The 72,089-nt window shown below is 40.3% G+C and overlaps 1 protein-coding gene across 1 annotated transcript; it reads left to right on the top strand.

The window, feature by feature from the left end:
• Nucleotides 1–19,258: 19,258 nt before the first annotated feature.
• On the top strand, nucleotides 19,259–44,648 carry FBLN1 (fibulin 1). Its single transcript, XM_026050384.1, has 14 exons — nucleotides 19,259–19,314; nucleotides 20,137–20,236; nucleotides 27,570–27,705; nucleotides 33,124–33,295; nucleotides 34,484–34,543; nucleotides 36,089–36,190; nucleotides 36,570–36,707; nucleotides 38,759–38,896; nucleotides 40,493–40,636; nucleotides 41,593–41,721; nucleotides 42,230–42,355; nucleotides 42,891–43,010; nucleotides 43,798–43,929; nucleotides 44,521–44,648. Exons 2-14 carry the CDS (start codon nucleotides 20,145–20,147, stop codon nucleotides 44,646–44,648), a joined length of 1,617 nt encoding a protein of 538 aa, XP_025906169.1. The 5' UTR covers nucleotides 19,259–19,314; nucleotides 20,137–20,144.
• The last annotated feature ends 27,441 nt before the right edge of the window (nucleotides 44,649–72,089 follow it).

Genomic DNA, 72,089 nt, shown 5'->3' with positions numbered 1-72,089 from the left:
TCTCCCATTTAGGATATATTGCAGGTAAATATGTCATTATTATCATTATTATTATTATCAGATATAAGAGACAAGACAATATCTACAGGTGTGTCTCACAAATGGCAACCAAGCTGAGCAGAAGTGTAGCAGTGAAAACACTAGGAGCTCCAGCAAGAATTTTCTTCCTAGAAGCAGATTGGCAAGGCAGGAAAAGCTGTACATAGACATTTCTAGTAATGGCATTTCCATAAATGGGAATAGGCTGCTRTAACAACAAATGAAGTCAACGGGACCTCAAATTGTGTGGGCTGCCAGAAAATGCAGAAGGAGGCATCGGTACCGTGTATATGAAGAAAAATTCCTTAGTCCTATGATGGAGTCTTGCAAAAATTAACTTTTAAATAGCACCTGAGAAATTTTAGCAAAAGACTAAAGTTCCCCAACATATATTTTTGGAAATGAAAGGCATGGGTGAGCTTTTCTGTTGAGCAGCCTTTACATAACCCAGGTCGATAAAGAATTTAAGGACATATATAAATTAAGGTGTGTGAGTAATCCCACTGAAGTTAATAAGACTATTAAAAAAAAATGATGAAGTGTTTCGCTATATTGGAATCAGACTACATGCTGGCTCATGGGAGCGAGTCTTCCAGTACACAAGCAGAAATATTGCAATTTACTTCAGTGGCAGTTACTTGCAGACTTAAAACTATTCTTAGCTGTGCTGGTTCAGGGCAAACAGTCAAATTTCTTTGACCTAGGAACAGAACAACAGTATTTTAATGTCTGTTGGAAAACTTCCCAGAGCCAAGAAAAATCCTTGAAATGGGCTAGAGAATCTTCTCCAGGGGGCACAGAGATTTATGTTTCTGAATTCAGTATGCTTAAAAACACCCTTTAATATGACAGATCCTCAGTTTGTTATTATAGAGAACTCTACTTTTTTTTTTTAGTTTTTTTTTTTACTTGTTGCAATAGTTGTTGAATTTTCTCTCGGTGTCACTGAATTCTATTGGTGTTGCTGAATTTTCTGTTGCATATGGAGCATGGAGGTGGCAATTCAGTACCTGATTTTCAATCCTTGCAAAGTGATTAGGAAAGAGGCAGAATTAGGTTGTGTGTGATGCATCATCAAAAAAGTAACTGGCAAACCACTCATGATTGTAATGTAAAGGTAGAACATGCAGTAGAAGGGCAAGGTAAGCTTCATATTAATGCCTTGGCTTCAGTAGTAGAAATAAATAAAACAGTGTGGGCTTTTGGTATTTGCTGCTGCTTGGTGGAAACGATCTGTTGAGAAATGCCTAAATGGGTACAGAAGCTTCAGAGAAGTAGGTTGCTACATGTTTGATGGAAGGTGTGGAAGCTTGTTCTGTAGATCTTTTTACTCTCTGTACCTTGAAGTGTGTGGTTTTTTTTTTTTTTTTTATATTCAGAACACAAAACTATCTTTTGAATGGGAACAAACAAGCTGAAACTTAACCAAGCAGACTAATGAGTGCCCTGCTATAGATGCTTATTTAAATCATCCTTAATTCTGAAGACCGTCGGAAGATCCAAAAAAAAAAAACAAAAAAACAAAAAAAAAAAACAAAAAAAAAACCACTAACGTGTCACTGAATTTTGTGCATTTTACTGTATTTACAGTGAAAAGCTTTTCTCTATTTTTTTTCTCTAAACTGAGAGTAAACTTTAGATGTGGAAACWTCTGAAGATATAAGTCTGCTTAGTWAGATAGCCTTTGATTTATTAAACAAGAAAATATGTTTTAAGGTAGAGTAAAAGCTTGGGGATAGCTTATAATACTATTTTTTTCTTAAAGATTTGGCAGATTCTTGGGAATAATAGTAATTGTACAAGATCACTCCAACTTGTGGGGGATCTGAGCCTTGGCAGAGGCGGGTCACTTTCTTCAGCAATCTTGATTTTCTTTGTAGGGAAGAGTTAACAGCAGGTCCCATTTAGAGTTAACTTTAGGTCCTGCTAAAGTCAGTGGGAATTTTGCCAATGATTTTCACAAACCCAAGATTTTACTCTTATCTGTAGCAAAGCTCTTAAATACAGTGTATTGCATAAACTGAAGGAAAAAAGAAAAGCTACATGTTAAAAAAAAAAATCTGGATTCGCTTTAATAATTCTGAAAATGATTTTCTTTCTAGGTATCTGCATTATAAGACTTAAGACAATTTATTTCACTCCTGAATACAAAGAGGGAGAAACACATTTAATGGGAAATTTAAAATCATGCAGGAATCCTGTTTTGTGACTTGCACTGAAGTTATTACTTACCTGTACAAGTTAAATCCTCCTAGTGATTGCCTGGATGCTTGCAGGACATTTCAGAAGTAAAGTACAAATTGTGGAATAACTTTCAAAGCAAGCATATGTATCTGGCATTCAGCAGGAAATTTGGATGTGTGCACATTTCTAAGTTTAGCAGAAGATATACTTGAGCTATTCCGAACTCTTACATTATTCTAATATAGTTGACTATATAGGATGCTGCTTTTAAATAGGAGAGATAGAAGTAAAGCTATCACTTTATGTGTATACACAGAGAAAGTGGGGCACAGAGAAGTAAAATATCTTACCAAAAGCCATCTCAAAAGTCAGACACAGAGCTGGAAACAGAACCTCTTTTACAGCCTGCTTAAACTTACTGTTTGGTAGGCCCTGTTTCTCTTGGATAATTAATTCCTGAATGGCTGAGACTTTGCAGGGGGGTAAGGTTGAGAAAGCAGACTAAGGATTTTTGTTCTACGTCCCTTTTAGTGTAAGTGCTGCAGCTTGTCTCCCCGTCACCTTGTCTTTTTATACAAAGTGTGTTTAGCGATAGGATCATTCTTTCCTTTCAGCAGGAATATTTCCTTGAGCCAATCCAAACCCCTACAACTAGGGCTGACAACAGTTGTGAGATCACAGCCAAAGCAAATAAGGAGAAAAAAGGGAGAAAACGAGTTGCCGGAATAAAATTGGTAGTGCTGCGTTCCTTATCTACGTAAGTTGTGCCTAATGATGCAGTGACAAATGAAAATGTCTGGTCAGAAACCTGGGAGCCACAGGATGAACGTAGCCTGGGGCAGTTTAACCCATTAGGACTCATTTAATAGGGGTAATTATTTATTTTCCTTTTGCAGCCTTCTGACGAAGTTCAGATGAGTTCAGTCTTCCAATTAAGAGGCAGCGTCCAGCAGCTTTGCATATCCCAGATGGCAACTGCTCTGTGTAGAAGCATGTCAGATAGTGTGGTAAATTCATATATATTTTTCTCTTCCGAGCAGTTTGCTATACTACAATAACTTGAACTTATTGAGGTGCCCTCCCCATAGCCAGCACTAGCAATTGCGTAAGCATTGTGTAAAGGCAAACCTCACGCCTTGTGTGTCATATTATTAACATGTGTTTTTAGCATCAGGCCACCAAAGATGATCTGGCTTCCTGGGACGAAGATTTTACAGCCAAAGTCTCACAGAGGTGGTACAGGAGTAAATAATGTTTGGGAGCCTCTGTAAAAGGAGCTGTCTGTGAAGGATGAGGAAAAATAAGAGGGAATCCAGTAGGCACAAATGAATTGTAGAGTTTTATCTGTGTTAAGGCTTTTTTTCCAGCTGACTAGTCCTTTCATCGTAATGAGTTTAAAACTCATTTTCTGCTGCTAAGAATTTTCTGGCAGAGCTGGGGCTGTCTGCAGATGGACAGAACGATTTCATTCTTTCCTTATTAGAACTATGTAGAAACATTTGTAAATAACATGGCAAAATCATAATATGGCAAAATCATAACATGATAATGAAGTAACACTGAATGAAATAGATTTTAAGTGAGCATTAGGGAATAGTAACAGAAGACTGTGTGCTCCTGATTTTGAGCTGTTAGATACAATAGACTTGGGAATTTTATTTACACAAACCTGAAATGTCTTATAATCATTTGTATATTTTCTCTTTCACAAAGATCATTTGGTCACATACTTGGATATTAGTTTTGTTTGACACGGATGTAGCTCAAATCTATCAGCAATGTCAGGAAAGAAAATGGCGTTTTGCCAGAACAGCCATTTACTTTATTGATGGCTTTTCTCTACCTTTTATAATGAGGTTTTATTTTTGTTTGAATGGTGAAAATAACCACTGGCCCAGATGGTTGAATTTAGGAGACCCTCTAATAGCCTTCAACTAAAAGACTGACTTATCTTGGCTGCTGTTGGATTTGTGGGGGCCCCACATGCCATCAGCCCCTCCAGCCCATAAGTGCAGGGCTCGCCCTGCTATCTGGCTTGTCCAAACGGAGCTCAGCCTTCCTGGGCCACGGGTCCTGGCAAAGGCCTTGGCTGTTCACACGTAAAACCAGCGCTGCCTGTTGTGACATGAGAGGATCTAGAAGAAGAGAGGAAAATTATGGGAAGGGGGAGATGTGAGAGACTGCTGGGATGCATCTCTAGAAGGAGAAGCAGGAAATACCCCAGGAATGTCAGGCTGAGTTATCTCTGAATTCTACAAATAATGCCACAACGGAAGTGACAGGGATCATCAAAGCATTCCTTCATTCCCCCATAAACTCCTTCTGGTCTTAGAAGCGACTTTATACATATTAATAGAAAACCATTGCCTGTTTTGCATGTCCCAGATAGACTTTTTCACAACCAGAGAGGAAATAAAAGAGAATATGGGCAACACTTACACAATGGCCACGAACCGAAAAAATAYATTAAAGCTGAAATCCCTTAGAAGCAGTGATGCAGAAAAGGGCTTAGGGTTATGAGTCTCAATCTGGAATATTCATCAAAAAATGTTAAATTCTGCCTTGGTAGTATCCATACTGCTGATCCATACAAAGAAAAAGTAAACTGAGCCTCTTCTCGTAATCTTTGGGTATTTGAATGATAAAGCCYAACTATATTCCCTAGTTTGACTCTGTAGAACAATCAGTATTGCTACCCATATGGTGGAGGAGGCTTGGGTTCTTGGCACCTGTGTCATCATATGTGTTAATATGTACCTCTATCTCTATCTATGGTTGTATAAAGAGCAATCCAAATTTAGGATGCTTGTAAGTTTTATCTGACACATTGTACTTCTTTTAGAAAGTCCGAAGCCAACCTCTCCGCCTTACAAGAGCTACTGGCTACCATCATAAACCAGATGATAGGATCTAAGGTGGAGGCCAAGTCAACCTCTTTGACTAGACTGCAACAGTTTGGTATTCACTAGTGAAGACAACAGGATCACAGTCCCTTCACCTTCTCTCACTAGCATCAGTCCTGACACAATTCAGGTTGGCATCTGTTTGGGGTGGACAGCCCGTACTTATGGACTTGAAAATGAGGATGAACCTGGGGTACAAAGTGGTGTCCGTGAGGGGTGTATTCCATGGTAATTGCAATGAGGACCTCTAGGTGTAAGGTGGCTGTGAGCTACGTTCATTACTCTGAGGTACCTCAACGGTCACTGATGGGGAATAAGGCAGTGAGCACAGAGGGCTAGTAACACAAGCCCGGAGATCTGTAAAAAAGCTAAAGTAGATTGATTTAGCCTCCAAAAAAGGAGCGTGTTGTCATCTGTCATGCTATCTGCCATTCAAAGTAAAGACTAAGGACTGTGTTGCAAACTCTGAAGTTAAGTGTGGATTTTTTTGGATAAAAGGCATCATTTAGTTCAATGATAAGAGAAAGCTACTTGYCTATATTACTCAGAAGGTCAGGCTAGATAATCAAAATGGTGCCYGTAAGTCTTAAAAATCTACTTCTAATGCTAAATACTCAAAATGTCCAAAATTTCTAACATTAAAATGATTATGTGAAACTATTGTTGCTGCTTGCCTTTTGGAATAATAAAGATTTAATCATAACTCCTCATCCAGAAGCTACGGATTTGTGTGCTGTGGTATTATTTTTATGGTAGGAGATGGAAGATCTGCACTGGCTTTCTTCTGTGTTCCTAGCAGGGAGGGGGGCATTCTTCTTATCAAGAAGGGAAAGAAGAGTTCTTTCTGTGCATCTTGAGTGTGACACATTTCTTTAACAACAGTCAATACAGCTGCTTTATTTTTTTCCTCCGTAGGGGTCAAGAGTCTCCCTTCAGTAGCTGTGGGCAGACTTCATTTCTGGGACAGCGTGTTTTTGTTCCCGCGATGCTGCTACCTGAAAACAGGCAAGTTAGAGCAATTTGCTTTCCCTCTGTTTTGCTCCATGTCTGGGCCAGATGGGTGGCAAGGAAAAAAAAAAAAAAAAAAAAAAAAGCAGGATTTGGGAACTGCATTAAAACAGAGAAGCTGGGAGGCATAACAGCTGGGACTATGGGGCCACTTTGGTCTCTAGGCAGAGGCTAATGTCCCGATATAGACTTTTTCAGGCTGTCTCAAGAATTCCTTTTCTCATGAAACAGAGTCGTCAAATGACAAACGAGAACCTGCTGCCATAGATGGCAATGAATTTGTTAGAGTAAACCTAAATTCTTTGTCAGGCTACTTGCGTGTATCTGCTCTGAACAAGACCCTTGCAAAAGACTTGTGCAATGATTTGTTACGCTGTCATTACCCATTAATCTGAGCTTCTGCAAATGATTTTTATTCTTCTGAAGTAAAAATAAAACCCTCATTAAAGAATTTGTTTGTTTTAAAAGCTACACAAAGGATTACAGGGCCTTTGCAAACAGATGTAAGAAAAAATGTGATTATGCAAAACGTTCCCCCTTGTAAGCCTTTGCTTTCTATTGACTTCCCTGAGCTTTGAATTGAGCCCTAAGTGCATGGCTTAGCTCACTACAAAGCTTGGGGTCAGTAATTGGAATCACATGTACTCAAGGCCACTAAAATCTGATTTTAGGTGAGAGTGCCAACTTACACTGGAAAGGTGTATTATTACTAGGCAAAAAAAAAAAAAAAAAATAAAAAGGAAAAAAAAAAAGAACTATTATCTGATCTCCAGATGACCATAGCTATGATGGTTGCCAGAAATATTTCCTAAACAGTGGCTTGTATTTGCCTCATTTCAGGTAACCAGTTTGTGGTGGCAAACTGACCAGGGATAAGGCATTCTTCCTCCGGAGTAAGGATGTCCACAGCTGGTGCCCATCAGGGTAACTTCATCAGGGTGAGTAAGGTATGATGTGTGACTTCACACCGATGTAGTCCAGCTGGTGTACTTCTTTCTCATCAGATCGCTTAGAAGTAGTTTTAAAGTAAAGGGAATTAAGTGGCTATTGATGTGAATCCAAGGTTTCTATGTTGGGGATGGCCCCAGTTCAGTTAATCTGGAAGAAACTGTAGACAAGGTGTGATCTTTGCTGGTTGCCTTGTCGGTCTTTGTCTTKGAGAAGGAAAGAGTGGTAAAAGAAGAGCTCTGGTAGACGAGGGTCTTAAGGGGTATAGGGTGAGCTCTGTGGTGTCTTTTCTGACAGGAGGGTTCGGATGGCTCCCGTGTGGGTAGAGTGAGCCAAGTTCAAAGGGAATGAAGGAAACGGCCCTTTCACACGGTCCCTGGATAGAGGACCAGGAAACCTGCTGCCAGATCGTGGAGAGTAAAGGTTTACAAGATCTCATAGGGAAGGTGGATAAATCCCAGAAACAGAAATTCCCAGCAGGCTAGTAAAGATGCAGAAACCACATCTCCCCATGAAATGGCCCAAACTGAGAGGAGACGGAGGTTGGGAGAATTATCCACAAAAAAAAAAAAAAAAAAAATATATATATATATACTTATTTTATATATATATATATATATTTGTTCTTTCTGTTCCTTTGCAAACCGCTTACACTCAGAGATGAAGATGGGATATTGGGCTAGATGGACCCTCGGTGTGACTTTCAGTTCTAGTGTGAAGACCGGAAGAGATCAAGCAACCAAGCCACCACGCTTTCAACTAGCGCCCTAAATACTTTGACCAATTGGACATTTTCAGGAGAGGGCTCCCCAAGTGAAGTTCTTGAGTGGTTACAAGATGGTGAGCGCAGTGTAAGCCCCCAGTGAGCACAAACTAACTCCCAGCTGTTTATCTGAGGAAAACAGAGGGCAAAGTGCAGGGGGGCCAATCCCTCCCTATTTGTTTCGCCCTGCAAGCCTTATCCCCCAGGCTATCTACGAGATCTTGGCAGCAACAAAGCCCACCGGGGGCTTTCGAGAAGATAACTCTTCCCGCGAGCCCTGTCTGTGTTTGGAGTCCTGTGTAAGTAAGATAAGGAGGTTAAAGAAAGAAAGAAAAAAGTGGGGTGAGGGGGGTGGGTAGAGCAGAGCTGGCCCTCTCTTCTGCCTTGCAGTTTTCATCCTGATTTTTTTAAGAGAAAGAAGGGAATTTTTCTTGCAGTGAATTTCATGGGAAGCTTCCAAAATATCCTTCCTTTTTATTTATTTATTTATTTATTTGTTTTGGCAAAAGTTGTGATTGGCGCAAAATCTGCGGAAAGATCAAGAAAGGGGGTGTGTAGCGGGGGGTGTGCGTGTGTTTCAAAACCTCCCCTCCGGAGGTGAACCCTTCCCTTCCCTGCTAGGTGGTTTCTTTTGTTTTCCGCTCCGCTTTCCCTTTGTTTGTGACTGCCTCCTCCTTGGCACCGGGCGCGTTTGCTCCGCTTCTCCCTCGCTGAATCCGGCCCCTGGTCCACGCTGCGGAGCTGCCAAGTTTCCCGAGCTCGAGGGAGCCGCTTTGGGAGCCTCGTGCGTGCGGGGAGGCGGGAGCCGGGGTGCGGGCGGCAGCGGGGTCAAGCGCGGGGGCAGCGACTTAAACCCTGCAAAGCCCCCTGAGCGCGCGAGCTCCTTTCCAGCCGGTCTCGGGCGGCTGGGACGGGAGCAGCGAGCGCGGCGGGGGAGCCGCGGAGCCGCCGCAGAGCCGCCCGCCCGCCCGCCGGGAGCGCTCCCGCGCGCGGCCCATGGACACGCTCGGCCCGGCCCGGCCGCTGCTCCTGCTCCTGCTGCTGGCGCTGCCGCCGCTCCCGGCGCAAGGTGAGTGCGGGGGGACGCGGCGGGGGGGCCCCGCGAGCCGCCCGGGCGTGCGGGGAGCCGAGGCGGCCCCGACGGGACGGGACGGGACGGGAGGCGGGCGGCCCGCGCTGCCTGAGCCGGGCGAGGAGCGGCGGCGGCGCCCGGTGCGGGGGTCGGTCCCCGCGCCCGGTGCTGGGGTCGGTCCCGATCCCCGTCCCGTCCCCAGTCCCGGTCCCGTCCCCAGTCCCGGTCCCGTTCGCAGTCCCCCGACCCCACCCCCTAGCCCCCGGGGCCGTCCCCAGGCCCCGTTCCCAATCCTCGTCCCCGGTCCGGATCGGGCGATGGGGCGTCCGCGTTCCCGCCGGCCCTGGCGCYCCCGGCCGAGCCCCCCGACGTGCGCGGCCCCGTTCCGCGGAGCCGCGAGGCGGCCGCTGTCCCCGGGGCCCGCGAGCAGGTGAGCGCGGCCCGGCGGCTCGGCTCTGCCCAAGGCTCGACCTGCCCCACAGGGAAGCCCCGCGGCGACGCGGCTGGCGGTGGGGCAGGAGGCGGCGGGCAGCGAGGGACAGGGCTCAGCAAGGAGGAGCCGCAGCGTTTGGGGCCGTGGGGCGGCCGGATCCGCGCCATGGCATCCCTGCGCTTCCCGAGTGCTCTGGGAGTAAATCCAGATTCATTCAGTTTGCTTCAGTGGGGTTAGGCGTTAACTGATAAGGTACAGCGGGGAAACTGCTGCCCCTATAGCAATAATGAACTTAGAGCAACTAGTTTACAATTAGCTAGGATAAATTTTAACAAAAGCTTTAAATACCAAGAGACTTCGGGATTTATAGAAGTGCCCAAGGGGGCCGTTTGTAGCTGGGGCTTGATTACACTGCATCCTCTGTGCACATTCCCAAAGTCCTCTCTCTGCCATCCATAAAATCCTTGGCCCAGCAGTGGCGGACGAAAGCCAGAGAACGGAATCGTCTGCTGTTGCCCCTCGGTTTCAGCTCTTCACTTCTCATGTTACAGAGCACGTTGCAGTTTATCCTTCATCACATTTTGCTTTTGTTACTGACACTTTAATCAGTTGTTTTAAAGGAGCAGGGAAAAAATAAAGACAAAGGTCAGAGATGCAAGATTTAGGGCCAAAATCCCCCTTGGCTTCTAGTTTCTTTCAGGCATTAGGGTACATTAGGAAAAAATACAGCTTTGATGTTTTGCAGTCGGTGATCCTAATTGTTTAAAGCGTTTGCTATTATTTCACTTTTCAAATTCCATGACACTAAATAATTTAACTTTTTAAGTTCCATGAACATTTGCACTGGACTATCTTTTAAGACCAAAGAAAAGGGAATTAGCTATATATAGCTAATCTCTATTAGCTATTAGCTAGAGATCAGATTTGTTGTTGTTGTTAGCACAAATTAGCGCAAAATTTAGCGGTAAAAAGTGTATTGATTGAGTAATTTTAAATTTAAATCCATACTCTCTAATTTCATTGAGATTTCACATACCTAAAATTTGGGATATGATAAAATTGATGAAATCAGACAAGTACCTAAAAATAACTTATTTGGGACACTAATTTTTCAAAACTATAGGCTTATGCTGGTATTTGTCTAGGATGCAAATATGCTTTAGTAATTACTGGTAATTTTTGCTTTTTCTTTTGTGTCATTTCACATCATGTTCTGTGCTCTGCAGGCAAGTTAAGTAATTCCTTGGTGAGAACTGATGTTTAGTAGTAGGCTCCTTGGGGCAGAGCCTGTGCTCCTGTGTGTGCACCACGAGTGGCGTGGGGTAAAGAGCAGATCTCCCAAGTGATGCAATGATGTAATCACCAACCATATTTACATATTTGTGCCCCATTTAGGGGCAAAAGCTTGTCACTGTCCCCTCCTTAACTGATCTGCCATCATCAAGTCTTCAGGATGACTTAAAGTCCACCTCTTGAGAAGGGGCTGGCTTCAGGGGGACTGCTCAATGCATGTCGAGATAGGTATGTGCATCTTTCCTTGACAGAATAAGAGATTTTATAATGCCACTTCAGTTTTATTTTAACAATTATTTTATTCTGGTATAAACCACCCTCTGCTGAAGACGATGGTTTATGCACTTGCATCATTACGTGCAGTCAGTGAAGGCAGCGTTCGTCGTTTGGCTGCGTCTTTGGCATGTCGTGGTACTACACACACAGCTTAACTCACTAAACATCTGGAAACATGTCTGCTCAGGGGGAGCTTATAGCTTGTAATGAAAAAAAATGTTCCGCTGGCTTTGTGGAATGAGTTTTATTTTAAGATTATGATTTTTACATGTGCTTTTGCAGCAGTGAATTTGTAAGAAGCTTTTGGGTGGAGGTAGAACTTGTAAAGAACTAAATATACACTTTCTTGTCTACAGCCATGGATGAAATCTCCCTAAAATTTACATACTACCCCAAAAATCAAGTTGTAAAATATCTCTAAGCTCTCTAATGTTAGTTGGTTTTCAGTTGATTTTTCTCTTAATATTCAGACATGATATGTTATTCTAATGAGAGGAAGAGCAAAATGTTAAATTCCTGCTTCTCATCTGTGTAATTGAAAGCAGACATGTTAGTGGGATCCAAGATGAAAATCTATAAACCAGCTTATCAAGTTACTGCAGTGTATTTATACTACTCTGACAGATTTCTTGCATAATCTCATAGCAGGTCAATGGATTTAAAAAAATCATTTATTTATTGTTTTATTTTAGCTCAAATCTACATGGTTCATATCAACTTTGCATATATTTTTAATAAACAGTTCTGTTAATAGCACCTTCTTCTACAACACTTTCATTAACATTGTCTGCAATGAAAGATGGATCTTTTTCCTTCTGGGGCTTGACAGAAATAGAGTTACTTAGGGCCATAAAAAATTTAATTTGATATAGAGTGAGTGGTGGATAGGTCTAAAGAGGTAGATGAGAAAAATCAAATCAATGAAATAGAGAATATAGATTTTTCTCTCGTTATTTAAAAAATTTTAGAGACTAGATGGAGATGAGACAGAGAAGGCCGTGAAAGAAAGAGATGAAATTAAAATGGCATCACATTCTTTAAAAAGTAACACTTCAAATTTTGAGAATTTCTCATTCAAATTCATTTCAGTTGGTCGCATTCATTGAAAATTCATGTTCAAAAGCCGTTGAGCGACATCTGTAACGAAGTCCTGGCATTTACCAGGTGAAAGTAGGACTTATATAGGTCTTGCATTATTTTCTGCCTGATGGCAGTGCCCATAAGCCATGTGTTTCTTTGCATCTGCTGCCATATAAATGTGTAAGATGTTCCCTGCCAGACAATTCCCGATTGATTCTAATGCTGTCAAAAATGTAGATCTTGAGTTTAGGAATAGAGAACRCTGTCTGTTGCATCAGTGTGTAAATAAGTGTGTGGTTTTAGAAATATCTTGTCTGGTGTATTTTATCTTTTTACGACATTTTCTTGGATTTCTTCAGCATTGGAACAATGTACCATAGAAACACTACCAGCAATACATCTGTTTGAAATGGTAACATCTTCCAGCTTTGAAGCTTTTATTGCTGGCTAAATTCTAAGCTCAGGGTAGTGAATACTTCTAATATCAATATTTTAGCAAAAAATGGTAGAAGAGTTGCTTTTCCACTGCAGTATACATAGTGCATTAAAGAGAAAAGTCTCATATAAGAGAGACAGTTTTATTAACGTTGTCTCCAAAAGGGAACACTGCCCAAATGACTTCTATATACACATGTAGCAAAATGAGTCTTTATTTTCTTTCTACTCTGTGAAGCCCACTGATGCTTTCCCACTCATTGCTGGTAAGCTCACGATCATTAGCTACTAGAACCTAGACCCACTGTACTATAAATTTTATCCTATCTACATAGTGTTTCCAGTCTACTCTCTAAATGTGGTAGTAAGAGAATGGTACTTATGCCATACTGATGCCATCTTCAGCCATACCTGAAGATTAGATTTCTGTCATTTAAATGGCATATGTATAGTTATTCCTACAGGTTTCCTGGTCGGATGGAAATACAGAGATGGCAATAGGAAACTATTTCTCCTGTAGCCATTTTTTGTGAGCCAATATATGCATGTTTCAACATATACATGTTGCTACCCTGAGAAGTGCTGCTGTGTAGGCTACATGTATTTTTCCTACTTCAATACATTTAATTCGAAAAATATTGTGTTTTTAACTGTTTATACTATTCTAATTATGTATAATTCAAAACACTCAGACTTCATGAAAAGCTCTTTAAAGTCTATCTAAAGACTACTTTGCTACAGTAAATTTTGAATCATACCCTTTGTACAGGAGCAATAATAGATCAGTTATAACAACTTGTGTGTAAGAACTGTTAAGCATATGTTCACGGAAGATTTAAAATGGGAAATGAAGAGAAGATATCAATTTGTTTTTAATTGAGATAGTAATCTCTCCTCCCTTCATGTATGAGGCCTAGAGAAGGACAAGTTTAACCTGAGCTTGTCAGGAAAAGCAGTTCCTGTTCTTCCAAATATTTGGTCTTTTTGTAGGACCACACAGGATGACCTTGATGGGACTGGTCTTTTGGCCACCTGTGTCCTTCACAGATGTGCTTTTCTAGGATGTGACTATTAGGCCAGCCATTACTTGCCCTGACTGTTTAAGTAATACTGACTCACAAGATTTTAGTGGTAGTTAAATTTCTCTCAATTTCTTCATGTCATCTAGAAATCTTCAAAACAGCCTTCAGCTTCGGTAATTCAATGTCTCTCAAATTCCAGCCTGCTAGCAGAAGACCAAAAAAAAAAAAAAAAACCTCCCAAAAAAAACTTCACAGAATAACACAGAAGGATTGAGGTTGGAAGGGACCTCTAGAGATCTAGTCCAACTCTTCTGCTACAGCAGGGACACCCAGGGCACAGGGCGSCATCCAGGCGGGTTTGGAAGACCTCCAGAGAAGGAGACTCCACAGCCTCCCTGGGCAGCCTGTGCCAGGGCTCTGGCACTCCCACAGTCAAGAAGTTCTTCCTCACGTGGAGATGGAACTTCCTGTGTTTCACCTTACACCCATTGCCCCTTGTCCTATCACTGGCCACTACTGAGAAAAGCTTGGCCCCCTCCTCCCTATGTTCTCGCCTCAGGTACTTACACGTATCGATCAGATCCCTTCTCAGTCTTCCTTTTTCCAGGCTAAACAGGCCCAGCTCGCTTAGTTTTTTCCTCGTGAGATGTATGTCCCTTAACCATCTTTGTCACTCTATGCTGCACCCTCTCTAGAAGCTCCACATCTATCTTGTCCAGAAAAACTTATCCAGAAAGATGGAGAAAAATCAAATTAATTTGTTTATGGAAAAGAGGCCTGYGTGAAGTGGAAATTTGCACATTCATGAAAAGTTGTTGAAATGTGCAAGAGTATTTAGGAGATAGGAACAAACGGAACATTGTCTGCTGAGAATATGAAATCAACTTCTCCTGATATCTTTATGAATAACTAAAGAAAAATCTGTCTAGAACCGGCCAAAAGTTATCAGCTCTATCTGGKAGTAGTGGGTTGGACAAGACAAATCTCCTGAGTATTACATCCTTTTTTGCTGTGGTATTTTGACATGCATATAGGATGCCTCATGGCCTTTGTACAGTAAGTTGAGTCTTCTTTTTTAAGTAGCCAGTTGCCTTTTTCTTCCTTTTTTTTTGGTAAGCTTTCTTTATTAGACATCAGACAAAATAAAAGCCCATAATTAAGCATTTCTCGCATGCCAGATAAAATAAGGTGTGTTGCAGCATAGCATTGCCTCCCTTAAGCCTGTCCTTATCTCCAAGCACAGCAGCTATCTCATCACCAGTCACCACAGTGAACAATTTTAAGGTTTCTTTTATTGCCTTCAGACACCTCATAAACTGAGGTTTGGCTGTATCTGAAAAATCCCCCTACTTGTGTGATGGCCACTGCTAGTGCTACCAGAGCCGCATTCCCCATAAATGAGTGCTCTTTAAACCTAAGAAAATTTCCAGTAAAATGTTATTAAAATGTGGCTGTTATTAAACCAGCCACAAATACACTATCATGGCCAGCATTTCCTTTAGGGTGCTGCTGCTTTATTTAATGCACTGTGTTTCCTCAGTGGTCTTGACCGTCCTGAAATAATCACACTCAGCTGAGATTTCATCTGAAGGTAAAGATAAACACTTTTAAGCCTATTTACAGAGAATGTTTTTTTTTTTTTTCCTCCAAGCACTTGAACTGGTAGTGTTTGTCTGCCATTCCATAATGATCAAATATGATGGGTGTTGGAAGAAGCCCTGTTGTTATAGGCCCTCTTTCAGGGTAAGGAGTGCAGGACAGCTAGTGAGGAATGCCTCGCATTAGCCAGGTGACATTATTTCTAGAGCAGCTAGCCCTGGCAGAGGTACATCAGGCCAAACAGTTTGTCAGCCCTAAACCCACAAGCAGAGTGCGGCCTTGGCTAAAAGGGCGTGTTTTTGTCAGTGGGGTACAGATGTAAAGGAAGATTGAAACACAAAAAAAAATGGTTAACACGAACGACCAGCCTGTCATTTCTAGGACCAAATTCTGAATCTAGACTTGTGTTTCTGCGATTGACAACGAGATTGGTGAGCACCGTTGGAAAGAGGTTATTCCTGACAGGACAAGAAAGATTTCCTCAAAAAGCCCCGCAGGCAAAGTTGAATATATAAATACATATGTTTAATTGGAAGCCTAAATCAATGTATGTCTGATATGAGCATGAGTTCCAAAATTACCGGATGACTTACAGTTTCTGAAATGTGTTGGACTAGTGTTGAGCTTTTCACAGAGTCCATCTGCTGCCTGTGTCTGCGTATGTGGGGAAGGGATAGTCCTGTTCTGTTTGCTCACATTCCACAGTGCTGAGGAGTGAAGGGCAAAGACCTGCACCACGTTTTACAAGGTTCATCAGCTGACGTGCTTCAGAGATGGAAAACATCTTGGTGGGAATGTGTAACTTTGACCCCTCGACCTGGACTCGCTTCCAAAGTCGTGCTCATCTGTAGCTGTCACACGGGCTGGGGAGCAGCTGAATACGACGCTCACCACATTGCTTGTTGTGTTGAAGAACTGAAATGTTTTACCACCATGAGCTTGGTAACTCTTACGTATGTGCAGGTGTAGCTTTCACTTTGATATTATCATCAGTGACAATTGTTTATAACTGTTTAGTAGACAGATCAGCACCAAGYAATGAACAGCTAATCTAATCCTGGACTGTGCATAGGCTTTTCCATCGTCATCCGCTCTACTGAATGGCTGCTACTGTAGACTGCTGCTTAAAAAATCTGCCCTTTTCTGATCTARTTAGAACACTTGTACCGTGAAAATTACCCAGTCATTTTTACTTATTTTTACACAGTTCCCAGAAACAGTTCATGGTTTCTCATTCCAGGAATCGTGCTTTTGGGTAACATTCTTAGGCTTATCTTTCTTTTGCAGAAAATATTCACTGTAGCAGCTGAATAAGCAATTATTACATCATGTACGTTTAAAGTTATACAGATTTTAACCACATTTCTGGCTTTGAACTCCCACACGGTATGGGAGTCCTGTTAAGATTGGTAAATTACCTTTTTAAAAACAACCATATGCTGCTCTACACGTTTTTGCTTGTGTAAGCATAGTTCGTAGTTAGCCTCATGTGCCCCGAATTTTAATTTGTGTGACCTTTAATCACTTGGTATCTAATAGTGTATATAAAATAGTGAATGTATAATGTTAGCTATTGCCTTCATGACAACTTTGATAAAATCGGAGAGGTGAGTTCCTGCTGTGTTTCTACCGTCCTCTTCCCAAGCCTCCTGAAATCTCTGTTGGTACGCTACGGATAGCATCTTTACAGCAGGAGGAGCTCTTATCCAGCTACTACCGTGCTGACATGTAAAGTTTTCAAGGCACATACTGCTGTGTAGGGACAAGGTAGTAATGGAGCCGCATTTAGTTTTATTCAAAAAAGCCTTGGATTTTCTTCTGAATCGGTCAGCTTGGAAAATGATCATAGCTGAGTGCAAGGAATGTAAGCACATTAGCATCTTGTTAGGTCTTATCTTCATCTTTTTCTGTCTCATGATGTCAAAAAGCCAAGTGATTTCTTCACAAACTTACAAAATACATAGATACACATTGTGTGGTCTATCTTATAACCTTCCTGGAGGATTTCTTCCTTGCAGTAAGAAGAGTGTGTTCAGCTGAACTCAAACAGTGTCATTGGTCTTTCCCAGAAATGTCTTGTCTCTTGGATTCCTGGCATTTCTCTGGCTGACCTGTCTAAAATGTTATGCACTTGGTGTAGTGCCTTTCAAGAGGCACCGGGTTCAGAAGAGCAGTGCTGCAATTGCTGTTTGATCATCCTTGGCTTGGCTCTTGAGGACTAAGGAATGCCATGAACCAGTCGTTTGCTGTGAAAGCCACATGGTCACATTCTGAGGAAAAAAAGAATCATCTTCCTGCAAAGTGAAGGAAGATTCTTGGGGATGGTGTAAGCAGAAGAGTTTCCATCATCTGCTTTTCACAGTCACTGCCTTTCAGGCGCTGAGCATCACAGACTTCTGGTTGTGAGAACTGAGGATGCAGCATGACTGCCCCATGCTGTCGGTTCCCTGGAGAAAGCATGAGGAGGCACAAGTGGCCTCCAGATGAATTGCTTGCCCAGAGACTTCCAACTGGGAGCCACGTGTATATGCACATGTTCAGTGGAGGCTGCAACACTGGAAAAATACCGTCGTGGGATGATAAGTCTCTCCTGTTTCTAGACATTCATTAACAACTCCTGATGCCAAAAAAAAAAAAAAAAAAAAACAGTCAAAACTCATTCCAATGTGGAGTCAGACTTTGACCCCAGCGGTGTGAGACGGGCACTTTCTGGCGCTTTTGGAAGAGAAAATATGTGTCCACAAACGGCCCAACTGCAAAGCGGAGTGAGACAAAATGTTTTTCAGTCTTTCCTTGTTATGCTTCAGAAGAATGGCCTTGAGGGTGGAGTACTTTATTTTGCTGCTTGTTTTTCACCTCCCTTCTCTCTCCAGAGGCCTCTGGCAAGCTCCTTGGAGGAGACGAACCGTGATGTCATGACCAAAATGAGCCTGGATCGCACTTCTCCCTCCACAGGCTCTCCCAAATCCTTGGCCGCCTGGATGCGCTCCTGCAGCCGAGGCTGCTTTGCTTGGCCTCCTTTGAGCTCTGGAGTTATTTGGTTGGAGTAGAGGTGTGTTGCCAGAACTAGGAGGGAAGAAGCAGTGTCGAGAGCCAGGGATAGTCCTTCTGGGGAGGAACTTGGCTGCAGACCCCGTTGAAAGAACCCTTCACCTTGGCCAGCTCGGCGCTTGAATTAAATATGAATCATTTTTCAACAGGAGGATGATTAATGGAAGGCAACCGCGCTAAAAGCATGGCTATTTGCAGCGCATTGTATAAAACTCGATGCATCAAATGTTTGTTAATATGCTGGCAGGCAGAGAGCATCAGATGGGGACCCTATTCCCAAAGAAGACATCGGACACTGCCGATCAAATTCAGGGCTTTCACCACAGGCAGATATTTGCAAGSCTGATTCTCTCTGTAGCATTATAAACTAAATTAGCTTTCAGACACTGGCATGAATACAGGACACGCTGACGAGTTGAAGAGAAATAGCTGCCTTGACCTCAGAGAGCAGGATTTTGCCCATTTTTTTGGATATGTAAGTGAGTAAGGCTGGAAGGATATCCCAGGTCACAGAGTATAGAGCTCTGTTACAAATTAACATTTAATGTATTTATACATTTATAAATTTATAGATTTAATGAGCTTCTTATTTAAAAGTGCTTAGTTTACTTGCTCTTATAATTTGCACTGTTTGCTGCTGAGGTATTTGTTAACATGAACCACATCCTTTCACAAGCATCACTTATCTAGACTTAAAATACTGTGTTTCTTATAGCTTCTTCTTACATAATAGGTCTTTAATTTTGCTGAACATCCTCCTGGCCTTTCTTTACACTTCATGCATTTTGATTTAATCTTAGAGAGGGATTGCAAAGCTCTGGAGTGCAGAGGGCAGTTCTGGCCCAGTGGCATAGATAACTTCCTTAAGGGAATGCATTGGCTGATTCATCTTAAAACCTCTCACTCTCTCTCTCTCTGTGTATGTGTATTGCCTGTTGTGCCACCAGCTTGCTGTGCCATTTTGGCTGAGTCATTTCATCCATTTACTAGCTTTTCCATCAATAAGAAGGAAATGAGATTTGCTTTCAGCTGTACACCATTTTGAGGCCTACAGGTGAAAAGGTCCTATGTTTAATTAAAATAATCAATAGTGAGAAGGCATATAGAGAAGGGAAAACATTCAGAAGCTGCCTGTCAAGATAAGCAGCTTTCTTCACAGTGACTCCATATCTGTTATACAAAGTTCTCTTCAGTGTCTGGACTGTAAGGTAATTAATAGGAAAATGTGACTCTTGTTTTATTCCAAGTTTTGGTATACCTGCTGTGCAGTGAACTATTGCACTTGCAATATGAATCAGACATGTAGTGCTTGTCAGTTCCTTAACAATGTTTAGTTTTCTTGGATTAGACTTTTGAAAAAATCATGCTCTGCACAAATAATTATGCAGAGGCCAATGCGCCTTTCTTCTGACTCTGAGGATGTGTGCCAATTGCCATCTGWATTTACTGTTTTTTAATATGTCAAGTGGTCAAAATACATTATTTTTTCCTGTCTCTCTGCACAAAACAACATCTTTACATTTGTAGACGTACTTTAGCTTAAAGCAGGTTAAGATTAGCTCTCTTTGCAAGTTCATGCACAGAACTTTTAAACTGAAATTATTATAAAGCTAATCTGTTTTAATATCTTTCTTTGGTATCAGTTATTTGATTTATCCTGTATTCTCCCAAGATTTTACAAGGCTGCTTCTTGCTACTGCCACCTTTGATAACAAGAGAACAATCTGACAGAGCCTTTTATAATGCATTTCTCTATCTGAGCTGTGTTGTGTTGGAGTAGTGTAGTCCCTCTCCTGCATCTTTTTGTGGAAGAATGAGGATCCAGATATAGATCCAGTGCTGGGGCTGGTTGCAGAGTGCCGGTGAATTCATCACCTTTTGGAAGGACATGCAATTCTCTCCGCATACTAGGGAAGGAAAAATGAGCTGTCCCTCAATTTATTTTTCTTATGATGGACAAATGCAATACTGTTTACTAAGATATTATTAGATATATTGGGCTTTTTTTATTTGTTTCTTTCTTTTTGCAGACCTGTCAATGGAAGAATGCTGTGACAAGGGTGTTGAGTGGGCAAATAAAAACAGAAGATGTGCTTCTCTGCCGTTAACGTCCGAGTCCAGGGAATGCAGGTATGTAATTATGCATCGTCTATTGTACTGTAGTTTGTATTTTTATATAAAACCATGGAGAATGCGAGGTGTGAATCATATAATAAAATGAGGCACCTAGCTCTTAAATCTAAGTTTTCTAAGTTCATGTCTAGCTTTAGATAAACATAAGCTCCTTAAGCTTCTGCTTTCTTGGAGCTTCCAAAAAGTTTCATCAGTATATGCTGACTATAAATCTATCGCAGCATTGGTACAAAGCCCTGGGCAGAAGCCTTTCAAGGACCAAAGCAGATACTGTACATGTATCATCTACAGAATGCATATAAATGCATGTGTATGCATGTATGTATGCTTGACAGTCTTTTAAAACCATGTCTCCTGTGGATACGTGTCCTGAAGTTCTGAATTATATTCCTGAGTGAGAAAGCTTAAACCTTAAGTTTAAGGAAATTAAATGTTAAGACAAGGCGCTCCCTTGTTACTTAGAATATTTGGCTTGTGGCAATGCATTTGCCTGTAGGAACAAGTAATCTTTAGCTAATAAGTAGATTTCTTGATTCTACTGACGTTAATAGGATCCTAATTTCTATTATGGAATCTAGGGAATGAACTAGCCAAGTTAAATCTTAATGTTATTTGTGTAATAAGTAATATTTTGCTTATGGGTAGTTATGTTGAATCTCTTATATTATTGGGGATATTTGTATTCATTCTGCTAATGATAGTTCACATTGTATGTGCTGTTAAATACACTTGTTATATTTGATTTGTGGAGGTAATAATTTGTGGTTGGTAGTTTGAAAGGTAGCTGCACTGAGCATTTTATGTTTTGCCATTTAAAACACATTACCTTGCTCTCTTGTATCTTTTCCAATGAATTACAAAGTGATTTAAGTTGGGTAATCGTAGAAGTGTTGGAGTGATCCTTGTTACGGAAGGAATGCGCCTTGCAGTCAAGTCTGCCCATGTTTTCTGGCTTTTGCATTTATATTGGCATTGAAGGCTGTCTCTTACGCAGAACAATTGACAGATAGGACTTAAATCCCAATTTAGGAAATACTTGAAGAGTCAGAAGAGTTATAGACAAAACAAAGACGGGGGAAAAAACAGGAAACCGAGTTTATTGAACAAKCTGGGAGCAGGGATCTTTATAATTTAATGATCATTTGATTTATGTGAGTTGAGAATCTGCCATAAATGCAATCTATTGTTTCAAAGGCTGCAATCTTAGACAGACTTTTATCCTTCATGGGAAAACAGAAAATAAAAAAGCTTACTAATATTTCAACTGGCTTTTATGAATAGATTAAAACATCTTACGCGTTTTGAGTAGGCTGCAGTCTATTGAATTAAATTACAATGTTGTAAAGGTAAATTAATAATGGTATGTAAAGGCAAATTAATTTAGTGTGTCAGACTGGTCAGTAAGACAGGGAAGTAGGTTGCTGACAAAAACAGAATAAGTAAGATTAAATTCAGTTCAGCTGCAGCCACTCATGTTTATAACATAAATAAAGATCGCTCCAAAATGCCACCTTTGGCTACTTTCTTTAATGGCAATATCATTTTATTTCAGGTGTGATCACAAATCAGCACTTCCATTAAAAATATAGCAGAATCACTTTCTTATGCCATTTCAGAAAGAAAGGGTCAAATTCTCCTAAGTGCTAGTGTAACTGGAGTCAAAATTTAAAGTGAGAGGGAATGTCCCCTTTTTCAACTACACTGTAGTAATTGCATTTATTTTGTAAAGGTCTTCCTGTTGCACAGAGATGTGAACAAAATTAAAGTCAGATTCATTAYGTTTTCTGACATGTAAATATGGGAGAATACTTAAATGAGATTTTTTTTTTTAAATGGCTAAGGATGCTTTATTGGTTACAGACTTTCGGAAGAGCTTCCTTCCTATTTAGCCTCCTCTTTGCAATGGAAGCTGTGGGGAGGAGGGGTGTGAGGAGAGGGCAGAATGAAATCTGGCTTTTATTTGGTAGCTTCAGTCGCAGCTGGGATGTTTTGCGTATCTAGTGCAGTGTGGTGTTGGACAAACGATAAATCATCTGGCTTTGGGTGCTTTAAAAAATGTGGCCTGTTGTGTGTATAGTCCTGTATTACTTCATACCAAAGGGAGGTTTTTTGCCTGTTTATTTGCAAACTTGGCAGTCGAATACACGGGAAAATGCCTTGTGGAGTGAGCAGATTTGATGAGGTTAGTGAAGTAAAAATGATTGTATGCAGTTAGATTGCTAAGTCAGTGCAATATAAAAAGGGTTGGACATAAGCAAGTACTTTTTCCAACATATTTTGCAAGGATTTGCCTACTGTTTTTTTTTTTTTTTGAATCTTCTGCTTAGAATATTAATAACATAAAAACATCTCAGATTTAATCCTTCCCTCTAAGCAAGATGCTTTGAGAGTATCTAACCCCTTTTTCTTTTGTATGGATAAAGAATAAGCTGCCTTATTGAGTGAGAAGTACCCATTAAGGTTTTTTCCAGCTGTTGAAAGCACATTTATAGAAATCAAGGAGGGCTTCCACCCAAAACAGAAACTCCCACCAAGAAAACAGAACTTCCACCAAAACTCTAGTACCTACTTTGCTTCCTGCAAAGGAAGGTTCTGGGCTTCAACATCACTCATGATCCATCCTCACAGGTCCCTTACTGTTCTTGAAGGACTTGACGTATGCATCCTCTCTTCTGCTGTCTGCGTGAGCTTCGCTCACTGAAAATCCTGCAGCTGCCAATGCTTTCTTATTCCATGCCACAGCTGCCCTGGCCCCTGGGCTGAACTTCCCRGGAATTCTAAGGACTATCTGGCAACTGGTACTCAGTTACCTTTAAGCTGAAGCAAGGCTCCTGCGTCAACGTGCAGCCACGTGTGCAATCTCGCGTCATGGTTGTTTTTGTCACAAATGAGTTTGTGTTGTGACATTGTCACGGGGACCTTTCTCCATCTCTTCATGACCCAGGAAATCCGAGCGTAGAGTTTCAGTGCGCAGTGTCTTTGACTTACACGACGCCAGCTTGTTGTCCGTTCATCCATTTCYTTTTGATGTGGCCAAACTCACAGCAGCTGCAAACAGCTGCCATTTGTTTTTGGAACGCAACCTGCCCCATCAATCGCTTTCCTTTCCAAACCATAGAATCCCCCCTGCCCGACAGCTTTTAGCAAGTTAACCTAATTCCTGGGCCAGCAACAGCATGGCTCCACATGAGAACTGCATGCCTTTAGCACTGTCCAGAATCTTTTTGGCATTACGCTGGGAATAATAATATTGATTACCAGTGTCCGAAGAGTGTGTACAAGAAGGAGCTACAGAAAATGTGGCTAGGTCCTGTACAAACACGGAACGGAAAGGCAGTCCTTGTCCCCTGAAGGGGCAGCTCTTGGATAAGGATGCAGGCTGGAACAGCAGGAAATAATCAAAGAGTGTTCAAAAGGCAGTGAGCCAGATGCTTAACTGCTCACAGATATTCCTTGATTTATGTCATTGTAGGCCTGKAAGAGTAGGAGATTCAGGACATGAAAGCTGTGACATCTTTATGTCTGCAAAAGCTGTTTAAAGTTATTTTTGGGAGAAGCTGTCTTTGTTAATTATTATCTTTTCTCTGCGGCCTGCTGAGTGTACCTCACAGCCACTAAGATTTTGGCTTTATAAAAAGATAAAAAAGCAGTGGGCTGCATTGTCAGAGTCTTATTTTCACTCATTTGGGGTGATTTGCTTATTCATTGCTTCGCATACCTCACATGTGTCATTCATTTTGCCAAGCTTTTCTTAGTTTTTCTTAGTTTTTCTTTTTCTTAGTTTTTCTACCTTCTGTTGTGTTATGTGTGAACTGAGGGTGTCACCCTTGAACTGAGAAGGGTAAGGGTGGAAGATCCAGCTTGTTTTTGCAGAATAATTCAGAAGTGGAATTATATCCTTTTTAATTTTAATCTATTTGCCTTTTGGCAAAGAGAAGGCCTCCTGTTATCCACATGAATAACACTGGAGCAATTTCAAGACAGGCCAATAAGTAGAAGGAATGAGACAAAGAGTAATGAAGAGTTTTTATTGTCTAACTTGGGATGGCAGGAAACGAAGAAAATGTTTCAAGACCAAAGTTAAATTTTAATGCTTTTATGGAAGGAAGTTGAAATAACAGGTGATTAGGAATCAATAATGGTTTAAGATTGCCCCTCTGAGGAGGATAATAATAAAGGTAAAAAGACTGTGAGAGAATATGGACATATAGGTTTTTAGTGGAAAGTTACTCCATGAAAATCATAAAATTTAAGATAACAGAAAATGACTTTACATCTRTTTTTTTATATTATTCTTATTGAAGTAAAATTAATAAGGTTTCACCTTTTGGATTTAGATTTTTTCATCAGTTTTACAGGTTAAAATTGTGTGCTCTTCCGAGCGTTACCAGAATTATGTACATACCCAATGCATAAAGTACAATATTTCCATATATATGACTTAAACATAATCAGCACATTCAGATGTTTGCCTGGAGTCCTCAGACTACCCATTGCATCAGACAGGCAGCACTAAGTTAAAGACATTGGGGGTTTGTCAGCAGCAGTCTCTGTGCAATGCAAAAGGAGGCTGCTGGAGTAGGAAGGTWGGGGGTGAAAGTTGCATGCCTTTATAATTTTGATATACGCAAAGACAGTCTTTCTTATAAATAGTCCAGATGCTCTTTTTGCAGAAACAGGTTTCCATTTTCAGCAAAAGTTATATGTGAATGCGAATATGGAAAAGTTTCCATTTTTAATATTTTTAATCGTAGTAAGATTTCAGCTATATTGTAGCATTTTAGCTGAAAATCAGRGTATTGCACATAAAGAAGTGACCTTTGGCTTTTTTAATCATTAGGAATAATTAAAAGAATAACAGGAAAGYCCATGTTTAATTTCTCTTTTTAAGAGATGAATATTGTAAGATGTCCACAGACCTGAAATTAATAGGAGAGCTGCGTAGGAAGAGTTGAAAGGTTTTACACAGACCRAGGAAGACAAATCTAGGTGTCCTATTAACCATTAGAGATGGCTCCTTTACTCTGCTGTGAAGTAGAAAGGGGGTATGTAATATATCAGTGTGCAAGCTAGGGGCATTAATACAATTTACCAAAGACAAGGAGGGGTAATATTCATCTGAGATGACTTAGGGTCTAAAAAGCTTAAGGTACAGTAAGGAGACCAACACAACATGAGCTGTTATGCAGAGGGGAAGGGATGGTAAGGAGTGGACAGTCTAAGTTGCAGTTGGAAGATCAACTGGAAGACCAGGGTAGAATTTTCTAGCTTTTTTCTCTGACATCTTCCAAGGATTTCTGCCACAGTTACACCCACTTAGGTGCTTACAGTCTCAAGGGATTTCTGCCACTAACCCTGCAGCACTGCAGAACTGGGCATTGGAGTGTGGTTTTGGTTTTGTTGTTTTCCTGAGAGTGAACAAATGGTATTTTAATCCAGTATTTCAGTTCGAGTGATGTTTAATTCCTGGTTGCAGTTAGGGCAGGGCACACATGATTTATAAATACAACTGATGTATTTGAAGAAACTTGTTGTTTTGGTTGGAATTGCCAATTGTCAGAGATTTCAAAGAGATGACTTGTATTTGGAAAGAACAAGCACATGGKAAATCAAACGGATCTACTGAGTAACTTTCTTTTTGTTGTTATTATTTGTTTGTTTGTGGGTAGCATTTCTAGCTGCTCCACAGGACTTAAAGAGCTGAAGAAGCTGGAAAGTCTTGGCTGCCACCCTCTTGGGCCTGAAGTTCAGGTTTTATAGGCTTCCAGAGTCCTGACAGGCAGACCACCCCAGAGCAGGGCAGGGAATGGAAATTCTGCTTCGGAGGGAATTTCAGCAACAAAAAGCTACATAGTCTTCCRAGCTGAAACTGAATCAAAGATCAAAAACCTGAAATACTCTGCCAAATAAAGTTACCACTCGCTGTATAACTTGCCATGACTTTAGAGTCTATTTTTGAGTGATTTSTTCATGAGCTTTTCCTATGCATTGAAATCTCATTGGCATTTTTGTCCAAGTGAGAATTGCACAGTCAGACCGTTACCGGATCCGATAAATAAGAATTGGGAATCTTCAGGAAGCGAGCCCACCATCCTTATGTTACTAGTGCACACAAGCGAAGTACCCACATGATCCTTGCTTTTAGTGGGCTGGACTGGCTGGCGCAGCTCCAGGAGCAGGGAGCTCCTCATGTTGCCTGCAAACTGAAAAGTTCCCCCTATAACCATCAGGGACAGGGAGGCTCTTGCAAGGTTAATTCACTGGAATCTGCTCCCTGATGACCATACTAGTAGCCTGCAGTCTGGTGGTGTGACTAAGCTTCTTCCTGTAGACATCCAAAATCTGCAACAGTGTAGGGAAAGAATTTTTAAGAGTTTATTTAAAAGGAATTGGTTTTCTGATATCTTTACATGATTTTACATATTTTTAGGTAACCCTTGAAAATATTTTATACTTGAGTCCAAGGAACCAGAGTTGAAAAACAATAAGATGAATAGCATTAGCAGGGGAGCGAATGCGTTCATTCTTGTTAGTCTGTAAGAGATAGAAGGTTTCCCTGGCCAGTGGATTTAAAAGCTGATTCAGAAGGTTTTTATGTTCTTTTTTAATGCATCTGTGACATATCAGAGCATGCCTTTTAGGTGTCCTTGTTGTGCTATAAAGAATGTATTACTGTGGTTTGCCGTTGGGATAATTTCACCCTAGTAGCTCATGTAACTTTATTCTCAATGAAAGAGGTTTATCACAAAATATACAGATCTGCTCAGATCCTTGTGTACGTAATCAGATTTGTTCCTCTTCTTTAAGTTTTCTTTTTTTTTTTTCCCTCCCCAAGTCTATTACAGGAGCTAGCAGTGGAGGAGCTTTAAATTGGGAGCTCTGCCCACAACACTACAAAACAAAATACAGTTGCTCATGGGAGACATCTGCAATGATGGCCTTGACCTACAAGTGGCAGCGATGACAAAAGTGGAGGATTTTCAAGCTTTTTTCCTCAATTGCCCCCCTCCCTAGGAACGGAGATACTGTTTCCAACATGTTAACTGAAGCCAAGATAAAACTAATATTATACAATGAGCAGTAGAACTAACAACACTGAGTCTCCTCGTTATTTTTAACCTATCTTTTCCCTGCAAGGCAGACAGACAGTTTAACTCTTTTAAATACGTTACATAGACATTCTGCCTATGCCTAAGAATATTTTAGTGTTGCAACTAAAATGACCTCCTCTTTCTTTGGGACTAGTGCAAATGCTCTTTGTACTTGCTGCACTGTGTATTCTGGGCATGTATATGATGTTCTTCCCCTGCTGCTTTCATTCTGTCTTCAGCATGACTCAGGTGCAGTGCTGCCGCAGCAAGTTGGAAGAGCACTACTGCTCAGATGGGATTGAATTTGCCAACGTGCGTGAAGAGTGTGACTCACATATCAGTGAAAATTCCACCTGTGAAGCTGAATACTTCAAGGTGAGACTTTGGAGTTACTCCGTTTTTTCCCTAGGAAATTGACTCTCTGGACTAATACTACAGTTTGACCCAAAGGTCGAACTCAAGCTAGTGTAGATAAACTGCTCTTGGTCATCTGCACCTGCTGGTGAGACTGATATTGCTGATTGTCGCAGACTGGGTATCACGATTTTGTGCCACAGTGGGGAGGGATGGGGGAGCCACTGAGTCTGGGTCATCATCTGTCATCACCTGTTGGCAGCGTGCTGGGCACTCTGGACTGTCAGTGGGGCTGCTGGCACGTTCATCCTGCCTCTGTTGCATGGAGATTCTTCTGTGCAGCCTGTGGACGGCTGGGCACCCCCACCTAGATGTAGCATGAAATAGTACTTAGCCCTCAGTGTCGGTACCCTAAGGGGCTCTGAATGGATGAGGAAGGACTCTGATGGCAATTATTCTTGAGATTCAAGTGCTTTCTACCAGAGAAACGTTTATAATAACAGCATTACTCTAAACACATGCCAAGGGACAATTGTGAAACAAAATACAACTGTTCAAGGAAACCCACTTTCTCATCATTTGTCAGCGTTTCCATATGTGGGCTTGTTAGCAGGAGGGAAAGGATTAATGTTGTTGGCCATACTGAATTGAACATGGCAAGTTTTCACACTGACAGCTATATTATTAAATAAAATGGACTAAGCCTTCATCCCTGGTCCTGAGAATAAGTGGACAATGTGTAACACATTGTGTCACAATAAGTGGACACAACTCATGTCACATAACTGAACAGCCTTCCCCCTTGCAAAATCCATTGGTCTTGTGCAGAACATCCATTGGGAACACTCTGGTCTGTGCTAACCCCAAGAAGAGCTTCAGTGTTGTAGGAGAGGATGGTCTTTGCCTTTAGAGCTTGCTAATATTTAAACAGTAGAACAGTAGAGACAATTACAGAACGATGTTTGAGCTCATGTTCTGTCCCTGTTTAATTTGCTACTGTAAGCATAGTCAGTGACATGTAATCTTAGCAACGTTCTGTTACTCACTCCTAGATAGGATTATCATACACTTGGTAGCATTACTGGGTTAGCAGTGGGAATATCTTTGTGAATAGTCACCTTGATCCGTGATGGATATAAATGTTTCATGATCTGGTATCAGTGAATAATTTATCACTGCTTTTGTTGAATGTATTTGGAATGTGATGACCTTGAGACATGCATTGTATCTGGTGACGGTTTGCTGCAGTGACAAACTCCAGTTTTCACATCCACCCCATCTCACATGTGCTTGGATATGCACATGGTACCCTTTATTTTTGCCTAGGTAATGGATGAAATCTCTTGACTCTTCTTTGCTGCCTTCAAGGAAGCAGTAATAATAACTTAGAGGTTAGAAGGATTAATTGCAGCACTTTGCAGCAAATAAGATATCTAACCTTTCTGTCAAATCCAAAACAAGCAATTGAGAATAAGATAAAAAGGCCATATTTGAAAACCATCATCTCAGCTTTTACTTTTACACACTGTAGGCATAGATAATAATGGACATAATTTTGTTCCCCCAGTTGTTTGGAAGCCTAGTTTTTCTTGTATTGAGAGARRARAAAAAAAAAAAAGAAAAAAGTGCAATGGATAAATGGATACCCATTTAGTCATTACAATCCTGAAAATCTTCCTCAAAAGACAATAATAAAATTCCAGATTTGTTGCGGATATGGGACATTCAGAAAAAGTGATATGAAAGCGTCTGCCACAACAAAGTTGCAAATGGGGAGAAATTTCACTTTATTTAAAGTGTTTGGATATCTTCCCCAAAAAATCTGTCATAGATACTTTCTTTTTCCAAATAGCAGGATCTGCCCTTACCTCTCCCATTTCGTCAAGAATATTTTGTCAAGAACATTATTACACTGCACTTATGAACATATTTTTACCCTTGCCCAAATCTTCAGAAGTTGTGAAGATTTCCACTGAATTACTTGCATTTGTTTTAAGCTGTTTTTCCTAACTTCTACTGGTTAGTGCATTTTCAGCAAATGGGAGACCTCTTGTGGACAGCAACACAAAAACACTGCTTATAAATGATTCATCCTTTGAGTTTTATAATTTAACTGGTGACAGAAGTAATGAAGGGTTCTGATGAAATTTATCTAATTAAGAGAGCTTACTGATGAAAGCCATTTGGGAGGCATCTTAATGATACTAAAAATAAATYTTTAGACATGCCACTGCTGGTGGTCGGAAATGTATATGCAAGCTTCATTTTCATTGCTGGTAAACATCTCATTTTCCAGTCAAGTCCCATTCGCTGGGCAGTACAGCAGAGGTCTCACTTTGAAAACGAAGTATGAAATGCAGTATGTGCTTGCATTTCTAGACTTAGTCCTTTCTGTGAGAAGACAAGGCATAGGACAATTTAAGGGAAGAGTGAAGATTGAAAGCGGGATGAAGAGTCTTCCAACACAAAGATCAATGTACAGCTTTACCACTGCATGGACTCTTGCTAATGATGGAAAGGAGGCAAAGGAAAAATATTTATTATCTGAATCACTTCAGAAGCAAAGACTTAGAAGCAGTGAGAGTGAGTAATAACCGCTGGGTGGTTTTATAGCACCATCCATTAAGGACAGAGATGCATCTAGCAARTGGATGGATGATCATCATAACATGCCTACAGGCAGCTGGCAACCACTTGGAAAATGATGTGCAAACGCATCAAGAAGTGAGCTAATGTGGAGTCTAGACAGCACTCTGACCTTAGAGGACAGCGTCTTTCAGAACAGCCTAACAGCCCTGAAAAAAACGGTGTGAAAAAGCAAATATTGAGATTAATCTTACTATGATAGTAGTAGTTGTCATGGTGAAGTTCTTTGTATCTCAGAGTAACAATGTTCTGTGACCATAAATTAAACTAGCCTTATCATTGCTGTGTTATATTAATTCCCTATCCACACTGGGCAAACTGAGAGAAAAGGAGAATAAGTGACTTTCCAAATTAAGGAAATGCAGGGGAGCATGCAGGTCTCCAGAGTCCTGACTGGGTGGTGTGGTCACAGGACTATCCAGCATCATCTCAGTCTTTTTTTCTTTAATTTTCTTAGCCTTTAGAACTGTCAGTACTGAACCTTTTAGGGTCAATGTTAAAAGACAGCTATCATAAATGTTGGTTGATAACATTGACACTTTCCATATCTTCTTAGTTTAGACCATTTGGYTGTGATGTATCAACATAAATCATTATCAGTATCAAGATGTTACATCTAGATTCATCATGCACAATAAGCACAGGCTTGAGCAAATGGTTCAAAGCATACCAATATATCAAATGAATATATAGTTCCTCACAGACATGACAAGGCAGAGCAAGCTGCTCTGTCCCTGGAGTTTTACATTAGCTGGAGACAGCATTCAAGTGCTGGCTCCACCTTGTTGAGATAAAGAACAAAAGATTTTCACCATTCTTTACAAAAAAAACCAACCAACCAACCAAAAGAAATCAAAAACTTTTGTAACTCCTCGTTTGAGCTTTGTGTGATAAGACAAAGAAAAGAAAAAACAAACAACAACAACAACAACAACAAAAAAAAAAACCCCAAAGAAAGTCAATTCATATGCCTTACGGTACAAGCTAGGGAGGATAGAGATAAGATAATAAGATTTGGTTACCAGAAATAGGCAACCTTTCTCCTAATTTATGGCTGTGAAAATTGGAAATCCACCAAAATTATAGACCAGATGTCAAAAACTTCTAGAAGGATGCCTTAGGAAAATAATACATGTTAGAATAAATACTCAGAAATGTTGCAATTCTTGGAAATTATCATCAGGTCTTTATTTCTAAAGTCATCCAGAGAAGATGATGAAGTTGTCCTAGATGTGTTAGAGATGAAGCCAAAGCTTCTACCACGTGAGTATAGGTACCACATTGGATGTAGTGAGAGATCCAAGTTAAAGAAGTAGTGATAGACGTGATAGTGATAATCTAGTGATAGATTAGATTAGGTAATCTAGACATGATAATCTAGTGATAGATTAAAGAAGTAGATAGTAGATAGACAAACTGTTCCATCAAACAATAGATAATAAGGGAAAATATGTATCTTAATAACAGTGGGTGCATGTAAAGAACTCCCTAGTACTGAGAGGGAGGAAAGAGTTCTTGTCACACAGCATTTTACAGCAGGCAGGGGAAGGATTCGGAGGTACATGTAAAAGACAAGAGCATGCTTTGTGAAGTTTCAACTTCTGCAAAGGGAAAAAAGGTGAAAAATTGTTTTATCTTCATATTGCTCTAGGCTTTAAAACACTTTTCACTACACTACAAAGACAGAAATATATAATGTCTCATAAGGAGAAGTTGAGAAGAGAGTGAGTACATCTCAAAGTAGTGAGACTTAACTGCTGCCTTCCTTTCATTAAATTAAAGAGGTTTAGTTCAATGCTTTTTTATTTTGTATTCCATCTGCTCTTTGTAATGGTACAGAATATTTTCTTCAAGCAGAAAAAGAAGGCTGGAAGTATAAGAGAAATAACAGGAAAAGTTTAAATCAGCTTTTTACATCCCAGTAGCAGGTGGCAGGCACCAGTTTCAGAGACCCAGACATCTTGGCTGCTTTGTAACAGCAAGGAATAAAAGTGAATAACTGAGCAACATCTCCTCATTTTAATGTAAAATGAAAGCTACACAGAAATTACTTTGTCCTTGTCCTGTTTTCACTTCAGTCATGAACTCCTGGAATGGCATCAAGGAAGTCATGAGGTGGGTCCTGTTTCACCCCTGGATGCCACATTAGGACTTTGACGTTGTTAGGTACCCAGTAGTGTTTGACCATATGGTTCTGTTTTTTTCCCTAACAGAATAGTTTCTCTGCTTACGACCAGTTAACAGTAACTTTATGATGAATCATATTTTCTTGTTTGTCTGTTAGTTTTGAGTATTTTTTGCAGGGAAGTTGAGAAGGTATTTCAATTATAAACTGAGTCGTGCACTTCACTAGAACGACCCCTGTTTAATTAACCTGGGCAGAAAGGGAAGTCAAGGTGTTACAAAGCCCCACAGTTTGCTGATGTTTCAAGCTGAGGCAGGTAGGCAGGGARGAATCCAGTTCCAGACACATTCTGATTTTTCACCTCATTGTACTGGCACACTTGTACACACACAAGGTGACATATGAACAATATTTGTGGGAACTGTCTACAGGTTCTGGCTTTGGTTTACATCTTCTCTGTGCAAGGCAGATGCAGAACTCTCAAACTCAACTACTCATTAGAAGGTCTGAGCTTAAGTACCCCAGGATTGCATAAATAGTATGCAGAAAATTTTCCATCAGTTCATTAGGTGAGCTGGTAGTATTGACACTACTGACAGCATTTGGATTGATTGCCCAGGGCTAGGATTTCACCTTTATTTATTTATTTATTTATTTTTTTTTAACAGAAATGTTGTTACTGTTGTTTGCTGGGAAAGACTGCTCAAGTTCAAGGACAGAGCTGTGAACCAAACCTGAAGATAGGATACCAGTGTGGAATTGTCTTCAGAGCTTGCTGTGTGAAGGGTCAAGACGGTGCTGATGTGTCCATAATTGATGATGCTCCTAAAAAGGATCAAGGTATTTTCCCACTTACCTCGTGAGAGGTAATGTTGTAACATTAATAACATTAATAACATTAATAACATTACAAGTAATAACATTAATACAAAGATGGGTTCCATGTCAGCAGTCCAGTAATAACAATGTTCTCATCGTTAAGCTAAGAAATAATCAGGCAGCTGAACATATTTCAGATATTCCTAGCATCAATATAAGTTACTGTAGAAAGGCAAAGCAAGCACCGTGAGTAGATGCCTTTGCAAGTCATGAATGGGAGATCAGATGGTCTCTAATTTGTAAGGTTTCCTAGGTTAGCACTTCATGTTTGTTAATAGCAAGACATGCAGGGCATTCAGCTTCATTGGATGAGGCACTCTGACCCCCGTGTGATGCTTTGTTGGTTGAGTAACAAGGAACCTCTGGTACTACATCCCCAAAGTGTCTACAAAAATCAGGCTGGACTTGGGTACATTCATGATATACTACTTGCTTGTACATGTCCATTGTTGTAATGAATTGGCCTATGAATAAACACTGACATGAGACTAACCTTCCTATTCAATAACCAGAGTTTTTTGAGATTGTGTTTTACACCCCTTACTACCAAATTGACATTTCCCCTGAGTTCAAAGTGGTGGGGTGGGAGGGTAGGATATCTGCCAGTCGTTTGAGCAAGTAGTGGATTCAGGTGGTGCATTTTGCCCTTTCCTGCTCTCAGTGTACCAGTGATAAAAACTCTCTGAGTTGAAGAGTCTGAAGAACATTTGAGAGATGCCCAGAAGCTGGGTGTGGAATTCCTTTTGGAATGAAGTCTGAATAAATAACTGAGGTTAATCTGATTTTCATTAAAACTGTGAGTATCCCAAGCTAATATAAAGTCAGTGGAAGCCAAGCATGTCTCAACAGAAAGGCTTATGAAAATCGGGATAAGCTGTGGTCAAAAGCCTAACATTAAGAACCTGCACTTGAAGATTTCAGACCATCTGTGATCACATGTTCATATTGAATTAGTCAGATGCCCAGTGGGCATGTACATTTGAATGTCAAATTTAAGCATGAAATAACTGTAAAATATGTAAATAATGTTCTTTAATTTTGTCCTGCTTTCCCCAAAACCCTGGTCTGAATCCCTTCCCAAGCAGGCAGTCTTACAGTGCAAGAGGAGAAGTATTTTCTCCTCTAATGCCTCTCTCTCCTCTTTTTTAGCTGAAATTTCAAAGGAGGAACTAGACCAAGAAGATCCTTATYTGCATGATGGCTGTAGAGGTAAGCCAGGTGACTAGTCCTATTAGTCATCTCTTTTGTGATTCCATCCAATAAAAGTTAGCAAGTTTAGACTTTGATATTAGCCAAAACCTGTTGCCTAGGCTAGCTGTGGGTAAAAATAAACAGAATGAAGATCCTAGTAGGCTGTGTGTTGCCTTAATAATTCTTAAATATAGAAAAGACATTGTCTTGCGTGGTGGGATTCACCTTACCCAATTGTATCTTAGATTACCTTTAGATTGTACCTTTAACTTTTATTTAATGTGTAGTTGATAAGACCTCAGAGATGTTACCCAGTTGATCAAATCAAATACTCTTGGTTCTTCAGAACGTGATGATTAATGTAAAAATGGGTGCATTCTTACCCACTTGGGATGATGGAGGTGATTGGATTTGAAATGAGACTTGTTTCCTTTTGAGATGCACCACTTGAAGAAAAGGCAGAAGAGTGGCCTATTCTGTCTCCTGGATGTGTTGGTGGGATAATGTTCTGCTAAGTAGTCTGATTTACTGCTTGTCACATGTGATTTACATGTCGATAAACTTAAACAGCAGTGATTTATTACTTTCTACAAGCATTTCAGAACTAAGTCATGTATTTAGGGTAAAATCCATTTAATAAATTTCTATTCCAGTTGAGAGGTGATTTATTGTGCTGCAAGTTGTGTATCTATCACAGTCTAGAGGTTAGAAATGTCTACTAGGTCATTAGCAAGTCAAAGCCAGCACTGGCTCTCCTCATTGTCTCCGTCTGCTAATTACAATAGATGACATAAAAAAAAAGTGTTACCTATTTCCCTAGCATTATTTCTTTATGTAATCAGTCATTGCATTTGTCAGTTACTCACTCTAAGGGATGGATTGATGTGATGAATTCAAACCCAGAGTTTCTGCCTGCAATGTATTTGCTGATAATCTCTGCATGCTAAAATTACATGCAAGTTTCCAGTCTTCACCAGAGGAAACTTGCACTGCCTAGGCAGGTTTTGATACAGCTGACAAGAGTTCACATTATTAACAGAGGCTCCAAAGTTGGTAGCTGTCCATCCCAGCCATAAGCCTCTCCCAGTCACAAGGCTGCCGTTTCTTCCCATGGAGGGAACACAGCTTTTGCCACTACTGGGTCCCAAGCCCTGTTTTTCTGTGGTACATTTATGTCTTTGTCCTCAGGAGGAATTGCTCCATTTAATTCACTGGTCAGCTGTAGGTTTCATACCTGCCTTTGCCCACATTAACAGTGCTCATCTCAAACCTTTTGGTTACTGTCTAGTCAGACATTCTCCTCAACAGAGGAAGATAGAAGTCAATATTCCAAGATTCCAATAGCAGCAGCAAATATTTCTTTATGTAGTTAGCCTTCTTTTTATATATGTATGTGTTCTTTGTGTGTGTGTGTGTGTGTGTGTGTGTGTGTGATTATTTACTTTTCTAAATAAATTACGTATAATACTGCAGATCATTGGGGTTTTTTTCAGTTTCTGTGAGGAGCCTCTTAGCTGTATGACCCTTCTTAACTGTATAACACTTATTAAAATACCCAACCAGGTGGTGGTCCCTGCTCTCAGCAGTGCAGAGACACAGGATCCAGTTACGTCTGCTCCTGCTTTGTTGGCTATCAGCTTCAACCAGATGGTGTCAACTGTGAAGGTAAAAGAAAGAAAATCACTGCCTTGATTGTGAGCATTTTTATTTATTATTATCAGCATCTATGAAAGATACAGACCAAAGAGAAAATAACATGGCTGATTGTATCAGCTGGGGTGGGAGGTAAGACCATTAAAAGCTTAAGTGATTTTGTACTCATAGTAGTAGAGAAATAGAATTAAAAAATTAAATCAGGTGGAAGATTTAGAGTGAAGAGGCAGGAGATCTTTGAGTTTTTGTTGTGAATTAAAGCAATAAAATACCCACATCCAAAAGTTTGCCCACATCCTTGCTTTTGACCTCCTGTCTTGCCCATAATTTTGTCTTTCTTAGTCTTTTTTTTTTTTTTTTTTTTTTTTTTTCCATTTTCCTCTCTCCCTAGATATTAATGAATGTATAACTGGAGCACACAGCTGTGGGATTGGGCAAACATGTGTCAATACATTAGGATCCTTCCGCTGCCAGCGTGACACGAGCTGTGGAACGGGCTATGAGCTGACTGATGACAGTCGTTGCAAAGGTATGTCGTGGGCAGGCACGTTAGCTTTCCAGACACCCATAAAAGAATATATCTATYGTTGTGTCCTGTTCTTTTGCATTTTGGGGAAATACATGTGTCATTTGTAGTTRCATGGAGACATGCAGACCGTGCTGGTTGTTCTGGGAAAGTAGTTTTCTACCTGTCACCTGGCAGGTATCAGATTAGGCTGTGAGTGGAAAGAATTTAATTTTCACACATTACACTTGAGTGGTAAGTGGTATGACCAGGGGATTTCATTTGTAAATGCTTTTGCAGGCATATTTTCACATCTTTTTTTTTTTTTTTATTCTAACTTTTAAGTCTTTATGCACAGAGGTTTACATTTATTAGAAAGGAATTTGAATATTAATCACAACATTCCTAATGTTTTTCAAATGAAAAAGGTTAAAAAACCCTGCACTTTTCTGACCAGCTATGTTTGAAAACAAGAGTAAGTTTTTTTTTTTTCCCTTTACGTCCTAGTAAAGGAATGACTGACTTTAAGTCATCTAGCTCAAAATATGCTATTATGGGCATCCATAGCTTCAGCAGACATACCTTTGCACAGATAAAAATTAGAAGTAAACTCTATTTGGTGTGTAATTAGTTTCCACTACAAAAAAAAAAAAATGTGTCTTCCAAAGCTTAGAATTGTCTTTAAACAGGTTTGATCCATTGTAATTTTGATCAGCTATGTAAGTAAGTTCAGCTGAAATTCTACATAAGTTTTAATTGTAAGAAATTATCTGAGATGTATAATAGATTGGAGCTTCCCATTTCCCCACAACCAACTCAGAAACAAATCCATACAACATAGGTTTTTTTTTTTTTTTCTGAAATATTATGGTATGATTTTCATCTTTTTGAAGTCAAGCTTCTGCTGATTTGAATGACATCAGTTTAAGGCACACAAATAGCAGCAAGTGTTAAAAATCTTTCTCCTCTAGAAAGAAGGAGGAGTACAGCCATTAAACTATGCATACCACTAATTCTAGAAATTTCTTATCTGAATATGTTAACACTGTTAATTTTCAATGATACGTTTACAATAGTAAAAGTAGAAATGCATAATCTTCATGCATGTTTCTAAATGCTCTGTAAAATGACATAGACATAGTTGTCTTGTTAGGTACAACATATAAAATGCTACTGCTTTTAATCGAGTTCAGGATTGACCCATTCTAAACTTTAAAAAGGTTTCAGACTCATTTTGTTCTCACTAAGGTCTGTAGAAAAGCATTTGGAATTGGTTATCATCGTCTCATAGATGGGAAAACTGAAGCTTCCCATTGGTAGAAAGTTTCTGACTATAATAGTTTTGAGCGATGTCTTCCCCTAACATTACAACGTGGCAAACATAAAATTTTAGTTTCTATAYATGACAAGGTTACATTCTGGATGGAAACTGTTTAGCCATAGTCTGCTGAGTCTGAACAGTAGGTGACTTGCAAATATTTATTGTCTATACTGCACTTGAGAGGACTGTTGAAGTGGGCAGAGATTGTATCTATGTGTGTTTTCAAGCAGAATAGTTCAAGGGGGACTTAATATAAATGAGAGTCCAAGTTAATTCACTTAAAAGAGAAATGAAAAGTGCCTACAGGGTCTAAGGTTAAAATTACAAAATGAACATATAATTAAGTCTTATTGACTTCAAAGCTGAACTCATGTGTAAGCACACTGCTGAACATGCTGCTTTAGGGGTGGTGTAGTCATTTTGAAATGTTTAGTGGTGAGAATTAAATGCACAATAGTATTATAAATGCGCAGCATTTATAATGTTAATTTATTGTTAATTTAATGTTAATTTTTATAATGTTAATAAAGAACAACAAATAAAACATATTCTGCTTGTTTTTACTGAGATTCTTTTTGAGGCAGTGGGTCAGAGCGATCTTGGTTCGCTGAACTAGATTGCATGGAGGTAGACTAAGGATTAAGCCGTCTGCTATTTTAAACTGTCTTATGTTTTAGATGTGATAAAAAAAAAAAAAAAAAAAAAAAAGCTTTTGTCAAACTCCTGCTAACAATTTTTTTTTGTGATGTACCAGATATTGACGAATGTGAGACTGGTACTCATAACTGCCCCCCCGATTTTATCTGTCAGAATACTCCAGGATCTTTCCGTTGCCGACCCAAGCTACAGTGCATGAATGGGTTTATACAAGATGCCCTAGGCAACTGTATCGGTAAGATATGCTCTTATCTCAATGAATACTTAAAGAGTTGTCTGTGAAATAAGTTATGATTTCAGGGAGTGAGCTCGGAGCTTCTCGAGACGTTCTTTATGCACGTATGCATTGCTCTGCTGCGTCATTTTTGTATGCCCTTAAAAGCAGGATTGTTTCCACGTGTAGAATTTATAGAAGAATACCATTTAAATAAAACACTTAAATATTAGCACTGTATTTTTAGTGATATTTAGGTACTTTAACATTTTCCTTAAGTCTTTGCGGATTTTGTCTTGTAGTTTGTCATATACTTCCAAAACAGAATTTCTTAAAAACTGTGGGATGTTTACTCTCATCCTATCCAAATGGTTTTAGGTAAAATTTAGTAGAGAAAGATGTTAATTTATGATAACCTCCCTAACACACTTTGCTGGTGAATGTATAAAGTGATTGTAAAGATACATAGATCTCCTAAACCCAAACCTTTTAGTTATAGTTTATGAAGAATCTTATTATATATGAGAAACCTATTCTAATTATAATGCACTGTGTRTGGAGGGGAGTGATTAAGATCTGTTGAGTAAATGCCTTGTTTCCAAGACTTGTCAAGTTATTGTGAGGCTCCTGTAAAAGAGAGTTAAAACCTTTATATAAATCTGTTAGAATTACTGGTTTTCAGGAGACACTGAATGGAATTGTCTAGTGCTATCTACAAATCTATCAGTTATTCCCTGAAGTGGTAGTTTCAAGTCTCAACTCAACTTTTAAATTTCCCCGGCGGCGTAGCGTGTTTTGCACTGGTGGAACTGGCTGAGCAGCAGAAGCTGCCAATTGTTGCATGTCGTCGACTTCTCCTGCTCGTATCATACCCTATATTGCTGAAATCTGACCCTGGAAACACTGGGGCAGAAAACAAAATTGCATGCTATAAAATGAAGGGAGCTCAATGCTTAAGCACCACAAACTCTTTGAAAACTGGCTTCTGCCATAGCAAGGGCCATGTCGACAGCCATCACAAATCAGTGGGTCTGCACTGACACTAGTGAAGCAGCATCGATTTGCAGCAGCAGTAGCTGTGGTCTGTGAAGTGCAGTTGATCAAAATAATTACCAACATGATTAAATTGGCTGATTTTATGTGATGTGAATTAAATGCRCCTGGATGTGGTATTTAGGGGAAAGGAGTAAGAAAACTCCTCATGGATAACAGAGAGATGCTTAATTTGTGAACGAATAATTAAAATACTTGTATGTTTATATGGACAGTGTTTCATAGATAAGGTAAGGTATTCACAGTGAACACCTACGAGCTTTAGTTTGTCTGTGCAAATGGAGACTCTGGCTGCATCTACAAGTATTTGCTACAGAACAGCTTGTTCACTGTGACCAAAAATACCAATTCCATACCCGATTTCCACTACTTTGCAGGGGAATCTGGCTTTTTTTTCTGCAGATCTTCACCCTGGAAGCATAATTTTGGTGAAGGTAATGACACAAATGCTTGTATTCTCCTGTGGGTTCAGTTTTCAAGACACTGAAGGATGCAAGGGTGGCATCTCTCCTTAAGCCTCTGCAGGTGGTGCATAGTCAAACATAATTGTTTGTGCTCTTGTAGATATCAACGAATGCCTGAGCACCAACATGCCATGCCCAGCTGGGCAGGTGTGTATTAACACTGATGGCTCTTACACCTGCCAGAGAATCTCACCTAGTTGTGGCCGAGGTTATCATCTCAATGAAGATGGAACAAGATGCGTCGGTAAGTAATAATTTTGAAGAAAAATAAATAAATAAATAAACCTGTTGTCTATTTTAACCAGTTGGTGCACTTTTCCCAAGTTTTTCTTTGTCGGCAATTTCATCAACTCATGATCTTGTTCTTTCCTTCATGCTGGTCCCAACAAGTAAAGAATGACAAGGATCACTTCTATGTTCTTCAAAAAATTCACAAATCCCTGTATTCTGATAAAAGGAGAACTAGTACTCATACCCCAAAATGGCATTATGTGTGATGATACTCATGTACTGGAACAGTGCTGTGTGGCATACAGAGCAATTGTGGCAATACGGAGGTCCAACACAGGCTGGACCTCTGTCACTTAATGCTTCACACAGGTTCACACAGGTAAGGCTGAAGGGCATGTGTATATGTATTGAGTTGGCCTTCAGCTAAGGTGGCTTTCACAAAGAGAGGTATTTTTGTATGCATTTACATACATATTTTTCTTTTTTAAATAGCTTTTGTCAGTTTTGTGTTTGCCATAGTTATCATAACTCGAGTGACTGTGTGCCTTCAACATCTTACACGAGCCAATGATCTGTTCCATTAATATTGTGTATTGTGTGCATAATAAAATATTTTTGTATCTGATTTCCTCCAAAGATAGTCTGATTCCTGATTTCTTTTCCCTCCCAATCTGTCAACATCAACAGGACATCTAAGATCTACCCGTTTTAATTAGAATAGTTTGGACTTGTGATTTTGACCTTATTAAAGCTGAGAGCTGGATAGAAATCTTGCTTGCTGTTTCAAACCAGCTTGCAGCTCCTGCTGAAGGAAGTCCATGATGCACTCAGCAGCCAATTAGAATTCATATTTTTATTTTACAGATAGAAGGGGCACAAAAAGCTGAGGCCGAGCTAAGAGTTTACATGTTGCTTTTATTAAAACTTGCATGCTCATAAGCGTACTTTCAATCACCTCTCTTTTTTCAGATGTGGATGAGTGCTCGTCCTCTGCTCAGCCGTGTGGAGAAGGGCACGTTTGTATAAATGCCCCGGGCAACTACCGCTGTGAGTGCAAAGCTGGCTATTCCTTTGATGTCATCAGCAGGACTTGTATCGGTGAGTTGTACCTACTGGCTTGAAGTACATGCACCAATGGGGGTTTTAAAAAAAAGATTCCTATGTAAAGAATGCTGTTGCTTTCTGTATAACCTCTTTCATCTGAATTTAAAATTGACTRCTCTGTGATTTGTATAAATCTAGTGCCATCTTAAAGAGATGCTGATACTTCAAAGAAAGCTGTATTAGTATTGTCAACATGTTATCTGTTATCCTGTTAAAAGGTGAGATTATGAGACAGCATGTAATTGCTTGCTGTGATTCTTTTATATGCACCTACAGCAAAACATTCTTTTGAAAGATCAAAGCAACTTTCTTTTGTATATGTCTAATTCAATTATGCACTAGGATGCTTCTAAATGAGCATTTAGAGCAAGTCCTTTCTTCTCAATTATAAAGTTTAGATCCGGAAAATAAAAATGTAACTTTTATGACTACATTCTTGTCTGAAATACTACTGCAGGGAAAGCAACCAGGACATAGATCTCTGTATATTGTATCTTTGCAGATATCAATGAATGCAGACGTTACCCAGGTCGGCTTTGCGCACACAAATGTGAGAATACTCCTGGTTCCTACTACTGCACTTGTACCATGGGATTCAAACTTTCAACTGATGGCAGGTCATGTGAAGGTGAGGCTGTCATTCCTACAGGCCACTTAATTTGAGAGACAGCTGGMCCCTGCTTTGCCCTTCCTGTGTGTTCCAAGGCTCCTAAGATTACACTGGAATGGCATAAGGCATTGACTGGGTGCAGTTCATTCGACTACATTAATGTTCCTGTGATGAATCGGTGCTGTTGTAGACCACACTGCCACCTTATGGACCTTCTTCAGCTGGACTCTGTAGAGGTTTACTGCATTTTGAAGGATGTTTTGACTAGATTAAAGACCTTTGAGACCAGCCTTGCTAAGGCGTTAGGAGAAGTGTGGTCCTCATGACTTACTCCAAGCCACAGTACACATTAAAGAGTGATAGAAAATAATAGCATGTTAACCTGCCTTTATTTCCACCTTATGCACTAACACATGCATGGCTGCTTCTTCATTAAAAGCACTGTTTTCCAAGATATTCGCTCAGACCTGTAAGACTTAGTCACATAGGAGACCCCAGGAGTGATGCATATAGCAAGAAATTTGGATTTGAGATACATAATTCTCTATTTCAGATTTAAATGAATGTGAGAGCAGCCCTTGTAGCCAAGAGTGTGCCAACGTATATGGCTCCTATCAGTGTTAYTGCCGCCGTGGCTTTCAGCTTAGTGACATTGATGGGATCTCATGTGAAGGTAAGATGATGCCTCCTTTTCAAACAGGAGATGAAGAGACATTTCATATTCACACCATACTGTAATTTGATCCTCTCTGATACTTTTCTGTTATACTGTAGAGCTGTATTTAATGAAGGGCTCACATCCACGTCCTATTTCTGGAAATATCTCTGCTTGCATGATGTGAGTTTAGCTGTTCGCACCACGCTATAGCTTGGTGCTCTTTTGTATCTTACCAGAAATGTATTCCCAAAGAACCAACAGGACTTCATGTCCTTAGCAAGTGAAGATACAAACATATTTCATTACATATATAACTTACAGTGTTATATAACCTCTTTCTGTAGCTGGTTCTGAAGTAATGTGTAAGTAAGCTTTGATTGAACACCAGAAAGATGTGGGTGTAATGTTTTGGACTTTAAATTTGGACTAAGATCTCTTGGACTTGATATCTGTCCTTYGGCAGGGCATCTCCTATCAATTTCCTCATTTTAAAAATGAGATTCCTCCTCTTCCTTTTTGTATATTATTAGGATATGTGCCACTGTAAAGTATTTGCCATTATCCATTTATAAAACAAAATCAAACTTTGTCTCCTGGCACTTTGCATTACTTTCAATGTTCCCCACACCTCTATTTATTCCTGAGACCCTTTAAAGTCACCTCACCTCTGTCTGATGATCTTTTCCCTTACTCGGCTGTTACCAATGCCAAGTTGTGTTTGAATCTCACACTGGGAACCATGGATGTTAACTTGGCAGAACTTCRTGAACACTTAGTAATCACCAATGTTTTCTTTTTGCAGATATTGATGAATGTGCATTACCTACCGGAGGGCACATCTGTTCCTTTCGATGTATTAATATTCCTGGGAGCTTCCAATGTACTTGTCCTTCCACTGGTTACAGGCTGGCACCCAATGCGCGCAACTGTCAAGGTAAGATTGGTAACTGTAGGGATGTTGGCCCAGGCTGTAGAGTTTTGAAAAGTTCTAATTAGAACTTTTAAGTTCTAAAGTGTGTCTTTTACCACCATTAAAGACAAAGAAGTAAACACCAGTTTGAAATGAAGACAGTGTTTTATAATAAATAAATAGGATTTTGTGCAAATTTACCTTACAGAATGCACCAAATCATACCCTTTATAAAATATTTTTAAAGAATTCTAATGAACTCAGTGAAGATGAGGATTCCTTCTGTGAAATGATGTGGGTTAGTCTGACCATTAAAAGCAAATACCATCATGCTATGACCATTTCAACAAATATTTAGGTTGTGTCCACTTAGTGGCACTGCTGCTCTTCCTTTTCCTGTTCTTACCTTGCTAGCCTTCCTGTTGGCTTAGTTTTCATTGGTTTTATTTTTCTCCTGCTCTCCCTCTTCTGTATTAACATTTATTTACTCCCTGTATGTCCCTGTATTGCCTAATATGATACCTTCATATTATTATATCTATGATACCTGGCAGTCGTCAACCTGGAAGTTGGGGAACATGAGTGTGCTTAATTCACTTCTTTTCCCTTTGGCAGATATTGATGAGTGTGTTGCAGAAACCCACAACTGTTCATTCAATGAGACCTGCTTTAACATCCAGGGGGGCTTTCGCTGTCTGTCTTTGGAATGCCCAGAAAATTACCGGAAATCAGGAGATACGTAAGTGCTGTCTTTTTCAAGGTAGAACAGTTTTGTGGTGACATGATCTTTGTGAATATGTACTTTGTAGGTAGGCCTACTCTATGTTTTGCACACACACACACACACGCACACACAAGTCTGGTTCCTTTCTTTTGCTTCTGTTTAGGTTCCAGCCTTATAAATTAACATCAAGCTGACAGAYAATTCAGCTGACGTGTCAATTTGTAATGATTAATAGAAGCATAATTTGATGTTCTCTGTGTAGCAACCCTGCAGTGAATTGTTTAAGGGGGTGTTATATTCAATGGCAAAAATCAGACTTTTCTCTCCCTTCACACTCAGTCTTTGCTGGCTATTACACTCCAGTGAAATACTCATTTTGATTTTAGCTCCCTCTCTAGAGTTTCTGAAGACTGTTGCAAAGCATTGCAAAAAAGGTTTTATTTTTAATGCTGTTTCAGTATCACTGCTGTTAGCAAGGCGGTGAACCCTAGTATGTTATATGCTAGTTGTGTATGTTATATGCTAGTTGTGTAATATGCTAGGTACATGTGGCAACTAGCAGCTAGTTGTTGCTTGAATTGATGTCTTTTAACCAAGATCAGAGAACACCTATGTGCATTTGTGTGTTGAAAACAGGAGAGAAAGGTATGGAAAGAGAGGCAGATCTTTTACACAAATCCAATGGTGCCGGTGCTGTGGTGAAATCCTCACAACATTTTGGTAGTGTAGCTACAGCTTGTGGCTGGTGCAGCTGACTGCTCTTCCTTGCAGACTTGCCCATGTCTTTATGGTAGTCACCTACTGCAGTGGTTCTGCTCCACAGTCTCCCCATATGCCCCATATGGTGGGTATTTGCTCCACCGACTAGGGAAGAAAATTGACAAATCCCAGTGGTGCTCAACCCGCTATCATGGTCCACAGTCAGTGCCCTTATGCTCATCACCTCTTAGATAAATTGGATTACTCTATACAYCCTCCATAGAATGAAGCAAATCACAGAATGGTTAAGGTTGGAAGGGACCTCTACAGATCATCTAGTCCAACCTTCCTGCTCAAGCAGAGACACCTAAAGCATGTGGCACAGGGTGGCATCCAGATGGGTTTGGAAGATCTCCAGAGAAGGAGACTCCACAACCTCCCTGGGCAGCCTGTGCCAGGGCTCTGTTGCCCTCACAGCAAAGTTCCTCCTCACATGGAGATGGAACTGCTTGTGTTTTAATTTACACCCACCACCCCTTGTCCTGTCTCTGGCCACCACCAAGAAGAGCTTGGCCCCTTCCTCCCTACATTCTCCCCTCAGGTACTTAGACATATCCACCAGGCCMCCTCTCAGCCTTCTCTTCTCCAGAGAAAACAGGCCCAACACACTTAGTCTCTCCTCATATGATGGTTGCAGCAGTCCCTTAATCATCTTCATTGCTTTTTACTGGACCCCCTCTAGGAGCTCCACGTCCCTCTTATACTGGGGAGCCCAGAACTGCACACAGTACTTCAGGTGCAGCCTCACCAGATTTGAGCAGAGGGGCAGGATCCCCTCCCTTGACCTGCTCGCAACATCCTCCTGATGCAGGCCAGGATCCCATTGGCCTTCTTGGCCACGAGGGCACTGCTGCTTCATGGTTAACTTGGTGTCCACCAGGACTCCCAGGTCCCTCTCTGCGGGGCTGCTCTCCAGCAGGTCAACCCCTAATCTGTACTGGTGTCTGGGGTTATTCCTCCCCAGGTGCAGGACCCTGCACTTGTCCTTGTTGAACGTCATGAGGTTCCTCTCTGCCCAACTCKCCAGCCTGTCCAGGTCCCTCTGGATGCAGCACAGCCCTCCGGAGTGTTGGCCACTCCAGCCAGTTTCGTATCATCCGCAAACTTGCTCAGGGTGCATTCCCTGCCCTCGTCCAGGTCATTGATGAACAAGTTGAACAGCACTGGGTCCAGTACTGACCTCTGGGGGATACCACTGGCCGCAGGCCTCCAACTGGACTTGGCTCCATTTATTACCACCATCTAAGCTCTGCCATCCAGCCAGTTCTTAATCCACCTCACTGTGCACTCATCCAGACCACACTCCTGGAGCTTTTCTATGAGGCTATTATGGGAGATGGTTTCGAAAGCCTTGCTGAAGTCAAGGTGGACAACATTCACAGCTCTCCCCTCATCCAGCCGGACAATCATCCCATCATAGAAGGCTATAAGGTTCCTCAGACATGACTTCCCTGCTTTGAATCCATGCTGACTACTCCTGATCACCACCTTCTCCTTCACGTGCCCAGAGATGCTCTCTAGGATGAGCTGCTCCATTACCTTACCAGGGACGGACGTGCCCTGTTTGCCCTGTTTGAAGACTGTCTTGCCCTGTTTGAAGACTGGAGTGATGTTGTCTCTCTTCCAGTCCTCCGGCACCTTCCCTGCTCTCCATGACTTCTCAAAGATGATGGAGAACGGCTGAGCAATAACCTCCACCAATTCTCTCAGCACTCTTGGGTGCATCCCATCAGGGTCCATAGGTTTATGGGTGACCAGTTTGCCTAAGTGATCCCTAACCCAATCCTCCTTGACCAGCAGCAGGTCTTCCTCTTGCCCACTTGTCTCTCATTTACCTAAGCCCTGCAGTTCATGGGTACCAGCCTTAGAAGTAAAGACAGAAGCAAAGAAGGCATTTAGTACCTCTGCCTTCTCGGCATCCTCTGTCACCAAGGCCCCCTCCCCATTCAGCAGTGCACTAACATTTTCCCAAGTCTTCCTTTCGCTGCTGACATATTTATAGAAGCCCTTCCTTTTGTCCCTGACATCCCTCTCCAACTCTAATTCCAGATGGGTCTTGGACTTCCTCGTTGCGTGTCTGCATTCTCTGACAGCGTGCCTATATTCTTCCCAAGTGGCCTGGCCCTTCTTCCACATTATGTATGTGCTCTTTTCCTCATTAAGTTTGCCCAGCAACTCCTTGCCTATCCATAAAGTCTCCTGCCCCGCTTACTTGACTTCTTTCTTGTGGGAATGCAACGATCCTGAGCTTGGAGGAAGTGGTGCTTGAATAATAGCCAGCTCTCCCGGACCCCCTTTCCTTCTAGGACCCTGATCCAAAGGACTGCTCCAAGGAGCTCCCTGAAGAGGTCAAAGTTGGCTCTCTTGAAGTCCAGGGCTGCAATCCTACTTCTTGCCCAGCTTCCTCCACGCAGGATCGTGAATTCCAACATCTCGTGGTCACTGCAGCCCAGACTGCCCCCAACCCTCACATTTCCCACTAGACCATCTCTGTTTGTTAGTATCAGGTCTAGCAGCACCCCTCCCCTTGTTGGCTCCTCAGCCACCTGTGTCAAGAAGTTATCTGCAATGTTCTGCAGGAACCTCCTGGACTGTCTGTTCCTGGCTGTGTGGTTTTCCCAGCAGATATCAGGGTGGTTGAAGTCCCCCAGGAGGACCAGGGCCTGTGATCGGGACGCTTCTTTCAGCTGCCTGTAGAAGGCCTCATCCACTTCCTCATCCTGATCAGGAGGCCTGTAGTAGTAAACTCCCACCACCACGTCACCTCTGTTGGCCTGCCCTTTAATCCTCATCTTCAGGCCCTCGACCCACACTCCATCCTCCCCTATGCTCAGCTCCATACATTCCAGTTGCTCTCTCATGAAAAGAGCAACTCTGCCACCTCACCTTCCTGGCCTGTAATGAACATTTATACATAGGTTTACATCAATAGTAATGAACATTAAATATTTGCCAAAACAGTAAGCAGAAAATAACTCACAAGGCAGATGTTCTCTTGACTTGTTATATTGTTTGTTCATTTATGTTAAATAAAATAAATTACAAAAAACAGTCATTTGCAATGGGATACTAAAGCAGAATTAACAGATTTTTGTGAACATTGCTGAGTTGCAGAGTTCATAAAAAACGTATCACAATCTGTTTCTCCTGTAGACGTCTTCAGTTATCTTTTCCTTCCCAAAATAGTTTTTCAGTTGTTACTCTCTTAATTTTCTTATTTTTCCTGATTTCATTTTCTCTTTCCTTTGTATTTCTATGCATGTGTTAAAATTAATGGTTAATTTTTAGCCATTAGGTTAGATTTAATGGATCATTTTTGGAAGTAGTAGTCTCTCTGATTTGTTTTTTCAGACCTGGGTTTTTGATGCTCTGTGATTGCTTACTCTGTCTAACAGAGAGCGACTCCTCTGTTGTGCTGGGCTATAATTAAGCTGAGTCAGAATAAAAAGCCCTGCAACTGCTTAATTGAGTTCTGATTATTTTAATTCCTTGAGTAATTATCTTGCTGGATTTGGTAGATTTGCTGCTCTCAACATCTGCAGACACAATTATGGTTTTTCATAGCAATGTGACTGCATAAATCAAAGCATACGAGTTCATCATCCTTAATGCAAAAATCCTTGTTAGTTCAATGGGAAGATAGACTCATACTCAGGCAATATGAGCGTGTCTTGTCAGCATTTGAGAATCAGGATGAAGGGTTTGCATTGGATTATTTTTTGTCCCTTGGGGAACAGCCCCATACGACAATTCATTTGTAACCTTTCTACATTCACACTAACTTACATAATCTTGAACTGTTTATCTTTGGTGTATATAACCTAACATAGGGTACTGTGGACTGGTAGGTAGCATATCTTAGTAGCATTTGCATAATAATGACATTGAATTACTTTTTCACTTAACCTTGTGCCAAGATTCTCAATTCAAAATTGTTGGCTTCTCTTAATATTTTATCTGCAAGAGATACCAGTTGCTTCTCTTTTTTTATTCAAAACACATTCCACGCTTATCAACTTGGCACATTAAAGGAAAGACAAAACATTTTCTATTCCCATCAAGTTGGCCTTTCACAGGACTTCTTGTTCTATTCCCCAATGTATTTTCCAGAGCAGCTATAATTTAATAGGCCACAGCCCTACAAGTTTGTTCTTTCATATTTTTAATTTAAATTCATATATACAAGCAACAACAACCCTGAGTGACCTGAAAATTCAATGCCTAATACCTTTAAAATGGAGATTTTGCATGATGGCTATTCCAGTGGTAGCTGGAGTACGCAATATGTAGCCTTCCCCCGATATCCAGCAAAGTATCTGACATAGTCTGGTCTTTAATGGTAACAATTTTATTAAAGGTCTTATCTCTTTTAGTTAATCTTTTTTTTTTTTTTTTTCTTTAAGAGCAGCCTATAGGCTTGGCGCTTTTCCAAAGATAATTAAGGTTTACTGCTACTCACAAGGGGACTTAACTTGCTGTATACCTCTTGCCAAAGACTTTTTTATTTTCAAATTGCATAACAATTAAATTCTCTTTATGTGACACTTAAGTCAAACATTTATAATACTCAGGCCAAGAAAAACAGTGGAAAAGATAAAGAAGTGGTTATGGCAGTATATCAGAAAAGTATACTGCTTTGAGCCAAAATAGGAAATATTCCTGTATTCTAGACATGTCTGCATATTATTGAAGTTGCTTGTCACTTCTAATTATTAGAATCTGTTTTTAACTACTAAAAATTTTGCCAAAACTTAACAAAGGGCTAAAATTTTACATGCCAGGCATCTGACTCACATTCAAGTTTCGGAAAATTTCAGCTAAGGTGGTTTACTCATTTCCAGGAGGCAGGATACAGAAGAACACACGTGTTTAAGACATTTTGATGGTTTCTTTTTGTCTTTGAATAGTTTGTCATCATTTTCTGAAGCTGAAATTTGAAATTTGTTGAGAGATGACTTTGGTACTTTTGGTCATCTTTATCAAAACCTTGAAAATTTTTGAATTTATCAACTTTGTAATATTGGTATTAGCCTTTATTCATAAACTTTAGAAAATGAGGGCTTTGAAGATTAATCTTAAATCTACTCCTTTGCCTCAAACATGATCAGTTCTACCTAGAGTGAAAGTTTATCTTTAACTTTTTCTTCAGGTCCTTCACTGATCAGGATTTCATAGTCTTCCTGGAAATCTTTGTGTCAATTRAATTTAATTCCTGTTATCAATAGAGAGGTCTTCGTTTTTTTAGCAGAAAACAACTCTCCTCTGTCTTAGCAGCCTTGAACCTCTTGCAGCTCCTAAAGCAGCCTGAAATGTGCATATGCTGACTCCACAGCCCACTCCATCTGAGCCCACTCCCACATAGGCCACAGGAATGAAGCCAGGTTTTCCCTGCAATGTCAGCACCTATCTGTTAYGGGCCAGACGTTGCCAGACCTGACGGCCCCAGAGCCTCTTTCTTCCGTGCTCTCCCAGACCACCCAGAGTCCATGGATAAGAAAACAGTTTCTAGCAGAGATGAGAGAAAAGGCGAATGAGTAGGAAGGAAAGGAGTATTTAGGAATAAGGAGGCTGAATGCAGAAAGGGTAGGACCTGAAACTGTGACCAGGTGAAGGCAATTTGGAAACGCTTGAAGGGTGGAAGGTAAAATAGGATAACACAACACAGATACAAAAGAGGAAAGGAACACAAAAAAAAAAAAAAGCAAAATATTAGGGTAGAAAGGGTGAAGGGTGATTGATCGCAGGTTTAGATGAAGACTGGTGTGAACAAGAGGTTGTTTGGAATGGTTGTGCAGAGGGAAAGGGGTGTATGTCTAGGGACTAGGATGGTGAGCTAGCAGTTGAGAGAAGCAAGTGACTATCAGGAGAGCAAGGAGAAGAGGATTAGCGCTAACTGGCTAGAAAGTCCTGATGGCAGATGTTCGAGTGGCCAGGAAGGGAGAGTAGGCCAGGAAAGGAGTTGAGGAGAAGGAGCTGGGTTGGGAAAGAGATAAATGAGACAAAGGTAGGACATAAAGGCTTGAAGGTGAGGGCAAAATGAATAAGGGTYTGTGCTTTCAACAGCTTAAAACTATTTCAGTCTTTTCAGCTGTAGATAGGAGAAACATGCAGAGGATTTGTACACGTTGTCTGCGGTATTACTGTATACTACATTCCTGCTTGAGCCTAAAGAGGAACTTCAGGAGAAACTTCATGTTTAAGAAATGTCTGCGAAAACCAGCCAGCTGTTGATTTAATTCCCTGTGTCTATTTAGGACAATGACTGCCTTCTCTACTCAGTTGCTGTGTTAACATCAATGTAGAGGTCCATGAGGGAGATAAAGTCCAGGCATGGGCCCATCTGGGCCTCAAAGCATGATGTACTCTGTTGAAAAGAAATAACACACTGATGACAGGTTAAGTGAGTGCCTTTGTAGTAGAATGTATTCTAGGAGGTAGAGAACATTGTTACAGCTCTGTAAGCCTGCAAAGAGTTGAATTTTGAAGAGGTGTGGTATAGAGTTAATTATTCATATTTAATTTGTTATTCAGAATATTGAAATTATTTCCCTGTATGAAATCAGTTACAAAGCTCTAAATCCTGCTAAGTTCTCATGCTTTGATGAGAAAATTCCTGTACAACACTCAGCTGTTTTCAGTATAACCAAACAAACTGCCTCTATACCAAGGTGAAAACCTGACTCAGAAATGGCCAGGAAGACAGAAAAACTCATTTCTGTTAGAAAGAGTTGTATTAAATCTGAAAAATGAAATCTCTCTGTTCTTGGTAGTTTTATTTTCCTTTTATTTTCCTTTATGAGTAACCAATATTTTGGTACATAAAACTTATACTACCAGTAATTCTTTGCAGCCAGTATTTCTGCCAAGTAAAATAACTCAAGAGAAAAGAGCAACAAACAATTTAGGGAGCTAAAATAACCAGGCAGTAATACAGAAGTAGGTTTTAGTCATGCTGTATGCTTATTTTTCAGCCCCAGGTGCCTAATTGTGGAGGTCTGCAGGAATTATAAAGACATATTTAGAACCGTCTCCCTGCAAAGTATTTTTATGTTTCACTTGCTCTGCAGGCTCCATTCCTTTGGTAGCTGATGGAGCCTCCTCAGTGCTTCCCTTCCTAAGGGGATCCCTTTAGTGCTCTTAGGAGCAGCGACACTTTGTGGTGGCAGGATGCAGTAGCTCTGTGGCCACCAAGTCCATTGTGAGGTACCACAAAGAGCTGGAGCAACAGCCATGGTCTTGSTCTGCTCATGCACTAGCACTGGGTTGTAAAATTCCCTTGCCATATGATTTTCTTATGCCTACTGAAGAGAAGCACTTAAAATAAGGTCTAGAGGGTACACTGAGATTTACGTGCTGATTTACTTGTTGCTGTTGTGGTGTGTGACCCCAGCATGAACTCTGGTTCTTGAAAGCAATAATATTTGCTATCTTTGTGGTTATTTGATGGAAAAATTCSTGCACATTAACTAAAGCTACAATGAAGAGTGTGATGTGTGTTGAATACCACCAACAATAAAGATAAAAAAAAAAAAAGATCAATTCCAAATAAGTCCATCTCCTTTCCACAACTATGCCAGTCTCCACAAATAACTTTCTGAATCAGCAGAAGGCTCTTTTTCAAACTCTGAAATCTTAGGAAGTTGGAAGCTTTGAGGAGTTTCTTTTTTCCTGTTTTTTTTTTTTTTTAATCTTACTATTATTTATCTAGCTATTACTATTTGAATACTTAGCCACTACTATTTTTTTGAAAACCAATTTTTCTGTTTTTCTGCTTATAATGAGAAGTTTCTGGAAGTCAGGCCACCATGCAMTGTCAAGGAACAAAGAGGACCAAGAGGACCATGCTTATGAGCCACAATTCTGTTGATATCAGATACTTCTTGATAGGACCTCAACTGCATGTGTCAAAACAAAATAAATTAACTCAACTCAACATTTCTTACTGTGCTTGAGGAAGAAGGATGCAATCCATGCTCATGCTTTGATGATGGAACATTTCTTTGTAGAGGGAAAAAAAAATTGCAGAAATAGTGTTCCTGAATAAAGAGTTCAGGGTTCCAAAGCCTTACCCTGTGCACTGTGTGCCTTTTGAACTGAGAGAATTTAATTGATTTGATGCGTGGCTGTGCACCTGGCAGGTTTGGATCTTTTTATCTTCAAATTTTGCAAAGTCAACATGCTGCTCTGGTCATTAAATCTAGCTCTACTTCTGGCACAAAATGCAGAACTGTTTGAGAAGACATTCAGATAGCAGCTTGAATTTAGTTATTTGGGCGGGTTCTTAATCTGAAATCCATGTCTTTCATATGTTTCTCGAACTACGTTTAAACCTGCTAGCTGAGACGACATGTTAAATACTGATTAATATGCTGGTAAACTATGACATTCTTTATTAACTGTGACATATTGACTCACTTACCTGTCAATGCCATGGTTTATAGGATTATCAGGAAGGAAATTGCTCCTTCCATGCAGGCCATAATTTCCAGTGCTGACATTGGGACTGAGTTCATTCCTTTTCAGTCTGTATGCGTGACCTCTTGCTAGTCCTCTGTAGGTGCTCCCTGGTGATAAGTGAAGAAAACAGCAATGAGCCTAAGGTAGCTTTATCAGTTGCCAGCATCATTGCTGTGCCTCAGGTCTGTATGAAATTGGAGTGAATGTGTAGGGCACATGCTASAGATGTCAGGCAGTTGGATCTTGTTTTCCGTGCTTGCTTAGATGTGTATTTGACTGACTAAAGTTGGTTCGCCTAGTGGCACAGAAAAATACAGTGCTACATCAGGAGGAGAAAGGAGGTTTTTTTTTCAAAGCAAATAAGCCAAAACTTACAGGTAGCGTTGGAAATAAGGTTTGCATTCTTCTCTGTGCTGTCAGGTGGTGAACCTATATAGTACAGTGGCTCTTCTCTCTTTTGAAAGACCAACACTTTGTGAGTGTACATGGTGGATTTCACAATACTTTGCTGTCTTAAAATCTAACTCCCTAAAGACCCAAACAGAACATGGTCAACTCATTMATCAGTGAAGTTCATTTAACATATGTCCGGTCAACGAAAGAACAAAACTTGAAAAAAACAGGGGAAAAAAAGTCTGTATCTTCTTGAGGAAGATGCCAAATGCTAATAAACTCCCACCTATGATGAGAGACTTAATTCATCTGTACCTGCAAAGAAAGGGCAACACTTCTTAAAATGGCAACTCTTCTCCAAAAGCACCAACTCCCGACAAATCCATCGTTATTTAGTACATGTGCATTTGCATTATGACTGAGCTGTCAAGCTGAAGAATGGATACAGTGTGCAAGTCAACGTATCTTTCCCCATCCCCACTGCCCTTGCTTTCCTGTCACGCTTGCTATATGTGCACTAATCTTCCTCTTGTCTTGTGTTCTCACTTTTCTTGCAGTCGCTGTGAGCGCTTGCCTTGTAATGAAAATAAGGAGTGCCAGAGCCTGCCTCTGAGAATAACCTACTATCACCTCTCTTTTCCTACCAACATTCAAGTACCCACCGACATTTTCCGCATGGGCCCTTCCAATGCTGTCCCTGGGGATAAAATTCTGCTGGCCATCATCAGCGGGAACCAGGAGGGTTATTTCACCACAAAAAAAGTGAACAACCACAGTGGCATTGTGGTCATGCAGCGGCAAATCACAGAGCCCAGAGACCTTCTTCTGACCATTCAAATGCAACTTTTCCGCCATGGAACTGTCAACACTTTTATTGCCAAACTTTTTATCTTTGTCTCTGCACAGCTTTGATCCATAACTTACAGGCACCAGTGGCTACCTTTTCTCTTTTGACAGTAGCTTTTTTTTTTTTTTTTTTCTAGTTTTAATAAAATTTTAGTTCATCTGTTGCATGCTGCACAATTTTATTTGCCATCATCATTACAGTTCTTTACTTCATTACTGAATATCTCAACTGGGGAGACTCTTATGTGTGTTGTACATCATTATGGAAAGACAAAGTAGTTATCAGTAGCATATATAAGTAGTCTTAGTATTTTGAGGACTGAACAGTTAATTCATTTCACACAACAGTGGAGTTTGTCTTATCCGATGGAACACAGCTGCATACGTTTTGGTCTGAATTTTCAAAATAGTGACAGGTAATTTGAGATGTCTAATCTTAAACATCTTTATAGAGAATTTTATCACCTGGCAGGGCAATTACTGTATATTTTCTGAAAATAAAATCTCTAATGGAATAACAGGCCCTCTGGAACCTCAAAGGTACCAACATATGTCACTTTGAAAATGCAGAGTAGGATTYTCAACTTAGGATGGTTTTTATTGCTCTTTTGTTGCCAATGAGCCTGTGTTGATTTATACCTGTCACAAATCCCGATTCTGTCTTTGAGGGAAGGTACAAAAGGGAATGTCCTTTAATGGAGATGTATTTTGGAGATATTTCATCTTCCTTTCTATGGAGTTTTTACTGAAYTGAACAACTAATGGTTGGAAAACAGCAGTGAATGCCTAGCAGCATTCACATAGTAGCAGAAAACTCCTTGCTATTTCACAGGCTATATCTTAAAAGTTGTCTACATGAACTTCTAGTAAGGATGCTTAGTTGATCTCATAACATTTTTGTCTACCTTCTGTATCCAAGCTGATAAATTGGAAAGTGTAAAGAGTTTTTTGTCTCTCTCTGTCTTCCTTTTTTTAATTGCCAGCCCTGCAAGGTTATTCATAATTTCAAAAGCGAAATCTTAGTTCTTTCCCTTTCATGACACCGAGAGCAAGGCAGACAATGCAGCTGGCGTTTCTTTGTAATGTGATGTTTATGATCTGGAAGAAAGTTTATTTTACGCTTCAGTCTTTGTATTAATAAACATTAAAAGCTCCATCCCAAAGGTGTGATCCAAAACTTAGTGTTCTTTGTCGCTGCCATGGGCACAGGTATCACTTTATCTTACATATACAGAATAGTCAGTCCACAGCTGAATGAGGAATAATCCATATCCATATGGAGGATAATCCAATATTCCATATTACGGAATAATCTACCAAAATCCCCAGCTATGTATATACAGTGCAGCCAAGGAACAAGGCTAGAAACTGGGAACTTCTAAACCAATATTGCAAGCCTTAATCACCTGAGCACAAGGAATTACTCTGTTAGCTGTAAGCTGCAGGCTCTTAGGCTCACTGTGAGCCAAGGACGAGCCTGGGACACGATAGCAGCGCTCTGCCAGAATATTACATGCTCCCTAAGGCAAAGTTTATCCCAGCTGGCTGACAGGAGTTCAAGTCCCATGAGGAATGCCAACGTTTAATGAGTCTGTTGACATGTATTTATAAAGCTGCCAGAAGTTGCCAGTGGGGATAGAGCCCCAGCTTTCAATATTGAAAGCACAAGCCCGTGCCACTTGCGCTAATGGGGTTTCTTACCACCACAGAAGATGCTCGTATACAAATGCCCTCCAGCTGCTAGTTCATTATGAGGCCATAATTAAGTAGAATAAAGATTCAAATATAAACTTAATCCTTGCAAGCATTAATATATATTGCTTTGGCAGGAAAAGAAGGGAGTGTGAGAATTTGGCCCTCATTATTGTAAAATGCTACCATATACTCTTGTTTTATTGCATGAGCGCATTCAGTAAGCAATTTAACACAGAGCTCAGGTTCTGCTGTGCTAGATACTTCAATGCTGTGTGCAGTTGGAATTTTTAAAAACATTTAATTATATAATGCCACTTAGGTGTGGGGGTCTTTCCAAATGAAAAAGAAATCAGGACTCTGAGTCCAAAGATCATACAATTAAATCAGACAGAAAGCATGAAGAAGAATGACACCGGATCCCAGAAGAAGGGGRAAAAAATGTATTCAGGAAAGCATTATTTGCACAATAATCAGAGCATCTAGTGATGTTTCGTATTTTTTTTCCTTTTTTTGAAATGAAAGAAAAAAAGTATGGATGAGGTGCCAGCTGCRGAGCTGCCGTTCATAATAGAGGACAAACTTCAAGGAAAGATATGAATAAAGAAAGATCTTAACACATAGGAAAAAAGCTTTTGTCAGTCAAAGTGTCCACTCTAGGCAAATAGAAGCAGTAGGAAAAGCATCAGCTGACCAGAAGATAAAATGCAAATATGATGTGTACAGTTAAAATCCAAAGAGTATTTTGAGAGCACAGCAACACATATTTATTAATAATAAGCATTAAAAATTTGAAATAGATGCTAGCTATGAAAGAAACTGTTCCAAGTCATGTGTAAAGATGTGCAGCCCAAGCAATGGAGGAAACAGGCATTCAGAATAGCATTTTGAATATACTGGTGCAATGAGCAGAGATCCCAAAAGAAAGGAGCTCAGAGAATGAAAATTTAGGTGGGGGAAAATGAAAGCACAAACTTGAGCTTCGCAGTGAAGACAGAGCTGAAAGAAAAGCCACAGGGTTTATAAGAGGAAAGAGAAACAACATGGAGAAGCAAAAATGACCTGAAAGTCTTAAGTTTACCAGGTATATAATTGTAGATTGCCAGGTATATAATTGTAGATTGGATGGACCTAGGAAATAGTTTTAGTTAGCCACAGACATAAAAAAATCACTTGAGATTGTAGTGATCCTCTGTTCCTGTGCACAGAATACCTAATTAATGTCAGAATGCTTTACTCTATGGAATCAGGAATGAGAACGATGAGAATCTAAGTCATATTGTCTTTAACAAATTAAAGAACAAATCTACAGATGAGAATTTGAAAAAGGTTTGTATTTGTCAAATGCTGTTGCAGCTGAAGTCAAGAGTAAAGCTSCCTTTCCGTTTAATGGGAGCAAAGGCAGACCAATACTGAAAGCTTCAAATATCCCACCAGGATGGTTTTGCACCCCAGTTCTATTATTAAGATACAGCTTTGAAAAATCATGATGCTGTTTAGTGTTTTATGTTGATACTTCCTAAGCAACAGAGTCACAAAATGAGGTATACAAGTCGCTGCTTAACTGATATCACCAAAACCTTTAGATGATGCCATAGTTTGTTCCTTATGTGCTGCGTAGCCCAAAGAGAAAAACTTTTAAAGAAAGGTTTCAGGATCTCTAAAGRTGTTACTGGAAGTAGAAGTAGACTGACTTGACTGTTACTCTCCAGCTCAGCAGGGCTGGAAATTTAGCTGACCCTTGCTCTGCACATGTGAGGATCAACTAGCTGGAGGTCCTTTCTTCGTTGGAAAGCTAGGTTTTAATATAACCAGGTGTCATCTGTTGCCTTAGGTCAGGCTATTAAGTCCATATATCCAGAATCAACTCATTCTAAATTGACCCACATTTCAGCAAAAAGCCTTATTCTGAACCCTGTGACGTGTCTAGGAAACCATTAAATGCTTCCCACCAAGAAGAAGGTGGGAAGAAAAAGGTATCTCCCGGCCTGTATCTCCATTTCCACTTTGAGTCTCATCAGCTATGAAATGAGAATAACAAACTTGACTCAGATGGTGTAAATTAACCTGCCTTTTGGACTATGCCAGTTCATATCTGTTGAAGCATGATTTCTGTAATGTTGATTCATATTTTTTCTTTTATCTTTATTTTAGCTTCATACAAAATCAGCATGTTCACCTTTGTTTTCTTGGATGAGCAGATGTGGGCAGCATATAACGAGAAGTTACTGATGTATTTATTATTAATAGAGCCATTAAGTCCCTTTGAACATGTGGAAAAAGCTGGCTTGTAGGTGTGGACTTTGGTAACATAGTCTGAAAAGGGCAAGGACCATTTATTTCTAGAGATGTTTGACAAACTAAAGYTTCAGTTTTTATTTCCCTCTTACTCAGTGAATATTTCTTCCTTTAATCTTTTAATTCCCTCTCTTTGACACTGTAGTCTTTTCTTTTTTTCTGCTTAGAAATATGAAGAAATGGGGAGGTCAAAGTTGAGATCATTTGTGGGGCTTAGTCACATTGAAAGTCCCAGCATAGCCCTTTCATCTCTCCTGAACACAGGCTGGGTATTGTGTGAAGTTCTTGAACTGTAAGTGACTTTAAATTCACTCCAGTAGACAAGGGTGAGAAGAAATCATTTAACTTTTAATAGACTTTCAGGGACGAATGAGCGGCCGGTTGAGATGGAATAAGAAATGACCCTTACCATTTCCCCAAACTCAGAATTCAGTCTTTGAGGTTTTAAGTAATGTAGTTAACTTTTTCCACCCCTAGGTTCTGTTCCTCTCTGATTTCTCRCTTTAGATGAAAAGTGGGGGGAGGGATATGAAAAATGACTGAAGAGAAGGCTTTTCTGTTCAGACTCCGACTGCACTGAAAATTATGAAAGAAAGTCACTCCTAAAATTTGTGCTAGATCTCTAGATTGGGAACAACTGTTTTCTGCTTTGGATGACTGTCTGATATCAAACAGAATACAAAAAAGTGTGTGTAAATTAGTGTAACTCCTGTGAAATTGATGAAATCATGATGAGGATCTGGGCCTCATCCCATGGTTCTGTTTGTACATGGAAAGCCCTTTGCATGGGCATCTCAAGCTTTACAGTTCTTCCAATTTCTATATGCTTRGGCTTGAAGAGCTGTTTGAGGGGAACAACTATAGCGCTTAGCCAAGCCAAATTATTGTGGTCCAGCAGTTCTAGTAACTCGCTTTTGCTTAAGCTTTTGAGGCGAAGAGTGGGCTCTTATGTCAATTACAGTTTTTAGCTCTCGAGACTGCAAAAGATAAAATAATTCATTGTAAGGATATATATGTCTGTCTTTTTTCTCTTAGTGTCAGACTTGAAAAGACAGATACTATCCGTTGCATTAAGTCTTGTCGACCAAATGATGTCAACTGTGTGTTGGATCCCGTCCATACAATTTCACACACTGTCATTTCACTACCCACGTTCAGAGAGTTTACAAGACCTGAAGGTAAGTGCTGTGTTCCTTGTTCCATTTAATAGACTACAACATATAAAACCTCCACTGGAAATCCTTGCCTAAAGCCAGATTAGCTACTGGTGCAGTTAAATGTTTGCACGGTTCCTAATTATAGTGTATTATTCATTTAATTAAAACCTTCAATATCCAGGAGTTTTAATTTTATGGGGGGGGGGGGAAGTCTGAATTCTAATTCTTAGAGCTTCCCAATCTAAGGAAATATTGAGTCTGAATTCTCATTTACCACATTTACTCACATAATAGGTGTGTGCCCTACAATTTCTTTCTTCCCTGTTTTGCATATTTCACCATAAAAAGTAGGTACTTTTATATATTTCTTCTCCTCTGTTTATGGTCACTATTGGTCAGTGGCTTGTAGGGGTACGGCTCGGGTATGGCTGTTATATAAATGCAGACAGTGATCACAAAACACAGTATATTGTATATACCACCTGGCACTGTGATGTGCTGATTTTCAACCTACAAAAAATAGCATTGCTTCTTAAACATTGAATACTTCTAGAGAAGTTCAATCTAAGATTTTCTAAAGCATCCAAGCAGCTTCAGAGAACAAGCTCCTTGAAAGGCAATGGGATTTGCACTTGGAAATCCCAGTGTCTCTTCTGAAGGTCTTAAATCTTACAGTTTTCATGAGGATCACACTCACTTTGCTTAGTTCGTGTATAAGCTTRCAGACCAAGAGCCAGATTTTGCTCTTTGGCTGTTGTAGTGGTTGCCCACCAGCTTCTCTGGGAATGGCCTATACATCCAAAAGGGGAATGATGGCCTTCAGCTCTGCATCTCTGTAGGATGAACCATCACCAATCTACTGTGTAAGAAAGATACAGGAAAAAAATAAAGAGAAGGAGGAAAGGAAGATAATTTTGGAGGGGTTTTTGAAGATCTTAAAACCCTATTTCTGATCCAACCTGAGTCTCATTCTCAGAACACTGTCCCAAGATGAAAGCCAAAACTGATACTTCCCTACCATATCAGTCACTCTCGATACCCTACTGGTTAGAAGTGGGGGAGAAAAAGACATCCTAATACCTGTTCGTATGGGAACAAATGTAGCCACCAATARCTTAGATCTGTAGAGCTGCTGTAATTTGCATGAAGCCTTTTCCAGCCCTTAGCTGGCCTCACATCACAGAGAATGGGAGAATGCCCCATAGCCACTTTTACTCCCATACACACCCCTTTAKCTCCGCCAGGTGTATGTACTGGCAGCAGCAAGATGGATTTGGCCCAAAATGTTTTCCAAACAGTTTGCTTATTAGTCCATCCTCATGATTTAATAAAAGTTGATGAGACCAAGCGATCTGAGAGTAATACTTGAAGCCCAGAAGATGCCCTTAAAGTATAATCCAACACATGGCCTTGGGTGAATTCTTATAACTCTATGATTTAGTTTCATCTTCTGTACAGTGAGGGTAATAATGAGAATAACAACACTTCTTAACTCTCTTACAAGAGGTTTGAAGGTTTGAAAAATGGTCTTGCTTTTCTTGCCTTTTTTTTTTTAACCTAGAGCACTCCCCCTGTACTTGAAAGAAGTGTGTAATTTGTAATGGCCATGCTTTTGTTTCACTGTTCTGAGGGAATCATAATTTGGGGGTTGATCCATTTGGTCCCCTTCCGCCTTCCACTTTGTGCAACCTGAGTATGGTCTTTTTAGACACATGGAAAATCTGGCTGATTTCTAAGAGTGGTGATTCTGGACTCTAAAATGAATAGTGTTTTGAGGGCAAGGCTTCTTGGAGAGTGCAGGAGAAGATAGATCAGAATTCTCACTTCCCCCAGATGTTCTTTCTTTCCATTTTAAAACTCATACAGGGGGTGGGAGGAAGTATCTGTTGTCAGTTTTAAGGACAAATTGTTTTACATCAAATTCTATCAAGTTCTTCAGTGACGTTGTCATTAATTCTTTTCCATTTCCTGATACTTTTCATTTGCAGAGATCATTTTTCTTCGTGCCATCACACCTACATATCCGGCCAATCAGGCAGATATCATATTTGACATTACAGAAGGAAACTTAAGAGATTCCTTCGATATCATCAAGCGTTACATGGATGGCATGACAGTGGGTGAGTAGAGTGCTCTGTGTTCACAGTCCACACTTTCTGTCTCTAATAATACTGTAGAAAAAGTTCAAAGAAATTATCTCAGATGATTATTTTCAAGTCTGTGTTGGCTTAATATTCCCCCTTTCCAGTCAAATGTGCCTCATCTGAACTGCTATCACGGATTTTTCATTCAAAACACCAGAGTCTTCAATGWGAGTTTGTGATGTAGATTAACACTTTTTCAGATTTGACTCTAATTACACATACGTATTATAGGGTTCTGCCACTATAATTAAACCAAATATGAAATCTGGAGGCTGATAGAAAGGAGACTGTAAATTTAATTAACTGTTATTTTTTGTTTAAACATTATTGCATCTTTTCTTTGTATAATGATCAAGCCTTTAAAGCAAGACTGAATTTACTGAAACTGTTATCTCTTTCAATATTAAACAATCTGGTTGCGTTCTAAGCAACTGGACTGCTCGGGTGAGGGTAAAAGACTTCTATCAAATGCTGTAGTTTGAAAAAACTTGCACAACACAACAGAAAGAACAGAACATACATGTTCAATTTAGGCTCAGTTAGCAGAAGACATGGCGGAGAGTATACCCGTGTATATGGGTTGTGTGCTAAACATGTGTCTCATCACATATCGCAGAGGGGCTGCAACACAGTCTAGGGATTGTGTCTTCTGGGAGGCTCCTTTCAAAGCAGAGCTCTGTTGCAGAGTGCAGTGCCCACCATATGCATATATGAAGCATATATTGTGCATGTAGTATAGCTGCAGTATAGCTGGTGCAGTGGCAGGGGAATATTCTGTGATTCTTGTATGAATATATAAATATGAACATATGAATAGGCCAGGGCTGGTATTTTGGGAAGTTGTATTTGCACTTGGCTGATGTTTATTTCTGAAAAATAATGACGCTGCCATTCTGCAGAACATTTGTGCTTCAGTATGTGAATGTCTAGGTTCTGCTCAGGTTTCTGTGTGTGCTACTTGACTTTCCATAAGGTTTTTCTGGCGGACAGGAAAATTCCTTGTGCTTCTTTCATACTGACGTCTTGTGTGCAAGACATATTTAGTGTGAGCTGGTGGTGGCACTGTTGCATTTCAGAAGCCTGAGACGGCAGCGTCAGCTGAGAGAAGCTTTTGTGAGCCCCAGATAAAAATGATAAGTTGTGAGGTTTATATTTCTTTCTTTATCAAACTGCAGTATACACGTGAATGCGGAGGAAGAGGGAGAGCCTGTTAAAGGCAGGATTATAAGATTACAGATTTCTGGTATTGAGTTGGTTCTTTTAAGAGTATAAATGTTATCAGATGGTGCAGCAGTTACACTAGTTTGCTTCTCTGGCTGTGTGCTTCCCTCTGTCTGGAAAAGAAAGAAGGATGTGTTTAGAAATGCCACTGGTCAAGACATTTGCCTGAGGGAAGCGTTCCCATTTTGAATAATAGGGCTGCATGTCAACGGCTCATCACTTKGTAAAGGGGATATATACTTCACAGAATTTGGGAGAGAAAGGATATTTTTACATACCATGTTGAGAGGATATGATTTATGTCTAACTATATTCCCAGCTCTCCAAAGGAGTTGGGCAACTGTTTCTTCACCTCAGTTCCCCCATGTGCAATGTGGAGACGATAAAACATGCCTATTACAATCTTAATTAATTCCTGTATGTATGAGTCTTAATTAATTCCTGTATGTAGAAGTACTTTGAGATTAATAGATGGAAGCTGCAAAGCAAACTGCCTGCAGCACAGTTGGAAGAGGAAAACCAAAACAAAAACCCAGCTGATATTACCTGAAGGGGCAGAGATTCAGGACAGTGTGTTGTAAGCATGAAATTAGGATTGCAAATAATTCTGCCAGCAGCAGTTTTGTTGCTCTCATCCTAATATTGTTCTTCTTTTTATTAAGAATCAGAATGCTAGATGTTACCAAAAAAGCGCTGGGAAGTTTCCAAGACAAATAAATAAGGTGGGATTCCAGCCCAGAGGAGCTCACAAAGAAAGTCCATCTTGGAAAGAGAGGGAGAAGGGTTTATTTAAAGGGAGCATCTAATGAGAGTATTAGGAAAGGGGAAGGAAGGACAGATTAGTAGACTATGAACATGGTCTTGTAGGGAGCCTTTCTTTAACAAAATAGGTTGCYGCAATATGAAGAAGAGAAATGATGCCTTAAAAAGAACCTCTTCCTAAGTTTTGTCTGCATGAATGCRAAGAAATGAGAGGTTCTCAAAGGTGTAATACTGAATAGAGTGATAAGGTGCAGGATTCTTTGACAACGGTCTGTAGAGAAAAAGGAACTGTTAAAAACAGTAGGGAAGGGAGGACTTCAGCGTGCGTCGAGAACTGTGGCTAAAGAGTGTCAAGTCACCGTTTCTAGCCATTATCGTTTAAACTGACACTGGGACATCAAGAAGAAGATGCTGGTGAAACTAAGAAATGTGTAGGAATGGATGGAGAATTCAGGCAGCAGTTGGTTTCTGACTTGCTGATGGAGAGAGAGCAGCTGAGATTAGAGGACGGGAGGAGAACGTACAGGAGAATGCTGTGAGGAAGGAAAAAGAAGAAACTAGACACAGAGGAAGACGCTGCCCCAGGGAAAAGAACAAGATCTACCACGGAAAATGTGGGAGTAGCCGCAAAGGCAGGAGAAGAAAGGGAAGAAGAAAACATATGAGGAGGAATCAATCAGAGAGGAATCAATGAGCAGTGGTAGCAGAAGAAACAAAAGAAATGAGCACAGACTCCAGAAACTGGCTGTTTAGACCTACAGAAAGCAGTGTCCAGTGGAATAGAATGAAAAGTAGCAGTGCAAAGACCTTATGCAACTTGCAGAAGAGAGTTATGCAGCATTATCTACAGTGTTCCTACTCGACTGTATTACAAGAGGATGCCACGCTTCATTCTTTCCTGGTTCAAAGACCTGTTAGCTGGTGTGGCTGCAGTTCAAGGTGGCATTCAATCCAGAAGATACTGTTAACAACTGCTCATCACTTATGAGTATGTAAGGGAGAAAAACAGAAGTGCAGACTTCTCTTTTTTTTTTTTTTTTTTTTTAATGTTTTTATAGACATTTCACTGCATTCCTGTTCTAACCATCTGTCAGTGAAAAATGAAGAATGCATTTTCAACCTGTACAAAAATGCTCTATTAATGCCTAAGGTATCATCAAGTACTATAAAGCATTTTCGCCCTCAGCTATGTATTCATTACCTCACTTGACTATAATGCCACCTTGTTCTCTGGAAAAATTCGGGAGGTTTTTACAACTTCTTAATTCTACTAAGAGAAGTATTGAGAAGCTGAAGTCTTCCACAAAGAGTCTAGTACTAACTTCAGCATATATTCTTGCCTATTAAGCAGAATGATACTATGCTTAGCCAAAACATCCCGAGCCAATGAAACTACAAAATTTCAATTGTACCTATTGAGCTAATCAGGGGTGTTGTGCTGTTGCTTGAGTACACTTGTTAATTGTTATATGTAGGCATTCATATTTTTTCAAGTCTCTCATATGTCTCTTGTAGATTGTATTATTTTATTGTTCTTGCACCTTGCAAATGGATTCAGGAAAAGAATTTGTGCCCAGTGTAAACGTATCTTACCATCTGCTGAAGTTGATTATTTCAGGAAATTGAATTTACTGAAACAGACATTATTCAAATTCTTTAGGTGCTGTTTCTATAGCAAGCATAGAAACACCAACAATCCGAGTTGCATTTCCARGGATTTCCTTACTATCTCCATCCTCTCTATCAAGGTTCTTCAGGGGGCAGTCAGTGGTCGTTCATGAAGTTGCTTTTCAGCCATTACAGAAAGCAGTTGACCGACTGATGTCTGAACACTGCATTTATTAGTATTCTGGTTTTAGTATAGTATCCCTCTTGGTTAATAGATCCCAGAGATTGAATGCAAACTGCTAGGAAATGGACCAAAACTAAGMAGAATCAGGTCGCATGAGGAAGTGGGGGATCCACGAGGAAGTGTGGGTAGCCGGAGGAGGCTGGAGGTTTATTTGACCTTTTGGGAAACCCTGTCCTTTGCACACAGCTAGTTCTGCCATTCCCAGTTGTGGCAAAATCTGTTCTCAGTCCATGTGACGGACGTGTGGATGGTCTGACATTAAATTCAGAGGCACCAGACTGCAAAAGCTTGGGCCTGGACCCTGTCACTAGGCCCATTCTGCAAAGCCGGGCAAGTAACTTCACATTTCTCTGTGCTTCTCCTTTCTGCTATGTTTATTCAGCCTCCTTATGCTTGGGCCAGAGGCTGCCTGGCCCTCGCTGTGCATTTGTTTGGCATAATGAGATCCCGGGACCCATWTGGGCTTTCTGACACCGCTGTGCTGCTCCAAGTGGCCACTTCCTTCTCCACTGCTTTTTGGCRGTGAAGCGGAGTCAGGGCATCCAGGAGAGCTCCCCACTTTTCAAGGGCAGTGACTTCAGCCCAGACTCAGTCTCCCTTTGAGGCACTGCTACTCGAAAGCCAGCAAGAATGGGAGTATTTGTGAGGGCCACCATGTCATTAGCATGGGACTACRATGGTGTCTGGCCACACAAAACTCACACTGTCCCCACATTCACAGGGAGCACACAAGAGCCATGACATAATTCAGCAGGTTTTTCGACAGGCTCTTCCAGCCTCATATTAAAGAAGACACAGCCCCTTTCGGCATCTTTGTTCCACTTTTGCCCAGGCTTGCCCCTTTCACAGGAGGAGCCCCTTGCAAAGCTTTATTTTTTTTCTTTTCTTTTTTTTTTTTTAGCTTTTTTTTTTCTATGCCAGGTTGCCCCTTGGAAAAGAGTAGCTCCACATTTGAGACCAGGGTGCCCAGAAGCTATTTGGTAAACTGGATCCTGGATTTATTGCCTGAACCTGCCCTTTTGGGATGCTGCTGACTGCACTGTTCCATAGTCAAATCTCTCACCACCCTCCTTTCCCTCCAGAAAAAAAAAATAATAATAATAATAAAAAAAAAGGAGTTAGGCTCTTCTGGAAGCAGACAAGCAGCTCCAGCAGGAGGTAAATTTTCATTTCATATCCGAGAAAAAGCTCAAGGTGCTTTCTCTGGTGAGAACGAGTGTCGCGCTCGAGGAAAAGTATTCCCAGTGCCAAATTGCATTGCAGCACATTGCAAGTGCCCAGTTAATCAAACACCCTTCGCTGATTAATATTCATCTCACCCTGTGGGCAGGAAGATGTAACATATCACAAAAACATTCAGGCAGACCACCTTCGGTTACAGTTTCCATAAAGCCAGCAGACGAATAAATCACACGGCAGCTCTGATGGAGTTTTGTGAAGTTAAAAACCTGCCAAATGGGGAGAGAAATTGCCTGAGTCAGGGAACAACCAGTGAGACTGCCGAAGGTCACTGCTTCAGCTTACGTAGTGTGCATTTTTTGGTATTAATTTGCAACYGTGGGTTGAGATATTACATAAATGAGCAAAAGGAGACAGATTTGAAACCCAGTAGGCTAAGGAAAACACTGTAGCAAATTCTCTGAAAAGAAAATGGTCCCAGGATGTGTCTGAGGGAATTCAGCCCAGCGAGCTGCTCCTGTTAGAGAGTAGTTAGAGACCTTTCCATCTGGGCATCTCCATGTGTGAAATACTTGTGTCGCTCATTCAGCTGCCTTTGTGGCTGCTCCTGAAGTTGTGTGTCTATGGCAGGCATTTCTACACCTTATAAAAACTGGAGACAGAAGATAAGTGACTCAAGGCATAGTGTAGATCTTTCCCAGCATGATGCACGGATGCACGGCTTGCTTAAAATAAAAAGTCTTTATTTTTCAAAGGGTCAAATGTGGTGAAATGACCCCTTACTTCAGCCTTATTTTTGAGAATTTCATCAGGGATTAACACACATTACRATTCAGAAAGCTTCCTTCATCAGAAATTCTGTTGACAATACCCTCAGAGCTGTCGCCTCTAGGTGATGACTGAGTGGCTGTGTAAGGGCTTTCATGTCAAATCCTTGGGATTAGGTACTTTTTCTTCCTTGCCAAACAGAATTGTGGAGCCACATCATGCTGCGTGCCATAGTGTGGCTCATTGCCAAGAAATGCTCGGGGTTATAATAATTAATTGCCCCCATGTCATGGATATGCTGCTGTATCAAAGCTTGGCTGGGTAACGGGGTAGCGGGACAGGTAGGAGGAACTAAGCCACTCTTGCTCAGTGGAGTAACTGCATGTATGTTAAGCACTTGGCTGTTACTGTGGTGGGCAACAAACCCTGGGTAAATAACAGATGGTGGGAGCAAACTACCAGGAGGCTGGTGTACATGATTCCGAACATTTTGGATGCTCAGCCTTGAAGTTTTTCCACCTGTTTTTGTAACACGTGGGAGACTTAAACTACGCAGTGTGTGTCACGTTCTTAAAGGTCAATAGGAAGGATTAAAATATATATGGTGGAAACTATTTTTTAATGAGRCTACTTCAACTGCAGTTATTACATTTTAGGCATGAGTGATTTCACAGCATTGTCAACATTAAAACCCATTGTGAGGTTTGGCTGGAAGGCAAACCAGAGATCTAAAAGCACTTCAAGTTTGCCAAGCCAAGATAAGAACACATCTCTCTGAAGTTACTCAGTATCCTTAATAAAGATCATAGTATTTGTAAACTAGCCAAACCTCAGTAAAATCAAAGGTTGTTTTTAATTCTTTCATAATACCAAGGCTCCATATGATCCAACATGACAGATAATAGTTTTGAAAATATTTACCATTTGTTTCTGGCCAAAAATGTATTAATACCATGAGGCCTCTTTCTTGCCTCTTTATTTGATGCATCKCAGCAATGAAAGCTTTCTAAAGAAGTCCAGGTGTTAATGATATTAAACTTTTTGAGCAGTTGAAGGATTGCCTTTATTAACGATTGGAACTCAAAGTTCTAACCTTTATAAATTAAGCTAAAACCCATAATGCACCCTAGATGAAAACTGCAGACACGATGAATACCTGGAGAGTTTTAGACGTAATTGTTTGGGGAAACTTTAAAAAAGAGCTTTGCCTTTACATGGTCTTTACATGATTCTCCAAATATCTTTCTGTGTGTGAAAATGTTCACCATCAAACTTGAGTGAATGCTTAATTCCCAGTGTTATGAGGACAATACACTCCAAAGCAAGAAGGAAATCTACTTCAGTTCTTGTATTTTGATTAATGAGTTTTCTGAATCTTTTAACCATATATATGTCAGGTGTGGCAGCTTAAGGATTAATGATATCTTCAGAGGTATTTTCCTGCATGTAGCTTGATGCCTGCAGTGATGATTACCAAGAAATATTTCATTTTCCAAAGAACAGCCACTTATTAATGAAACAGATTATATCAGAAACTRTGGGGCTCATGTATGTAGCAGGAGTCTACACTGTTATTGTCACAAATAGTTGAGAAAAATATAGATAGCTTTCACACTCACACAAAAAGAGAAAATGAAAAGGGGTCTTCAGCCTTTGAAAGATGGAAGAATGTGAGGTGTGCATTAACTCCCTTAAGTAAGCAGGCATCTGGGGTTCTGGGAAATGCCTGCAATCTGACAGCTAGATTGTGCCTTTAGGCACAGTCATGAACTGCTTCAGAAAGCCTTTGGAGACATGATTCCCCATTCCTTTACGTGCTCTGCAGCATTGGCTGGCATTAGAGGAAACTAAAGGGAGAAAATAGTACTGGTTTTCAAGGATCTCATCCTCTGACCTTAAGAGTGGTCCTTCCCCATGTGCAGAAAGAGAAGTAAAAGTGGTAGGAAGCCTGCATGGATAAACAAGAGCTCTTGACAAAACTCAGACATGAAAAGGAAGCACACAAGAGGTGGAAGTGGAGAGAGGTGAGCCAGGAGCAATGCAGAGGCACTGTCCAAGGGCAGAGGGATGGAGCTAGGAGAGCCAAAGCCTACCTGCTCTGAGAGACATGAAGGGCAACAAGAAGGGTTGCTACAGGTTAACACAGCAGCAAAATGCAGACTACAGAAAATGTGGGTCCTCTGCTGAAGGGGATCTGTGAGCAGTGAGAGAGTCCCCGGACTGCCTGTAAGTAGAGGAGGATCTTTCAAAGGAACATTTTAACACGACAGGAGATTTTTTTTTTTTTTTTTTTTTTTTTGGTAACAGTTATTGAGCAGTAGAATAGTACCCTGGTGAAATCTCCATCCTTGGAAATATTCAAAAACTCAGGACACGGTCCTGAGCAACCTGCTGTGGTTGACCCTTATTCTCACCTACCTCACTTATTCGGTGCTTCAGTTTCTGAGTCTGATGATGATGAAGCCAAGACATAACTGGATTGCTATGAAAGTGAAAAATACTTCACTCTGCAGAATGCAGTAGGGCATTATCTCACATATTAACCTTTGAAGAATTGTATTTTTCAAAGTGAGGGTACTTTAAGGAATTATCCAACCGTTTATTCACTTCCTTTCTACCCTGGCATGGTATAGGTCAGTAAGTGTTCTAGTAATTATGTTGGCAGGAGTAATTTAACCACGCAAAATCATTAGTTTGGCAYAACCTTTTGAAATAAAGAGCACCATTTAGGAAAGGAATTTAATTAAACATATGCCCCAAAGCCTTTCACAGGAACAACGTGGATGAAATAGTATAAAAATACTTATTTTGTGTCTATAACAAAAGTGTGAATTGGTTCTCAACCTTATTGATAAACTTTGTGTTTTCGGAATGAATTTTGGAAAAGAAAGACCTTTTTCTATAAGAATCTTAATGTGGCTTCTTTGTGTTGAGGTCTATGGAGCCAGAAAACAATTTGGCTACATAGTGCTGGCTTCAAGTTATATATATGTATTTACATGTTGTAGGCTGAGATAGTCTAGTATTCAAACCTAATTTGCAACCCGTTGTCTATGGTTGGATCCAAGGAAGCATTTACTCATGGCTTTTTTTTTTTTCCTTTTTTCTTCTTCTTTTTCGTTTCTGGAATGATCCTGTCAACTCCACCTTTTCAAACAGCCATGTACTTCCCTAGCCTTAGACTTTTTAATTGCATGGACATCCCGTATGACTAGGCTCTTAAGTAAATTTGATACCTCTGAGATGCTGCTTAGTTCTGAAAATCTTGGCTGGCAGTGTAAAGCAAGAGGCCTTGAGGAGAAAAGCAAGCTCAAAATTAAAGGCCAGGATTGTACAAGAGAAGATCAGTCTTTTTGTATTTCTTAAGGAAAACTCATAAGCATATCATTGCCTATGCAAAATTGTTCACCACACTTTATCAGGAGTGGGCCGATGTTTTGGGCCAGTATTTCATAGCAGTGCAGAGGCTTTAGACTCCAGGAGCCTGAGATAAAACGCTGCTTCATTATTGAAACTTCCACATGGGCTTAAATAAACTTGCAAGAATTAAGAGGGGAGCCCGCGTTGCCCAATAAGACGAATTTCAGTTGAGTTTAGACTCTATAGCTCTAATTTGCCACATTCCCTCTGGTACTTTTTTTTTTTTTTTCCCCAAATTAATCGTTCCATGTGCCATTTACAACACATGGAAAACACTAAGAGGTAAAAAATATAAGGTGCTTTTTTGTGTCATTAAAATATCTCCCATGTTGGTGTCACTAACAGTTCATCCCAAAAGTTCCAGCAGAAAGTAGTTTTTAAATCCTTTTGTTTCTTGTCTGAGAGACTGAATTCATTCTTCAGATTTAACATGATTACTGGCCAGATGACAGTCACATTTTTATGACATTCTTGGATAAAATACTGGCTAACTTTTCCAGAGAATTAAAAAT

This window comes from Nothoprocta perdicaria, unplaced genomic scaffold (genome assembly GCF_003342845.1).
Source record: "Nothoprocta perdicaria isolate Ctin4 unplaced genomic scaffold, notPer1 scaffold_68, whole genome shotgun sequence".
Lineage (NCBI taxonomy): Eukaryota > Metazoa > Chordata > Aves > Tinamiformes > Tinamidae > Nothoprocta > Nothoprocta perdicaria.
This window is presented reverse-complemented; position numbering and strand designations above follow the sequence as displayed.